This window comes from Mesoplodon bidens, assembly GCF_964165515.1.
Source record: "Mesoplodon bidens genome assembly, chromosome: 10".
In the NCBI taxonomy this organism is placed as follows: Eukaryota; Metazoa; Chordata; class Mammalia; order Artiodactyla; family Ziphiidae; genus Mesoplodon; species Mesoplodon bidens.
In genome coordinates this window covers 101,133,893-101,202,580 of record NC_138172.1, presented here as the reverse complement: position 1 = coordinate 101,202,580, position 68,688 = coordinate 101,133,893, and the positions used below count along the sequence as shown (strand labels likewise).

At 47.2% G+C, this 68,688-nt stretch overlaps 1 protein-coding gene across 1 annotated transcript; it reads left to right on the top strand.

Annotated features, from left to right (window-relative positions):
- The first annotated feature begins 9,496 nt into the window (after positions 1 to 9,496).
- Positions 9,497 to 59,380, top strand: LY86 (lymphocyte antigen 86). The gene is made up of 5 exons (XM_081246249.1): positions 9,497 to 9,625; positions 36,239 to 36,325; positions 37,583 to 37,711; positions 55,319 to 55,371; positions 59,023 to 59,380. The coding sequence occupies exons 1-5, from the start codon at positions 9,499 to 9,501 to the stop codon at positions 59,104 to 59,106; spliced, it is 480 nt and encodes a 159-aa protein (XP_081102375.1). The 5' UTR covers positions 9,497 to 9,498; the 3' UTR covers positions 59,107 to 59,380.
- The last annotated feature ends 9,308 nt before the right edge of the window (positions 59,381 to 68,688 follow it).

Genomic DNA, 68,688 nt, shown 5'->3' with positions numbered 1-68,688 from the left:
GTTCTAAATCTTGCCTTTTGCTGGTGGTAACAGTGACCTATGGTGATACCCCCAAGGCTAAAGTTGTTCCTATATTGTAACATAAGGTAAGGTATGTTTATTTAGCTTTTTTGGAAAGATTCAGTAAAAGTAGGTGATGCTTGAGATTGAGGATCAGAATATGGTTAAATAATTTAAAACTCTTTGTTCTGCTTCATCTAAAGGCTTATGGTCTGATTTTTGCAATGTTCCTTTTTAGAAAAAGTAAAAATAACAAACAACAACTGTTGGCCTTAGTCAGAAGGTAAAAACCTCATAATCCTTGGGATACTCATTCAACAAAGATATATGCAGTACTTATTTTTCCTAATATGAGGCTGGACATTATAGAAAAATTGTACAAAAAAATACAGCATCCTCAACCTCAAGAAACTGTATGTGTCAATGTAGAAAACAAACTTCTCATTACCAAGGAAGGGGAGAGGTGTGGGATGAACTGGGAGATTGGGAATGACATATATACACTACTATATATAAAACAGATAACTAATAAGAACCTACTGCATAGCACAGGGAACTATACTCAATGCTCTGTGGTGACCTAAATGGGAAGGGAATCAAAAAATTGGGTACATATATATATATATATATATATATATATATATATATATATATATATATATATATATATATATATATATATATATGTATGCATGTATGTATGTATAACGATCCACTTTGCTGTACAGCAGAAACTAAAACAACATTGTAAAACAAATATACTCCAATAAAAATTAATTATAAAACTGTATGTGAAGGGTCCTGTCGCTTGTTGGTTCAGATATGTCCATTACCCTCTTGCTCGCTAGATTCCCCTTGATCCTGGGCAAAAGGAGTCAGAAGAGAATGAAAATCAGCTTTATTTAAGACTACTCAAAATGCAGATGTATCAGTAAAGGAGGAAGAGGACAGCACTGGGACATGTTGCCAAAGTGTGGTGGGCACCATCTATTACTCTTTTAACTTCCTACTCTCAGCCCCCAGCCCTGATCCAGTAATCAGCACTGATTTCTCTCCATTTGTCCACATTTAGGCTAAATCTGACAAAACAGATGCTTATCCAGTACAATAGCAAAAACTGTTTATCCTTAGGGATTAATATGCATTTTATCTCCCTGTCTGAATGTCTCAAGATAAACCTAGAGCTACGCAGCAGTTTTCTCCCACTGTGACAGGCTCTTAGTCGCCTTAGTCTTGGGATGCATCTGCCATCTGACACTTAAGTTCTCTTTCATTAACATATCTCAGCCCTGAGTCCTGCTAGTGATGCATGTGGTGTGATTTTGCAGTCACTGAAATTTACAGCCAAACTCAAACAAATGAATAGGAAGATTTTAGGAGGAGCCCAACACCTCATCCGGTATGACTTTATTAATTTATATCTAGTTAGAGAGAAAAAGAAAGCAAATTAAAGCACAAGAGCTCCAGAGAATCCTTTAGAGTATGAATTAAAAAGTTGTTTTGAAACATAGGAAATATGAAATGGGAATGAATTAAATTGATACCATTTCATTTCACTAATGAGTAAATCTTTAAACAACTATTTGCCATCTGGATAGCTGCCGATACAAAAACTCCTTCAATAAAGAATTGCTATTCCCTTGTTTATTAGAGTCGTATTTTTTACATACCTGTTCCTCTTGCAGGTTTTCAGCCCCCAGGTGCACAGGCCTGTTTTAGGGGGAGTTGCCAGTGGTGGCAGTGGTGGCTCAGAAGGAAGTTCAGGCATTAAAGCAAGGAAGAGGTGTGAGCATTCCAGGGCAAGGTAACAGCATGTGCTGGAGATGCTGGGTCAGGAGGGAGCAGGGTGCTATAGAAACAGAGAGAAGGCTAGGACAGCAGGGGCTTGGAACGGGAGAGATCAAATCAGGGGCAAGGCCTTATGGACACATTCAGGGCCCCCTGAAGGGCTTTGGATCTGAGAGGGGGTAGGGAGGATCCTGGGAGACCTGAGGCTTCCCGTCCCGGGTGACAGCGGACGGACATGGGTGGGATGAGCGATCCTCACACAGTCACATGGAAAGCGCTTGGTAATGGACAGACTACTGTTAAGGGACTTCATCTTTGACTCCCTGCTGGGGAGTCTACAATCTTACGTTTCCAAAGCTGGAACAAAGGAAAGTCCAGCTTTTTGAGCAGGAAATGACCACGCAGGGCTGTGGCTTTTTAACACAATTAAATTCTAGGTGAGCAGAGGCCACAGCCATGGAAAGTACTGTTTTGCCTGAAAAGTACAAAGTGCTTTTTTCCCGCTTTATTCATCAATAACCTTACAATTGGAGCTGACACATTCAAGCTTCAAAGCAAAAGCAAAGAGCTAAGTTTGCGAATATTAAGTGACTTGCTGCGAAATGGTCTGGCCTTTGTTTCAGTGGCATCCAGTGGAGACAGGAAAGGGGATGCTCCTTAGACCCCTTCAGGGGCTGGTCATCTCACAGGCCACCTTCTGTGGCCTCTCTCTTCTGAGCTTTCAAGGTCCTGTTTTCCAGCGTGACTTCACATTTCTAGTGGGAAGATATTTCTTCTAATGAGAAGGTATTTATGTCCCAGGAAGGTCCATCCATTTAGTCACTTGCCATGGGGTGTAGGGCCTGAATTTGGCTGAAGTGAAAAGTCTGCAAACTAGATTACTGAGAAACTCTTGAGCCTGGCACTCAGGGCATCTCCCCGTATATGGTTTCCTCTAAAAATGAAAGTATTAATTTACAAAAGCTTACCATTTATTAATTCTTATTGACTTTTTCAGAGGTAAAGAAACTTACATTCAGAGAGGTTATGTGACTTGCCAATACCACACAGTAGAGGCAAGATTTCAGTCCAGGCCTATCTGACTACAAAACCTGTTCCCTCTGCATGACTCCAACTTGCCCTCCTCCCCCGTTGCTGCAATTCTTCTCTGAGGGAAGCCGAGGTCCAGCCCACTCCTGGAAGCTTCACAGGTCATGTCTCATCAACTTCCAAGTAGTGGGGATAATTTGCTTCAATATCACTTATAGGGGAAGATAAGCAAGCATAAAGGCACAGGGGAAAAAAGATAATTTTCTCAGGGGTCAAGAGCTTGGGTTCTGGGATCCAACCATCTGACTTTCAACTTGACCCTAATACATGTGTGATCTTGGAATAGTTACTAACTATGCCTCTTTTTTCTCATCTGGAGAACAAGGATTATCCTAATACAAGCCCAGAATCCCTTAACTAAAATCTTTGGGTACAGGTGTATTTTAAAGTTTAGAATTTCTTGATTTTAGAAAGGCAATAGGCTTTATACTTCATAACACCCCCAGTGGGGTCGGGTGCAGGACCCATCACCCACTAAACAGTCACCTTAATATTTCTGCAGTGAAACAAATTAATATTCATATAGTGAGATAAATTAAGACTGTAAATTAAACCTATTAAACTGATGAAATTTTATAGTCTCATCAATTTAGATCAGATTTTCTACCAAAAGAGTTCCAAAAACATATATATCCTTTCCTTTTTCAAGACTTGGGGATTTCAAAGTTGTGGATGGGAGAATCACGAGGCTGCACCTACCTTGTAAGGCTGTTGTGAGGATTAAAGAAGTGAGGAAATATACATATTAAAGTGTTTAGATGAGTGCCCTGCATGTAACAGGTCCAACACACTTGGTTGCTCTTATGTATTCCAGAGGAGAGAAAACACAGGCCACTTCAAAGATTATTATTTGTATGTCAAAATTACTGTTGAATAATAGGGAATAAAAAGGGAACAGAAAGCTCTCCATTGTACCTCTTCAGAAGAATCCTAGGTGAATCCAGCAGCCACTGCCAGGAGAGAGAAATCAAGAAAATTTCCAGGGGTCTGATGCAGAGAACAGGTAAGTTAATTTATTCCAGCTACCACCTGCCAATCCAGCAAAATGTGCTCTCAGATAATTTGGCTTATATGTGACAAGTACCAATGCCCCCATGTCTGGAAGTTTTAGAACCAACCGGAATTGGTGGCAATATTGAAGCCCAGGTCTAGGGCACCAGCTGCCACAACAAATCAGGAATCCCCTTTATACCACGGAAGAGAGATCCGTCCATTCGTTGCCACACTCCTGGTTTCCTCCCGAATGCTTTTCCTTCAGCTTATTAAAATCACTTCGATCTTATCCGAATGAAATCTTGAGAGCGTTCTCAACTTGAGCAGAGGTTTAGCTACAAGTTGCTGGTTTGTCCCATGCTGTAGAGAATTTTTAGGCAACGTATATCAGTCCTTTCAGACTAGACCTTCCCTGCCTGAATCTCAGAGCAGTTTCTTCTGCCCTAATCAGATACTGCAATTTGCTCTTTTCATCATTGGGAAATTGATCAGATTGACCTACAGAGCCCACCTCCTCCTTGGTCCAGCCTATGTGTTCCTCAAACAAGCAAAATTCATTTGTTTGTAGTTTGTCATAGGACTTATAGATCCTTTTAGAAACCAAGTACTTTGCATGTTCTGTCTCCAGGATAATTAAACATTAATAAATGTTACTTAAGCATTAGTAATGATAATAAATGGGGCAATAATAAGGAAATTGGAGAGCAATATTTCAGATAGGCCTGCTACAGTCTGTCTGTTGGAGCAATTATCAGAAAGCCCTGGTGAGCTTCCAATCTGGGTTTTTTTTTTTAATTTAGTGTATATATGCAATAAGTTGAAAATATTTTGGAAAGCTCAGTCCAATTTTGTATGGAAAACCCAAGCAATCTTTCAAGAAGCAAAATCTCTTTAATGAACAATGATACTAGGGGCTTCCCTGGTGGCGCAGTGGTTGAGAGTCCGCCTACCGATGCAGGGGACACGGGTTCGTGCCCCGGTCCGGGAAGATCCCACATGCGGCTGGGCCCATGAGCCATGGCCGCTGAGCCTGCGCATCCGGAGCCTGTGCTCCGCAACGGGAGAGGCCACAACAGTGAGAGGCCCGCATACCGCAAAAAAAATAAAAAAATATATAAATAAACAATGATACTAAATAAATCTGTTAATTGTTGTCTCCCCCCACTAGAAAGAAAGTATCCTCTATGGTAACGAAGACTTTTGTTTTCTGTTTTCCTGGCACTTGCAGTCATAGCTGCCATGCTGGAGTACTACATAAATATTTGCTGAATAAATGAGCGAATGAATCTGAAGCAAGTAGATGAATAGATGCATTTTTCCCTGTTTTCTGTGGAAAACAGACTGTCTCTATGCTTTTCTATCAGATACAGACATATACTACATGATATCAAGACTCCAAGGGGTTTTAGTGGGATCTCACACTTTCCTTGGGATGAACGTCCCGGAAGCCTGGGAGACCATGGAAAGACTACTGAAAAGCCTAGCTGGCTGGTACCGACCCTACAAGATGCTCGTGTAGTCCATATAACAAACAGTAGGTGTGAAAATAAAGAGCAAAACCTCAGCAGTCAGCCCTGGAGGGGGTTGGGGGTGGCGCTAAATGGTGTTACACAGGAAGTAGCACAGCTTCCTGACTTCTACACATGAGCGGAACGGTTTTTCGGTGGCACTCAATCTGGAAGACAAAAGTGAGAAGAGATCACACCTGTCTCTTCCCTCTGCAACGTGGCAGAAACCCAGGGATAGGCCACAGACAAAGGGAGCAAAGTGGCAGTGCTATATGAAGGGAAAATGTCACCTAATATCATAAATATTGGAAGGGCATTAAAAGAAAGCAGCCACAGTTGAATGCAAAAGACCCTGTAGACACATTTGCCTCTATTAGCGACAGAGTTCTCTTATCAGCAGGATTGTATAGTCAGGGCTGTCGGCCAGCTGCCGGCATGCGAACGGTGGATAAAATTGGCCTGAAGCCCCTGCCGTGCCCTGCGAAAGTGCAGGGCCCACCCCGGGACTGAACCACTTTCCAAAGGGAGCTGTATTTCCTGGGGAAACACAAGCTGAGGCCAACGTGAAACCCTGTCCTTTTCTCAGTACACACACACGCACACACATGCGCACACACACGCACATGCACACAGGTGTGCACATGTGCATTCTTGGAGTGTGTAAATCTCCACTGAACCTGTGAGAGTCACAGGGTGGAGAGGGCATCACACAGCATCCCCACAGCAAGCAATTTAGAATCTGTCTGTCCTTGGATGATCTTGGGCTCTCCTGGCTGCTTCTTCCTACCGGACAGCAGACTTTCAGCGGCCCACGTCTCCCTCTTTCCCTCCACTCCTTTGTCTCTCCTTTCCCTCCTCTCTGCAGCATAATCCAGTAACCTGGTGTAATCTTTTTTTTTTTTTTGCATAGTGTAGTTCTTTTTTTTTAACATCTTTATTGAAGTATAATTGCTTTACAATGGTGTGTTAGTTTCTGCTTTATAACAAAGTGAATCAGTTATACATACACATATGTCCCCATATCTCTTCCCTCTTGTGTCTCCCTCCCTCCCACCCTCCCTAGTCCACCTCTCTAGGTGGTCACAAAGCACCGAGCTGATCTCCCTGTGCTATGTGGCTGCTTCCCACTAGCTATCTATTTTACATTTGGTAGTGTATATATGTCCATGCCTCTCTCTCACTTTGTCACAGCTTACCCTTCCCCCTCCCCATATCCTCAAGTCCATTCTCTAGGTCTGTGTCTTTATTCCTGTCTTACCCCTAGGTTCTTCATGACCTTTTTTTTTTTTTCTTAGATTCCATATATATGTGTAATCTTATCTTCTCCTGTGGAGGAGCTTCACCCTCATATCCTCATGTCGCCGGACTCTTACCCTCAGCCTCCCTTTTATTCTTAAAGCCTCTCCTTAAACATCAGAGTTTTCTTAAGAACACTGTCAGTGACAGCCAGCCTGACGAGAACGTTTTCACCTGGCAAGAAAAGAAAGGCGCCATCCCCAAGTGAAACTCTGTGGAAAGAAAGCAGCTTGAGACACAGAGGAAGAGGATTATTTAAAAGAGTAGGAGAGAAATCTGAACGAGACAGAACAGCACAGCTTCTTCAGCAGGACACGCTCAGGGGCTGGAAGTCAGCATCAGAGCCTGATGGTATATTCAGTTCCATTTACACAGATGTAACCATATTTTAAATAACCATCATAAACTGATCCTAATTTTATTTTATAGTTAGGGAACAAGACCCTCTCAACTAACTCTTTTGCTGTCTTCATGAAGCTCCTAGTTAAAGGACTCCTCAAGACACTATGCATTGATTGAACTAGGCGGGCCGTAGCTGAAGATTTCAGGTCAATCCTGGTTCTCGGTAGCAGAACTCCTTAGAGAAAGTGGCTTATTCCTATTCCTATACAGATGTGCTACATGTTCTACAACATGTTGCCTGTCGTTTAGTAGAAGAATATTTTATTAAGAACTTAGATGATTTTTTAAAAATTGTACACTCTGCAACAGACCAAATCCCATCATCTAGAGCAGAGGTTCTCAAACTCGGGCCCCCAGCCCAGCAGCAGTGGCCTCACCTGGGAACTTGTTAGAAATCAGGTTCTCAGGCCAGACCCCAGACTTCTTAGACGGTGTAATCTGTGTGAATGAGCCTTCCAGGTGATGGTGATGCCCTTTCAAGTCTGAGAACCACCCCTCCAGAGCCACCGCGTCACCAGAGTCCATATTTCTAGACGTCAGTGCAACCCCTGAATTATGATTCTTTTCATGGCTAGGTCCTTTGATTTACAAAAATCTGTCGCCCGGTCCTCAAATGAGGATCTTGTTTCCCTCTTGGGGCCGCTCGTGGTCTCTGCCCGGGTCTCTGCTCCCTGCCCGGCACTCCGGGGTCCTTCAACTGGTGGGTGGTGCTGCTCTGCGGGGTCGAGGGGCGTGGCCTCAACTGCTCCCCTGGCTGACTGTTCACAGCTGTCTCAACAAGGCGCTCTCAGAAGTCCCTAGGGAAAGCCAGGCTCCGCCCTGCTGTCCTGGAGTCACCGGCGCTCTCAGGCTTCCTCCGGAGCCCATGGCTCTCCCCATGAGCTCTCACCCCCTGAGCTCCTGTTCTCAGCCCATCCGCCCTCCCACCCGCCCAGACTAGATGGGGCTACCTTGTCTCTTCTTACAGCAACTTACCCACCTCTCGGGTGGGGCTCTAATTTCCCCTTGAGTCTCACAAAAGCCAGCGGTCCTACAGCTGGAGCGTGTGTCAGACCCACCTGATGGGCTTATTAAAGCACGTCTGTGGCTCCACCCCAGAGTCCGTGCTTCAGTGGGTCTTGAGTGGAGCCCAAGAACTTGCATTTCTAACAAACTCTTAGTGGAAGTTGATGCCTGTGGTCCAGGAACCGCACTTTGGGAATCGCTATTGAAAGCCAATGTCACTGAACTTAAGAAAATCAATCCCCAAGTGACTATGCCCTGCTCTCTCCCTAGCAATCCAAAGTATCCATCAATTAAGTCAACGTATTTGTTTGTCTTCACTGATCATTAAATTCCACTTATTACAAAAAAAAGTTTGGAAGTGCCTTTAATTCTTATTTAAGCCATGGGCAGAAATTGTGAACGTACCCAGGGCGCCCAGAGAAAAAAACGCTTTTCCTCCCCAGGGAAATAGTGTTTTCTGTTGCTTCTAAAATCTGCCGGCCTTGGTCCTGACTCTGGTTCTCTTAAACTACGGTGGGGCTGGGGCTGGGGGTGGGGAGTCAGGGTTGAGAAACTTTGCTGTCACGATGCAGGACCACAGAGGAAGGCGGGTAGAGAGACAGATTCTTGGCTTTGAAAAGAAAGCGGGACATGACATTAATAATCCTGCTTCTGACCAAAACAAGGCTTCAAAGGGAGGTCCTCTCTCCCCCGTCCTTCCCCACCCTTCCCACCAAGCTGAGCCCAGAAATAGAACCCAGCTCGCTTCTCAGGGCTCCTCCCTCCACCTCGTCTCCAGAGACCACAGCTACTGCCCCCAGAGCACTGCCCTGTCCTCCCAGCGGCACAGTCGTTTCTGAAATCTTAATCCTGGAGCTGAAGCCAGAGAAGAGTGCCAACAAGGCAAAAGCCTGATTCCAGGTCCCAAATGTCCTTCTGCAGCTCCCCACACGCCAAGCGCTGCTGGCCGGCCCCAGCCAGGCCCCTGGGCTACAGCCCACATCAGAGGTCCCTGGGGACAGGGGACCCGGTGATGGAAAACATGTAGAGGCCTGTGGTTTCACTTTCCTGAGTTCTCTGTTCCACCCGGGGGCAGGGCTGTAAGGAGGGTGGGGCAGGAAGGAGGGCTCTTTGGGGGCCCAGTTGTAAGGCCCTGCATCACTTGCTGGCCCCTCTCTTTGAAAGCAGAAAGTCAAACATTAGCCACCCCGGACCCAGAGGAGCCTCACCCGTTGATTCAAGCACCAAAGGTTCTGGGAAACAGCATTCAAAGGCCTCTGCTAACTGCCTGTTGCTTCTCAGAGTGGTTCCTCAAGGAGCATAAAATATGAGAAGTGAAACTGAACATGTCACCCCTTTATGAGAGGAGGGGAAGCACCCTGAGGGCCCTTTCTCTTGGGCCAGTTACTCTCCTGTTGGTCACACACAGGACCTCGCCATGCAGGTGCTCATGGCCGCCTTTCTTGTCTGGACTCTGATGTCTCCCCAGGGCCGTGGCAGGGAAGCCTGGCCCACACACACGGCCTGCAGGGATGAGAACTTGCAAGTCCTCTACCAGAGCTGCGGTAAGCGCTTTCTGAATGTCCATTTCTGTTCATGGGGAAATTAAGGCCCACAGATGTGAGCTGCTGGAGTGTTTTGTTGGAGTGGGGGAAGGGTGAGGGGGACAGTGGCCAAACAGGTCTGCGAGGACCCCTGGGAGCCCTGGGCAGAAGCAGCGATCGGCCGGGAGAGAGCTTAAGATTATGACAAGAGGAACAGAAAAAGACAGTGAGAGAGTCTAGATACAGCAATTCATTAAGGTCACAGAGCCCGAAAAAGAACAGATTGACCGATGAGTCTACCAAATCGTGAAACCTCGCCAGTTCAAGATCAGGAAGAGATGTTTCTGTCACCTCCCTCGATTGTACACCTGGGACACCTTGCCAAGTTACTTCATTTGCAAGTTGAGTGAAAAGGTCATTTATGCCAAAGGAGAGGACTCCTGTCCTTCTGATGACACTCCCAGAGCTTCTATCACAGCAGCAACATCGTTCATTCATTCAACAAACACTTATCTGGCAGCTGCCGATGCCAGGAATTTCTCTAGGGCTGGACATAACAAAAGGGGATGAGCTACGTTACCCTATGGGGCAAACGTAGATACCAACCAAAATTGCAGCCTAATGAATAGAATGCTGGGAACTGCCGTAATCAGTGTCGGAACCGAGTCTTTGGAGTGTATATTCATCTACTGGAGCTGTTAGAACACCACAGACGGGGAGGCTTAAACAGCAGAAATTTATTGGCTCACAGTTCTGGAGGCTGCAAGTCCAAGATCAAGTGTCAGAAGGGTTGCTTTCTCCTTAGGCCTCTCTCCTGGGCTTGCAGACGGCCATCTTCTTCTCCTGTCTTCACTTGGTCTTTGCTCTGTGCCCACAGGTTCCTAGTATGTCTGTGTCTCTTCTTATAAGGACATCAGTCATATTGGATCAGGGCCCACAAGTATGACCTTGTTTAATCTTAATCACCCCTTTAAGACCCTTACTCCATATACTGCCATATTTTAAGGTACTGAGGTTTAGGACTTCAACATATGGATGGGGTTGGGGAATTCAGTCCATCCATAAAGGGGGCCTGAGTGGCCAGAAAGCAGCCCAGTCTCAGGATCACAGCTTGAATGAAGATTAGAGGGACTGGCTCATGAAGTCATGACATTGTGAAATATGCCACTTTGGAGGTAGACAGGGGTCAGAATGCTGTTGGACTGTAGGAGGTGGAAAGGAGATGCCCTTTAAGCATCTAAGTCGGCTGCATGATAAGCTGAGGAGTAGTGTAGATGTTACACTCAGCAGAAGCTGATCCCTACGGCTGCCACCCAAGGAGCTGCCTCAGAGAGGTCCACACTTCACTCTTTGAAAAAGAAGGAACATCGAGCATTGAAATGCACACACAAATTTTTCTAGTGTAAAAGAGAAGGAATGGCTGGATGCTGGAAGTGTTGATCACCGGACTCCTGCTCTGCCTGTGGGGATGGGATGCTTTCTGCTGGCGTCTATTCATTTCAGATGCAGGACCAGAAGCAAGACTCGAGATGAATGCCCTGCTCAGGATTTGTTTTTCCAATTCGTCCTCCTATTAAGGGTTGCCATGGCTGGTCCATCCCTCAGACCAGCCTGACGCCTGCAGCATTCGTCCAAGCCTGGCAAGCACCTCTCGAGCCCCTGCCGTGAGAGACGAGAGGAGCAGATGTATCAGGGAGAGAACAAGAGCTTCTCACCCATCCGCCCAGGGAAAACTCCTCCCTCTGAAGGGGCGGTGGCTCCGTGGGGTCAATGAATGCTGACCACAAACCCTGCTCCGGGCACTCAGCCAAAGGAATGGCGGAGACGCAGTCCTAGTCCAAGCGTGGTGGGAGGATGAGACAAGCATCAGGGTAAAGGCTGCGTGTGAAGGGCTGGAACAGAGGCGCAGGTCCGGCACCAGGGGACATGATGGTCGGAGAGGGTGAGATTGGGACCTAAACCCATCAGGGAAAGCTCATCAAGCTTGGGTTCAACCTTAAAGGATGATACAAACAGTAATTATAGCATCTCATGTTCGTAGAACGTTTATATGTGCCAGGCACCGTGCTAAGGGCTTTCTAAGTGTTATTCTCATTTACAGATGTGTAAACTGAGGATTAGAGATGTCAGGCAACTTTTCTGAGGCCACAAAAGTAATAGTGACAGAATTACATCCCCAGTGGCACAGAAGAGGCGTTAGGTAAATATTGGTGGAATTAAAATAAATTGATCCCAGGCCTGTCTGACTCCAGAGCCTACTCTGAATCACCTGCCGTCTAGAATTTTGTCAGAAGGCAAATGGAGTGGAGGTGGGGAGCGGGAAGGAGCATTTCGGCAGAGAACAGCATGTGTGAAGTTCGGGAAACGTGCCCAGGATTAGAGTTCACGGAGCTGCAGAAGGGCTGGGACGTGGGGGAGGGTGAGAGATGAGGTGGGAGATGTGGGCAGAGCCCAGGTGTGATGGGTAATTTTATGTGTCAGCGTGACTGGGCCATGGGATGCCCAGATAGCTGCTTAAACTTCATGTCTGGGTGTGTCTGTGAGGTGTTTCCAGACGAGATTAGCACTGGAATCAGGGGACTGAGTAAAACAGATGGTCCGCCCGATGCGAGTGGGCCTCACGCAACCTGCGAGGACCTGAGTAGAACACAAAGGCAGAGGAAGGTTGAATTCACTCTCTGCCCAACCGCAGAACTGGGACCCTGACCTCCCGCTTGCAGCCCTCCTGGTTCTCAGGCCTTCAAAGTACACCACCAGCCTTCCTGGGGCCCCGGCTTGCAGATGGCAGATCGTGAGACTTCTCAGGCTCCATCCTCATGTGAGCCTACACCTTGTAATAACTCTCTTTCTAGAATAGATGCATACATGTAATTCCATTGGTTCTGTTTCTCTGGAGAGCCCTGACTAATACACCAAGAGACCCAGACAAGGCTGGGCTGTATCCTTTTGGCAGTGAGGAAAGGATTGCATTTTGGCAAGATTCCTCGGGTAAGGGTAGGAGCATGGATGTGAGACTGAAAACCGTTTGAGGCTTCAGGCAGGTTTTGTAGCCTAGAGAATCAATCATCCAGGAAAGAAATCATGGGAGCTAAACAGCAGAATTTCAACAGGCTTAATGTCAGCAGGAATCTTTGGTGTACGTTGCAATCAGCAGAGAGGAAAGCAGGGTCCTGGGAGCTCCTCTAGGGGTGGGTCTCCCTCCTCTCTTGAGAGCCTTTGAGCTGTTGGGGACTCAATGGCTGCATACCCCTCCGCAGATGGAGACGCCCCCTCAGCAGCTGGATTCACAGCGGGGCAGCCCCTCGAGGCCTTCGCACTGATGACATAGACATAGTATGTGATGCTTCAGTTGTGACGCTTCATCCAGGCCTGGGGTTTAGACATCCCTGGGCACCTCAGGGGTCCCAACATGTGCACAGATGTGGGAGGATCAGCTGACAAAAATAAAGGATCTGCTGTCTTCTGGGTTTAGCGCTTCATTTTTCCTTTCTCTTTTTGTTTTATCATTTTAGTGGGAGGGGGGATTTTCGGCCAGAAACTGTTCTGAATAAGACAAAAATCCTTGAGGTGAATGAACGAATTTCATAAACGGTTATGGGGCTCTGAACACAGACCAGGAAGTGAGCAAAAGTGTCTGAAAAAGGAGAAGTCCTGCTTTGTCCAACCGTTAGTGCTGCAGCAAAGAAGAGAGTGACAGTCTTTATAAAAGCCCAAGGGGGAACAAAAGCAGTCAGGGGCCTTTCTTTTGTTAAATCATAAGACAATTTCCAGGGCTAGAAAAAGCCCAGGGGCCCCACACCACATACATGCCCCAAATGTCCACCAATGTGTTTACTGAGGTGCTGCTTCTATCACACGAAGATGTGACATGGATCACAAAAGTGCACGTGGTCGGAAGATGAACTAGACGGTAGGGGAAGCGGTGGGGTGGGGAAGGGGAGGGGAATAATAAAGCCGGGGGGTTGGGGAGGCCAGGACACTTACAACAGAGGGGGCAGCGGCGTGAGGGATAGGAGCTTGGGGTCTGGAATCATTCCAACCCCTAGGCAATACTCTCTGTTTCCGGTCTTTGATTGTAAAATGAGTTTCCTTGGTGTTTGGTGGCTTTAAAGGACGTGCATTGATTCTTTTAGAGTTTTGGAGGCCAGGAGTCCAAAGTCAGTTTCACTTGGTCAAAGGACACCCTCACTTGGAATCTCCAGGGGAGGATCCTGTCCTTGCTTTGTCCGGCTTCTGCAGCTGCTTCCCTGCATCCTTTGGCTCACAGCCCCCTCCTGCATCTTCAAAGCCAGCAGCATTGCACCTTGCCTCAGCTGTCACATTCCTTCCTTCTTCTGTGTCAAGTTTCCCTCAGTCTCCCTCTTGTGAGGACGCTTGTGATTAGGATAATCTCACGACCTCAGAATCCTTAGCTTAATCACTTCTGCAAAGTACTTTTTGCCACTTAAGGTAACATTCACAGGTTCTGGGGATCGGGGCATGGATATCTTTGGGAACAATTACCCAGCCCACTACAATAGGGATAATAATTTTATCAGCATCTCAGTGCTGTGTGAGGATTAAGTGAAAAGGACTGTGAACGGTGCTGAGCACATACTATGTGCTCAGTAAATCTCTGCTGCTGTTGACTTGTAAGATATTTCACCGTCACAAGAGGTATATTTGCCTCTGAGCTTCCTTGAAGCCAAATCAAACAAGGAAATTACACTGTTTACAAAATGAAACCAGTTTTCAAGGAGATGTCCAGCTTTTCCTGACCCTGGAATAAGCTGTGAGAAGCATTTCTCCCCGGAGCAAGTGGCATCCTGGACAGCATCTCTACAAGAGATGCCACAGTGACTCACATCCACTGCTCTCTGTGGTGCCCCTCAGTGTAGACCAAGGGCTCATTACCAAAATGAAACTCAGGATCGATTGTGCAAAAGGCCACAGTAGAACCGTCCCTGAATGCAGCACTTGCAGGTCTGGGTTGCTCAAGGGGAATTTGGACACCCATAGGAATGGGTGAGCTGCAGGTGCTCCAGGACCCATCCGTAAATACCATTATTGTGGCCACTGCTGCTGTTGCTGCTGTTATGGGGTTTTTGATAAGGGTTGGAGAGCAGAGATCTAAGTTGTATTTTCTGGCACGAGCCTTGAGCGTACACCTCAGTGTTGTCCGTGAACCTGCCTTGACATCAACCAGGCAGAGAGGAGAGTCATAAAAAGTAAAGGACCTGTGACACATGCCCAAATCACTTCATGTCCCCCTTTTTGGTTTCTCTGATACTCACAGTCCACCTGGCCATTCACTTGGCTCCTGGGGGGTCGTCTAGGGCAAAGGTCAGCAAAGGAAGCCCACAGGCCAAATCCCACCTGCTCCGTGTTTTTGAACAGCCCATGAGCTAAGAATGGTTTTTACATTTTTAAATGGCTAAAAAAAAAATTCAAAAGAAGAATAATATTTATGACATGTGAAAACTATATGAAATTCACATTTCTGCATCCATAAATAAAGTTTTTTGGAACTGTGCTACAAGGGCACAGTGAGGAGTGTGACAAGGACTGGAGGCCCACAGAGCCGAAAATATTAACTATTTGGCCCTTCGTCGAAAAAGTTTGCTGCTCCCTAGTCAAGGTCAGAAAGAATCTCTCAAGCTCTTCACCAGATCAGAGCCTCAAGTCCTGGGTCTTCTGGATGATTCTAGCCATAAAGAAACTCCATGGCCAAGTGAACTTGGCACTAAAACCACCACGACTGCAAAGGATTTGTAGGAACCCATTGAGAGAATCGTCATTGCCATAACAATCTCCTGCTTCTGTATAACGTTTTACCATTTATAAAGTTCTTCCACTTGTAAGGTCTCATTCAGTCCTCATGAATAGCCCTAGGAGGTATGAAGGGTGTGTCTTTCCATTTTCCACATATAAAAACAGAAGCACATATATATTAAATATCTTAACAAAGTAACATACCTGAGCCCTTGATACAAACCAACCTAAGTGACTCCATGCCCAGTGACCTAAAGCTGTTATCGCGGAACTCTAATATGGATTCAACCATGCCAGCTGATCCCAGAAACATAGGGTGGGGACAGGGAGAAGGCACAGCTGAAAAACTAAGTCTTTGGGTGAAGAGGTGAAAACCCTTAAGTACGAGCAAAAGGAGGAGGAGAAAGAGGAGGGGGGAGAGGGAGAGGGAAGGAAGACACAGGGAGAAAGGGGGCTGGGCAGGAGAGAGATGTGTCTTCTGATTCAAGGGTTGTTTCCCCCTCCCACCCCTCCCCACCAGTCTCCCCTCTCTGCACAAGTTCAGAGCTGGGCCAGTATGGCTCTTCCCAAGTGTCCCCCAGGACCTGTAGCAGCCACAGAAGACAAGGAACACCCACATCTATGTTTGTCAGCCTTGGGTACCAAGTTCTCTTTGGTGGCAAGGTGTCTGGAAATGACACCTCCCAAATTAAAAGAAGCAAATGAAAGGCCATTCTCTTATGAGTAAGAACAACATGTTTTATGGTGGAGCCCTCCTGCGCAGATGTCATGCTCACCTCATAGGGAAACCCTATTTCCCTCACACCTGAGAGCAGCTTCCTCCGTGAAGAAGTTGGGGGGAGCCCCATCTCCAGCAGTAAGTTGAGGGCTGTGGGTGGTACCTGTGGGACAGACCAGCCACCTGGGATGTCCTAGGGTCAGGGGACCATGGCATCTGATCACTGTGATTCAAACTTGCAGCCAACACCGGCTCCCGCTCCTTGAAGGGATCAGCCTTGTCCACTTCTGCCCAAATCGGTTTCACTTTATCTGACCTCCAAGAAGTCCTTAATGACAAAGTCAAAATCAGGTCCCAGGCACCTGAATAAGCCATAAAGAGAGCCACACAGGACAATGCATCAGACTCTAAGAATGCGAAGCGACGCTGGCCACATTTCCTTCCAAACAGAGGGTGAACCGCAATGGCCGGGCTGCAGAGCGGAAGGACTTTGATAAAATATCCTAGGAAAAAAACTGTTTTAAACAGTCTGGAAGGAAAGGGAGGGGGAAAACCTCCTCTCCTCAAAACCTAATAATTCTTTAGTAAACGGAGCATAAAACAAACAAAAGAAGCAACGACATCAAAAAATAATAATATGAATGGAAAACATCACACGCCACGTAGTCATTTAAAAATACTTTAAAAAATTACATGCAGAAAGCAATTTCTCTGTTTATTTTCCTAGATTAAGAGGGATATAAATACTGGGCAATTAAAGAAAAGTAAACAGCCAGAGAAACAAAGATGCAACTTCAAAGGGAAAACTTAGGGCCTGCAGGATTCAACAGCTAGTGGCCTTGAGCAGAGTGGGGCCTTTTTGCCAAACTTAAAGACAGGAAGTTGATTAAAAAAAAAAAAGAATGTCAACATTGAGATGCAGATTTTAAAAAATGGGAACAGGAAAAAGTCAAAAGTGGACAGGAGCTGGAGGGGAAACAACCCAACCCACAGATGCGCTTCTGCCAAGAGCCCCTGTGTTCCTCCCTGTTTCCCTCTGGTTGTTACCATTTATGGCCAAGTCTCCAAGGTGGTGTTACTTCTCCTAAGAGCTTTGTAAGAGATGCTGAGTAACTTACTGAATAGGGACCTATGGAGACAAAAAAGCCAAGAGTCTGTGAGTGTAAGAGGCTCTTTCCATCCTCAGGCAAAACTGGAGGGGCAGCTTAGCTGAGTTTGGGGAGGAGCCTCTTTGGAGAGTTAGTGATGGGGGAGGACCATCCTCCAGCTCTGCAGCTATTTCTGTAAAGACTACAGCCGCCAGTGTGAGGTCCTGGGCTAGGCTGGAGACTCAGGCCGGCAGAAGGGGCAGCGCGGGTCCAAAGCAGCTTTTTTCTTAGAGGCCGAGGAAAGCGAAGGAGAGAGCCCCCTTCCCAGCTCCAGCTCTTCTCGCTGGAGCACCTGGCAGAGCCCGGCAGGTACCAGGCTCCCGTCACCCAGGAGCCCTAGGCTGGCAGCGCCCTCAGCATCACTGGTGAGAGCAGACGGAAGGCACAAAGCAGGGGCGTGCTGATCAAGCATACAGGTGGGGAGTGGCGGCGGGGGCACCCTCCAAACCTCAACCCTAAACAACAGTTCAGGGAAAAGGATAATTGAAAGAAAAGGGCCACCCACCCAGGAACTGTGTGCCATCTGGCTTAGCGTGCGTTCCTTCTCTGGGATGCCTTGTGAAGTGAGAGCCCGTGCTCCTGATCTAGTATGTCATTCTGGGGTCCTAGAGTAGCCAGTTGAGCATCCCTGGAAGTACTCGGGGTCTCCCGGGAAACAAGCGCTATAGAGTTCGCGCATGCATCTGGGTGCGGCCGGGGTGATTCCTGCGCAGTGGGCAATGGGCAAGCCTGTGTCTGCTGGCCTCCTTGTGAGGGATCCGAGAAGGCCGAGTTGTGCCTCCGTGCCTTTTTGAAATTCTGCGCCCGTTTCCCCTGCGGTGCCTCTGCGCTTCCCGAACAGAAGGAAGTAGTAAGTAACCAGGCCAGGAGGTAATGGCCAGGAGGAAAAAGAGAAAGATCCTCAGCCCAGAAAGCGCTGCTTCCAAGCACAACTTAACAGTGGGAGATTCACACAGGCTCTCTGGGGACCTAGAGTGAGGTCAATGGGCTCCCTTATTTGAAGCCTGGCATCTCCCCTCTGGCCAGGTGGGAACTGTGCCAGCCCCGGGGACAAATCCAGACGAGAATGATCAGGGTTCCCTCTGCCTGCTCACCATTAGAATCCTTTCCCATAGCAGGGAACTTTCTTATTCGGAGAGCTTCTCTGTATGTTTCAGTGCTCAATTTCATGCTTCCCGTAGTACTGTATCAAAAATAGTCCTTTAAACAATTAAACTCTACTTGCATAATTAACAAATCAAAACTTTGTAAATTTAACAAATTACTTTTATTGCAGGCATATATCCATGGCTCACGAATTTTTTAATAGAATTCTCTTAAGCATGTAAACAAATACAGCGGATTTCCTTAAATGCTTTAAAATCTTTAAAGGCAGGCAAAGCAAGCACAAATTATCACGGTGACTGTTCCATTTACTATGACCCTTTCCTTAAACTAGTGTCAAAATATTGGTACTATGTGTTTAACTTTCTTTCTTTATCATCTTTACATTGATGTTTATTCTTCCCTGTATTCTTATTTTTCTTGGAGTTATAAAAATACTTAGTTCAGTATTTTCCTAGCTGTCTAGTATGTTCCCGACCAAAGATGAAGACTATCACTCAGACCAGCCAGGACACAGGTTCTGAGTTACCAATCAATTGATCCTGGGCCTGGTGGCAGCGGGTCAGCCAGTTGAGGTCTCTGTACTTAAACTTGACCTATTACATCCTGAAGACCTTTGAAGCCCCTTGCTTTCACAGGGTTCCCTGTATCCTGCTGCTCTTTCATCAATTGATGTGTGTTTTGCTGGGTCATTGTGATGCCATCCTGGCATTAGTATGCATTAACCCGGCCTGTCAGCATTGCTGGAAACGTACACCTGTCACCCTAATGTCAGAAATACAGTGAGAGGGGTCATTTAGGGGAGATGATGGATTTTGTCTGCACAGTTGAGGCTCATCTTTACGACATTTAGCTAACTCAACCTCTTAGAACATAGCACTGGATTGTCTCTCTACTTGTATATTCTGTGTGGTTTCTGGTGCTGACTTGACTCTCGTCCAGCTTTCTATCCAATTTTTACATGAGGCCACTTGAGCTGATCCATCCTTCTGTCCCAATGTTTCCCAAGCACTTCTGTTCTATGTATATACATGTACTTGTTTTCTGGCTTATTCACAATGCTTTGTCCTTACTACCAGCTACTTACAAAGATAGAAAAAAATCCCGTGGTTCTCCCTACTCTGTCCAAACGGGTGGGAACTCTCTGAATCTCTAAGAACAAGGCTTCGCGCTCATCGAGTGTTTGGGATGTGACGCAATTTCCTTTTCGTCTTTGCTCAGGCTGCCTCACCCAGACAAGCCTGTGAAATGATTCTGAAAGAAACGCGAGAGTTGAGGTCTTCAAGAGCCCCAAACAGCAGGCACTGCCTTTCTCCCTATTCCCAGAAACTGCCTGGTATCGCCCCAATCAGCAGAAGAGAGCAAGTCCCCGGTGGCCTCCTCCCACCTGCCCCCTCCCGGTCAGAGATGGCACAACAGGGCACGGCCCCCTGCCCCCCACAGCATTGGCTTGCCCTCTGTTTCCAGCTCCGTGGCCAGTGTAGAGGACTTTGGTCTCTCCAGTTGCAGTTTTCAGTGGCTGTAGAGCTGCTAACGGACAGGAAGGGAGTACACTGCAGCACGGGGTGAGGTTTCTGACCGTGGCCATCTGCTGTGGTCATGGATGTAAGTGGCCTCGAAAAGAGCCGGGCGGCCAGGGACTATTTATTTCTCCACCAGCCTGGCGCTCTGCAGGCAGGTGGGGCGGGTCAGCATTCTTTCAGTCCCCGCCCACAGGCTCAGGGCAGACGGGGGGCCTCTTACAGAACTAGGAAATGTGCTGGCCAGACAGAACCTCAGGGCTTCAGTCCAAGCACCTCCGTGTTCAGAAGAAGAAACTCGGAGCCAGAGAAGAAATGTGTCCCAATCACGGCCACAGAGCAGGGTGGTGGCGGCACTGTCCCAGGACCCTCCTGGGCAGCTCTGCGTCCTGCCCTCTGCATAAAAGCCATGATGTGAACTCACCCAATGTCAGGCCAGAGATACTGCGTACATCGCGACCAGATCTTCTTCATACTCACACCTCCAAAGTGCACAGGATCCTCTTTCTAGGTAGCCCTTCTCTTAAGGCGATGTGCCCTCATCCCTCCCTTCCAGGCCCCTACAAAACAAGGGACTTTGTGTATACACAAGAGCTAAGGGGGCTCGTTTATAATACCGAGAGGACCATTTAGTTCCATAAATGTCCTATCGCTGTGAACTTTACATACAAATGACATAGTTTCATAGAACAGTGAAGGCAAGGGCTTGTTTAGAAGGAAAGCTGACTTCTGCGGTATATGAGCCTCATTACGGATTCCAACAACACTTAGAAAACAAATGACCATGACAGAGGACACCTGATGAAAATACGATAGGTGACTCAGGCCCCTAAAGCCCCAAAGCTTGACATCAGCAGCCTGCTCCCTCTGGTCTTTTCTCCATGTCTAGAAAAGCTTGCTAAATACAGCCAGCTTCAGCCATGAAGACAAATGCCCAATCCACCCACCTCCCCCTCCCCTGGTGTCAGCAGGCTTCGGTCTAGATCCTGCATGGTGACTATTCCAGAAGGGCAGTAGTGGAGACTCGGTTCTCTGGAGTCTAAATTCTAGCCTGACTTACATGGAGCTGATGGAATTCAGGCAGGACGGAGAGTGGATAGGAAGATCGTGTTCCAGGGTGAACAGCTTTTCTGCCTCACACTTAGCTTTGGTTTTAACTAAACGAAAGAACAATTCTTGTGTCAGTGAGTGTGCACGTTTCCAAAAAAAAAAATACCTGAGGAGAAAATTGCCGATGGCTCTTGGTTTACTTGAAGCAGTGGTTGAACAGCAAGTATCAAGTGTCCCATTGTGTCTGAGGTTTTAGAGCTGGTAGCCAAAATAGTGAGCAGGAGACACCTGTGTAAACACTGCCTGCTCTCGGGGTCTCAGCGGTGCTGTCTTCCTGGGGGAGCGGAACCTTCAGAATTCTGGAAAGCAGTGACAGAGAGAAGACCATGGTTCCCTTCCTGCAAAACTCATCATTTCCTTACATCTCACCCATTCCAGAAGCTATAGAGCTCGGCTCAAACGCTCAAATACACTCATGGAAAAGGCAAATTATGAAGGAAGTGGGTCAGTTGTAATTTACAATAGAAAGTTACAGGGACTATAGCGCTCCTCTTATCTCAAGGAGGAAACGACTATTCAGCTCCATCCGATAGCTGTGTGGGATTGTGGGACCCGGGATGTCTAACCTTCTGTTATACTTTTTCAGAAGAAAAGTTCCTAATCTAGAAGCACAACCTCCTAATTTACGAATATGGCAATTAGCCTAAGTGTTTTGTTTTTTTTTTAACATCTTTATTGGAGTACAATTGTTTTACAATGGTGTGTTAGTTTCTGCTGTATAACAAAATGAATCAGCTATACATATACATACATCCCCATATCTCCTCCCTCTCGCATCTCCCTCCCACCCTCCCTATCCCACCCCTCTAGGTGGACACAAAGCACCGAGCTGATCTCCCCGTGCTATGTGGCTGCTTCCCACTAGCTATCTATTTTACGTTTGGTAGTGTATATATGTCCATGCCACTCTCTCACTTTGTCCCAGCTTACCCTTCCCCCTCCTCATGTCCTCAAGTCCACTCTCTATGTCTGCCTCTATATTCCTGTCCTGCCCCTAGGTTCTTCAGTACTGTTTTTATTTTTTTTTTAGATTCCATATATATGTGTTAGCATACAGTATTTGTTTTTCTCTTTCTGACTTACTTCACTCTGTATGACAGACTCTAGGTCCATCCACCTCACTACAAATAACTCAATTTCATTTCTTTTTATGGCTGAGTAATACTCCATTGTATATATGTGCCACATCTCCTTTAGCCATTCATCTGTCGATGGACACTTATAGCCTAAGTGTTTTTAAACGTTGTGCAGGCCAAAAAACACATCTGAAAGCTAGGAGCAAATCAGGCTCTAGCCATTTATAGCCTCTGCTGTAGAGAGGGGAGACTTTAGTCTGGTTATGCCTTTTATTTTTTTGATATCTAGACCCAAATGGCTTCCCTTCCTGGACTCAGAGTATCTCTAAAAAACCATCTTACAGTTCAGTTTTAACATCACTATCCTCTGTATCAAAGTGACGTTACCATATGAATCCCCAAGAATGCCAAATATGTAAAAGTTAGGTAACCAGTTACTCAATTTGGAATATTCTTGCTGACCTAAGAATCAAGTATTCAAGTACGTCCAGTCCATGCTATTTCCATCATCATCCAAACACCTGGAACTGCTAGTTAGATTTTTGACCCAAATCTGTTGAAATGCTTCTTGCCACCTACAAACTTCACTAAAATGTGTATTTCTAAAAAAACACTAGAAAGCAGGAGGCCTAGAATATAAACTACTCTAAAGATGAAACTATTTCTTTGCATTTATCTTTGAAACCACAACAATTAGCATCATATACATAGTCAATATTCATTATAAATTAGAGGAATAAGTTTAAGTGTTAAGTTTAGAGTTTCCTGAGAAATTATCAGTGACACAGGAATTGAGTGCAAATTTATTTAAGAAATGGTTCTGGGAAGAACCAGAAGAGAGTGAAAAAGTGAGGCAGGGAAGAAAAGGAAGCCAATCCAGGTAACCACTGTGGGCAACTGAAGCCTGGTTCTTCTGGGGACCCCTGGGAGACCCATGAAACATGCCTTATGGTGGTCAGATCTGAAGGGAGAAGAAACTGGGGCATTGATCTAGCAACTTCTATCTGTCATGGTTGTTCCTGGGTACATTGACTCCCCAGCACTACTGGCTTGACAGTGTATAGAACAAGCTCACTCCCACACCCAGAGAAAGCCCTCAGGCAGTCGTAGGTATCTGCAGGAAGGCTTTGGAGAGAATAAATCCCCTGCTACCGTACCTTTGTGCATTGGAACTTCTCATATACACAAAAGCATTCATGAAGAGGACACTGACAAAAGAGAGACCAAGACAACCCACAAAAAGTGTCCATTGCAGATGGAATGGGCAAGCTTCTGGTCTCCACATCATGAAAAACTGTCTTGCTATAAAACATCTGGGTAAAATGTGACACAAATCTTTTTAAATGCATAGGTAAGCTTGCATGAAAGAGCGGGAGGTTTCCAAGAGCCAGAGCTAAAAGAAAGCACAAAAGCAGAGTGGAAAGCCAGCACCGAAGCTACGTCTGCCCTCAGAACAGGTGTTTGACTCCATGGGCCAGAATGTGGCTTCAGTGGCTCTGTGAGAGTCTGGCAACCATGCCCTGTGCTGTGCAAGATGGAAATCAATCCCACCATGAAACAAGGACCACCAAAGAGTTATACCCACAATTAAAAGTGGACAAGAAAAAAAAAACACATTCTTCAGCAAAATGGAAGACAAAGAAACTTATCTGACTCTGCTTGGCCTCTGGAGAAAGTAACTCTTCCCTGAGAACCAGTAACTCCAGACCTGATATCACCACTGGTTTGGGGCTCAAACCTCTATATACAAAAATGTATATTCCCTTCATGATCCAGGAAATCCCAAGCCTAGAAAGTAAGGTGGTTCTTGATTGGGAATACCTGGGACATACTGACAGAAGGAAATGCAAACTTCCTCTGGAGGAATACATACTCTCAATTCAGGTTTCCCATGATTTCTGAAGATTGAGCTCACGATCCAAAATTTAAAAATACAAGGAAATAAGCCACCATGAGGGAAAGTCAGCAGAAAAACAAAAAGCAAAAGTATAGCCCTATATGTATTAGATTTGGAACATATAAGATACAGAATATAAAACAGAGAACATGTCATTTGTTTAAAGAAATAAAAGAGGGAATCTAAAACATGAACAAGGAAAAATACAATATAAAAAAACACATTTGAAAGATTTGAAAAAGAATCAAAGAGAAGCCCTTAAAATAAAATATTTAATTGTTGAAATAAAAAAATCATGGTTAGGTTAAAACACAGATTTTAAAATAGCTTAGAGAGAACTAATGAACTGGATGAAAGGTCTGGAGATATTACTCAAAATGCGTCATGGAGAAATCGAGAGATATGAGCTATAGCTATAAAACAAAACAGAGATAATAAGGAAAAGGCAATTTCTGAAGAAAAGTACTGGGATTTCCTGGAATTAGTGAAAGACATGAATCTTCAAATTCAGTAAACACAACAATTCCCTGTGGGATTCATAAAAAGAATTCCACAACTAGACCCATCAGAGTAAAACCACAAATTAACAAAGGAAAAAAATAACTGGTATAAATATATAGCAAGAGAAATCATGTAGCAAAAAATTATATTTAGACTGATAGCGGATTTTAATATAGCAACAGCAATATACTCAGAGAAAAGAGAAAACAGCAATCAACCTCGACTTCTATATTTAACTAATTACCACTCAAAAATAAGAGGGAATTAAAGACTTTTTTTGACAAACAAAATCTAGAGTTTGCCACCAAAAGACTCACAGTAATGGAACTTTCTAAGGCAGGGGTCCCCAACCCCCCAGGCCGTGTATGACTACTGGTCCACAGCCTCTTAGGAACCGGCGCACAAAGCAGGAGGTGAGTGGCGGGTGAGCGAGCGAAGCTTCATCTGCTGCTCCCCATCGCTAGCATTACTGCCTGAACCATCACCGCCCACCCCGACTCCCGCCACCCCCACACCCCATCCGTGGAAAAATTGTCTTCCACGAAACCGGTCCCTGATGCCAAAAAGGTTGGGGGCCACTGTTCTAAGGGATACTTCAGAAAGAAATAAAATGTTCCCAGAAATAAGTTCTGAAATGCAAGATGGAATGGGAGAAAAGAATTAATACATTAAAAGAAACAATGAATGATAATAATATCTAATTTGAAACAGGAATGTATTTGTCTCCTATTGTTGCATAATGAATTACCCTAAAATTTAGCAGTTTAAAACAACAACCATTATTATCTCACAGTTTTTAATGGCTGAATAACTTACATATATATAAATATAATAAAATGTTTATCCATTCATCCATCAATGGACATTTAGGTTGTTTCCATGTCTTGACTATTGTAAATAATACTGCTGTGAACATGAGGGTGCAGATATCTTTCCGAGTTAATGTTTGTGTTTCCTTTGGATCTATTCCCAGAAGTGGAATTGCTAAATCATATGGTAGTTCTATTTTTAATTTTTTGAGGATCTACCAGATTGAATTTTAAAAATCAGCTCTCTGCTCTTTAAAGAAATGTACCTAAAATACAAATCTACAGTGAACATCACATTTAATGGTGAAACATTGGAAACACTCCCTTTAAAACCAAGAACCAGACAAGAGCACCCACCATCACCAACTCTATTGAACATGACACTGAAGGCCCTCACCAGCACAGTAAATAAAATGTTTAAGGATTTGAAAAGAGGATACAAAATATTATTATATGCGTACAATATGACTGTCAACATAGAAAAACCTAATCTAAAATTTATTGGAATTAATGAGATTTGAACTAACAATTTATTTTGAAATCAGTGTATTACATTATTCCAAAAGATAGCTAGCATACGTAGCTTTGGTTAATTCACTTTTACAGCTGTAGAATATGTCATTATTTGCATAGACTAAAATTATATACATTCTCTTTTTTTTAATTTTTTTTTAAATTTATTTATTTTATTTATTTATTTTTGGATCTGTTGGGTCTTCATTGCTGAGCATGGGCTTTCTCTAGCTGAGGCGAACAGGGGCTATTCTTTGTTGTGGTGCACGGGCTTCTCATTGCAGTGGCTTCTCTTGTTGTGGAGCATGGGCTCTAGGTGCGTGGGCTTCAGTAGTTGCAGCACGCAGGCTCAGCAGTTGTGGCTCACGGGCTCTAGAGCCAGGCTCAGTAGTTGTGGCACATGGGCTTATTTGCTCTGTGGCATTTGGGATCTTCCCGGAGCAGGGATTGAACCTGTGCCCCCTGCATTGGCAGGCGGATTCTTAACCACTGCGCCACCAGGGAAGCCCCTATACATTCTCCTTTTAATAAAGATTTAGGTTGCCTCCAATTTTTCACAATTACAAACGGTTGTGAGCATCTATTATTTATGTCTCCTTATGTCAGAAAATGCTTCCCAACCCAGGACTTTTCTTTCCATTTCTCTGAGGCTTAATTAAGCCTAGGCAAAGGTATGTAGAAGAATTTCTCTAGTTTAACCAGTTTTGTCTAGTAATGTTTCCATACAATAACAGTTTTTAAATGCTATGTTCTGAAAACACACGAACAGATGGCAAAAAAAAAAAAAAGGCTGAACGATATCCAAATGGTTCCAATGATGGCGTGAAGGAGATGGGTGAGGTGTTGAGTCAGGTCTGCTTGAAACTTTGCTGTGATCAGCTCACATGCTGCATTGAACTTGTGTGCAGGTCATTGGGGCAGGTAGTCTGTGGTTATTCAGTAAGTGCATGACTCATTTATTAATCTGAAGTCAGGTTTCCATCTTATTTTTCATGTCAGTTTGCAATCTTCCAACAGAATTCTTTTTATATTTTTAGCAAAAGTATTTTTAATCCTCTAAACAGGAGGAAACTAATAGGATTGTGTTGATTCAGGAAGCAGAGAAATGAGTCCTTTTCTTAATTAGGAATTTATTTTGCTGGCAGAGGGTCCAAACCAAAGGCAGCTGGTTCTTTTCTCCTCCAGTATCGACCAGTGAGTGCTTGTAGACCTATGTCATTCCTGCCACGGGATTCTGTTCCTGGGTGGTCCATGTCACACAATGAGAAACATCCTTCTCCTTCCCATCAGGGAGAGCTCTACTGCAAGGCTGGGACATCCAGCAGATTCATTCTGGTTCCATCTCCTAATGTGAGACATGCAAGAATAAGTGGTGAACCGGTTCTGGGAATTTGGAATCCTGCTTCCCGGATTTCAGTACAAGACATCCTGGTGGAAACTGTCATTGGGTACCGACTCCACCTTCTCAGTAAATCTCCAGGGTGCCTTTAGGAAGAGTTGATTGCATGCTCTGGAGATACTGTGCCTCTTATTCTCTCATGAAGGATGCATCTGTGATCCCCCTTGAACATTTCCTCTCCCTTTCAGTGCCTTCTGTTGAGCACTCATGCTCATTCCATGTCAGGGTGGTCAATTCAGAAACAGTGTCACTCTCTGGACACTTTGCTGACTGCTAACAGTGAAGAGGAGGGTCTTTACACGTGTTATGGACTGTATTGTCTCCCCAAAAGTCATATGCTGAAGCTCTAAACCTCAATGTGATGGTATTTGGAGGAGGGGTGTTTGGGAGGTAATTAGGGTTAGATGAGGTCATGAGGGTGGGGCCCTGTGATGGAATTAGTGACCTTCTAAGAGGAAGAGACCAGAGAGGTCTCTCTCTCTGTCTCTGCCATATGAGGACACATGGAGAAGTCAGCAAACCAGGAAGAGGGCTCCCACTAGGAGCCAAATCAGCCAGCATCCTGATCTTGGATTCCCCAGCTTCCAGAACTGTGAGAAATTAAGCCACCCAGTCTGTGGTATTTTGTTGTGACAGCCTGACAAACTAAGACAAACCATCAGCTCCGTCAGTAGGCTTGCCTCCTAGGAAAAGTGTACACTGATGTTTCCTCCTGTGACTCTGATGGGGGGATGGAGCCAGCAGTGGACACTTTGTTACCCAGTGTGGGGAGAGCAGGACTCAAGGGGGAAGAAGTATATAGTAAGTTGTTCTCACGCTAGAAAGCGCTGGGGAAACAAGTCATAAGAATTAGCACTTGTTCTGCAGGCCTCCATGTGACGACGTGACAAGAACTGCCTCAGGGGTCCTGAACACAGTGCTGGGAAGTAAGGGGGGCTATGGAAGGAAACCCCCATCACGGCTGGTCATCCAAGCCGCCCTCCCCCAGGTGGACATTAACAACAATTAGCCACTGCTGCATGTGCATCTCACAGCTTCTAGGATTTGATCGTTCCTGAGAACATCCATCTCATATCAGGGAGGGAGTTTTGCCCGAAACTTGAAGGCTGAGTGGGCAAAGACGTTGTCAACCCCCTGTAGTTGTTGACTACAAGCCCCTTTCCCGGTTCCTCCCAGGGAACAAGCTTCTTGGGCAAGTGTTTCTCTTAAGAGGGCATGCCTACTAGGCTGGAGGGAATGTAATACGCACGGCCACTCTGGAAAACTGGCTGTTTCTTATAAAACCAAACATACGCTTACCACATAACCCAGCAACCTCAGTCCTGGGTATTTATCCCAGAGAAATGAAGACTATGTTCACACAAAAACTTGTATGTGAAAGCTCATGAATGCTTTATTTCTAATAGTCCCAAACTGGCCAGATGTCCTTCAACAGGTGAGTGGTTAAACAAGCTGTGAAACATCCACACTACGGAAAACAACTCAGCCACAAAAACGAATGAGACGCACAACCACCTGGATGGGTCTCCAGGACACCATGGAGAATGAAAAATATTCCAATCTCAAAAGGTTGCATTTGAGGTGATCATTTTGTAATGTATAAAAATATTGAATCACTATGCTGTATACCTGAAACTAATATAATATTGTAAGTCCACTATACTTCAATTAAAAAATATATATATATATATATATATGACAAGTTAAGAGGCAAGCGTACATACTGTATGGCTCCATTTGTATAACATTCTCAAGGTGACAAAATTATACTGCTGGAGCAGTGATTCGTGGTTTCTGGGGTAGGGAAGGGGGGGCGGGGGAGGGAGTGCCTGTCAAAGGGCAGCATGAGGAAGGTTCTTTGTGTCTGGATCTTGACTGTGGTGGTAGTAGTTGTAGGAGTGAATAACAACACCGTTACTAAGATTGCGCTTAAGCTGCAAAGGGGCCAGGCCAGGTAGTGTGGAGTGAGAGCCTTGCACACAGAAGACGGTTTGACTCTATGCTGACTATAAAATGAGAGACTTAGCGTATACGTGTATCTTTTATTGAGTTTGTGTTTTGGCCATGTAGTATCGTAATTAGGTGATGGAAGTGTTATACTCCAGATGAGAGCAGAAGCCTGTTCTGGTTTGTCTTTGTATCCCCAAGGCCTAGTGCTCTTCCTGCCATGTGTCAGGTACTCAGTAAAATGAATGAGAGGCTAAGTTGCAGTTCCCATTCTCCAGCCACTAAGATGCACTGTCACCTGTAAAACAGGTTCAAGTTTGCTCGTACCCTCATGCTAAGATTTTTTGTGACACCATGATGCCCCCTTGGTAACACACCATAAAACTGTGCATTTAGTGTTTATTGTCAGTCTGTACTTGAGATGCAAAAGATCAATCTCAATAGCTTCAAATGGGTCGTTAGTTTCCTTGAGACATTTGGCGAGGTGTTTTGGATGAAAGCTCATCCTCATTCCCATTTCTCTCTTTTTGGTCTCTAATGTGTATACTATAATACAAAAACCATCTCCTCCTAAGCTCGTGGGAGCCAAATGCAGGTTATGCCTGGGGAGTGGAATTCAGAGGCCAAAAGAAGACTCAGGTTCACACCCCTTCTGCATCAATACTGAGTTCCAATGAATCTGACTTCTTCTGCAGTTAGAAGCAGACAGGGTGAGGGATCCAGAATTTTGAATTTGGCAGCCCAAACCTACCTTCACACTCAAAAATGCATTCCCCAGGCTTACCAGGCAGCCTGCGGGGTGTAGGAATTCTTGCCCTCTGTACAGCTACAAATGGGAGCTGTTCCACTGTGATGGTGTTCATGCATTTTGGTCGTGTTTGGTATCAGGAACCATGTTTAAGCATTTTCAAACACCCACTCTACATGTTCAAGCTGAAGAACAAAAAGCCAGATTGCATACCCAACTTTGGCCAGGTGAGTCAATTCCCAATGAAATGCTGACCAAGGAGACTGGAATGGGGACAGAACTACTATTATTTGAAATATAATAGCCCATCGGGGAGCTTTGCTATTCTATAGTAATAAGATTTGACAGGTGGAGAAAAAAGGAGAGATCAGGAAATAACAGAACAACTAGCTAGACTACATCTACCACCTTGTAAGTCATTTCTTTCTCTTCAGTGGCAGGGAAGGAGGATGAGGGAACGGGGAAAGAAACACACCACGGCGCATCAAGGACAGAAAAGAGGATATTAATTTTCTGTTGCCATGGTAATGGATTTCCAGCAATGGCTTCTCACCGAAGACTTCGCCCCCATCCATTTTTTTTAGGGATCCATAGTGACCCTTGAATGTTATCCTAGGAACCACACAAGAAAATTAAAACCCTCCCATGAAAATACTGCCATGTACGAAAGCAGACTTTCAGATCCACGCACAACTAGGCCTGTACTGTAAGCAGTACAAGCTTGCAGAGCTGGGAATCACCCAACCTAAAAGAAGAAGCCCAAAGCAAGATCTGTTTATTTTGTTTTATTTGCCAAAGAATTCTGAAAGATAGTAGAGGTACATCTGCCAATATTTGGCCCGGGACTAGATTTTCAACCACACTCAGAAACTCCATCCTAAGTGCCAAGGCAAATACCCTGGTTATTATGATGATAAGACATGCCGTGGAATATCGAACTCCCCTGGAGCAGCCTGTTTTCTGCCAACAGCACACGGAGGAAGCAATATCAGCTCCTAAAGTCGTGTGGGTTAAGGGATGTTAGAAGAAAGTCAGTGCCCTGGATCTCAGGATGTAGCCCACCTAAGTGCTGGAGGGGAGCACAGAGAAAGAGGGAAGGAGTGGGAGGGAGAAAGAGAGAGACTACCTTCACGCAGCAGAAAGGTCGTGGACAACCTTGGACGAACTTGGACGTGAACGTGGGGAAGGCTAGTGGAGGGGAGGCTGGAGGGGTGTCAGCTCTTTTTCAGGGTGACACTGCTGTCGGAATTCCACCCTCCCCACCACGGGAGGAGGAAAGCCAATGCTTCACCCACTTTGCAACAATATTTAAAACCTAAGCAATAGAACTCCAAGCACATGTGCACACACGTGAACAAGTATGAGTAAAACTAGTAAAATCTAAAAGAGCCCTGTGGGTTGTACCAACTGGATCTCTTTGTTTTGATACTGTACTATGCGTAACATGTCACTGTGGTGGAGAAGCTGGGTGAAGGATACCTGAAACTTCTATCTTTTTGCAACTTCCTGTGAGAATATAATAATTTCAAAATACACAGTTTGTTAAAAAGCCTCAAGCAGAGCTATGAAATTGGAAAATGGGACTGGCAGCATGAGAGACGGCCCCCCTCCTCTGTCCTTCGAGCCATGAAACCAGCAACACAGACGATGGACACAGGGCACAGAGCAACCACCATGGGCTCGAGGACTTAGGGACGCGTGGCTCGCCCGAGACACACCGGCTCCTGGCCCCATCAGGCCCTCGGCCCCACCATCCTCAGGGAGGAATTGCACTTCCAGAGGCTGAGTTTTGTCGTCTTCCCCCTGATTCCAGTTGAGAGCCCAACACTGGCCAGAAACACCCCAGGCCAGCTCATCCTCTCCTGGACAACTGCCCAAGGCCAGCCCCCGCCAGGGAGAGCACAGGCAACCAACAGAACTCAAGGCCCAAGAGTGGCTCTGAAGCTGAGATGTGTAAAGAACCTGCACATGCTAAATCTTACCCGTTTATCTAAGTCTATTCTACTCCATGAAGGAGCATGAAACAGTTCCAGGGTGCATTTGACTGCCCTTAGCAGGAATGCAGATGCTGCTGGCTGCTTCCCCAGCCTCTTTCCCCACCCACCAAGGGATTTCCTGTCAGCCGTTTGGAGGAGCCTGCCTTCCAGGCATACCTGTCCCTGGTGTGTGTGGACAGCAGGACAGGTTGCGGGCGCGTCGGCCTCACCCGCTGTAACTGCTGGCCTCTCTTAGGCAGAGGTCATACATGAGGACAGAACAGACAGAAAGGGGGTATAGCCGAGAGGCAAAGGAAAAAATATTTTCCATGAACAGGTCATATATTTTCCTATGAAGCTTTGCCTCTTTCCTCAGTCCATTCACTGCTCTACAGTGAAGGGTCTGGAAGAAACATTTATCTCTGCCCTCGAAGCCCAGGAACACCAGCTCTCATCAACTTTCCCATTTTATTCTTTCAGAAGAGCCACATTCAGATAATCCAATTTATATGTGGTCAAAATTACCTGAGGCAAGCGTCCAAGGTAAAATGCCCCACCCTTGCTCCCAATCAATTCTTACACTGTAAAAGGAGAACTCCTTTAAAAATGCAATCCACTGTCTTTAATTTTGGTAGGTGATTCTGAGGCATTTGTCTGGCAATTGAGAAAGCAATTCTTTTTTGTTTTCTGTGGTTTTTTTTGCTGTACGCGGGCCTCTCACTGTTGTGGCCTCTCCCGTTGCGGAGCACAGGCTCCGGACGCGCAGGCTCAGCAGCCATGGCTCGTGGGCCCAGCCGCTCCGTGGCATGTGGGATCTTCCCGGACCGGGGCACGAACCCGTGTCCCCTGGATCGGCAGGCGGACTCTCAACCACTGCACCACCAGGGAAGCCCGAGAAAGCAATTCGTTAAAGCAATGGTTCTCCACTAGGCGAGTTTGTCCCCCAGGGGATATTTGGCAATGTCTGTAACCTCTTTGGGCTGGAATTGGGGCTGGGATGTTACTGGTTTCTAGTGGGTAGAGGTGTTGCCGCACAGGACAGCCACCCCCCAAAAATGATTTCCGACCCAAAATGTCAATAGTGACAAGGTTGAGAAATCTGGCTTTAAAGTTCTGCACAAGTTGATTACAGATAACCTCTATTATTCATTCAACAAACCGCTACTTGGAACCTAGTATAATCTTAAGATATTATGCTGGGCCCTGAAGCAGGGGAGCCTGCCTTGAAGCATCTAGTAGAGGTTTACAGGAAAATATAATGTAGTGTAAAGCAGCGGTCCCCAGTGTTTTTGGCACCAGGGACTGGTTTCGTGGAAGACGGTTTTTCCACAGACAGGGGGTGGGGGGTTTCGGGGTGTAGGGATGGTTCACACGGTAATGGGAGCGATGGGGAGAGATGGGGAGAGATGGGGAGCGGTGGGGAGCGATGGGGAATGGTGGGGAGCGGTGGGGAACGGTGGGGAGCGACGGGGAGCGGTGGGGAGCGACGGGGAGAGACGGGGAGCGACGGGGAGAGACGGGGAGCGGCGGGGAGCGACGGGGAGAGACGGGGAGTGGTGGGGAGCGGCGGGGAGCGACGGGGAGCGGTGGGGGCGATGGGGAGTGACGGGGAGCGACGGGGAGCGCTGGGGAGCTATGGGGAGCGACGGGGAACAGTGGGGAGTGGTGGGGGCGATGGGGGCGATGGGGGGCACCAGATGAAGCTTCGCTTGCTTGCCCGCTGCTCACCTCGTGCCGTGCGTCCCTGGTTCCTAACAGACCGTGGACGCTATCGGTCCAGAGCCCATGGGCTGGGGACGCCTGGTATAGAGCATGCCAAGTGCCAGAGTGAAAATACAAGTCAAAAGAGGAAAGGCTATACGTGTGTGAGGGTGGGATTGGGGGGATGGGAGGAACGGATGTCATTTTCCCCAAGACAACTGCAAAGTGCATACTCACTCTCAAATATAAAATTCACTCTTAAATATAAAACTTGCTCTCAAATATAAAATTGGAATAACTGCTAGAAAAGAGCACCAAAGCCCTAAGCACTTTTTAAGCAATCTATCTTTCTGTTTTTATACTCACATCCACAGAGAGAAGCAACCTGCTGCTTCCTTTTTAACTTTGTTTCTTATTAAGATTATTTTCCTAACAATAATATTTTTCCAGTGCCAGGGAGATGTTTTATTTCCTTCTCCTGCCCTTAGTTTATTCTCTCCATCTATACATTTAAGATATTGATAAGCACAGTGTACTTTTGCACCTGCTAATTAGCTAAGTGACCCATGGTTAGCCTCTTTTACCTTTCCGCAGATCGCAACTTAAATTTGTTCACAATCTTGAGGATGCACGTTCCTAAACGTCTGTTAGTTGGCCTCTCTTCCCATACCGAGGGCCAAATGTGTAGCAGAAACAATTGTCTCCTTACCCCCTGCTCCCATTTTCCAAGATGAAAGAAACCCTGGGATGACACAAAGATGCCAATGAAGAAGTAAAATAAGCATAAGAGAAAATGGCTTATCCCCCCAGAAAATTAGCGACCAGATCATAGGGGGTTTCATCAAACAAAAGTGCACCTAGATTAGATTCGTAAGGCTGAATAGCCTAGTGACCATTTCCATGGCAGAAATCACAGACAATTATGTGTCTTCCAGCTCAGTGATGTGGATGATTAAATGGTCTGGAACACTCCCATCGACAAATGTGAGCCCATAGCTAAGCTGAAATTGAAACCAGTTATGAAACAGAACTGCCAGATGCCATATGCCTGCCTGCAAAATATTCCAGGCAATCTTACTAATCAGAAACTTAACATACGTCTTCAAGGCTCTACTTTGTTGAGTGCCTCTGTGCAATACTGGGTGGCAACTTTTTATTTATTTGTTTTTAAGTCTGGGTTTGAATCTTGACTCCGCCACTTTCTAGTTCTTGAACCTAGGTAAGTCAGCACCACCTCTCTGAGTTTTTATTTTCCCATCTGTGAAATGAGGACAATCATGCCTTTCTCTCAAGATTGTCATTCATTCTATCAGTCTAGGTCTGGTCAGGAATTCAGAGACCCTGTCAGTCATTTCAACAGAGAAAATTTAATACAGAGTGTTGGCTAAGCAGTTGTAAGAGAACCAGAAAAGCAGAAGGAAGCAGTGAGGAAGCAGCTACCCCCAGAGGGCTATGGGCAGAGGACACAGGTTAGGGTTGTTGGAACCTGGAAGCTTGAAAGAAGGGCCTGAGGTGCTGAGATGCTGCCAGCTGGGGAAGGGGTGATGGCCTCTGAGGTACCATCATCACAGAAGCTTGGAGCCAGTAGAGCTGAGCCTCAGCTGATTCCAAGAAGGTGCAAAACTCCAATAAAAAAAAAAAGGGGGCAAAATAAATAAAGTGTAGTATAAAGTGAAAAAAAAAAGAGAGAGAGAGAGAGAGGGAGAGCTGGACACTGGAACAAATCGCCACTGCCAGGGTGATAGGCCATCGCCGGGTGACACGCTCAAGCATCAGGAAGCATGTAAGAAGAAGCAAGTCCTTCTCCCGTTCAGCCCCAGTCTGACCTCTGGCGCATCTCTGGCAGGTGGCAAAGGAGAAACGTGATTGAAGAGCGCCCCCAGCTTCACACAGCAGAGCCCTGAAGGCTGGATTTGAAGCTGAGGTAGCTTCATACATGGCCCATCCGTCCACTCATGTGTGCATTTATGGAGTGCTTACTATGTGTCCGACGGCAAGGCTCTGTGCTAGGCACTGGGGAGTCTAAAGAATCAAGTCGATGGCTCATAAAGTGCACAGTTCAGTGACTCACATAACATAGACTCTCAATTAAAATCAGCAGTCCTCTCTGGGGCCCGGTGGGAAACATAAAGGAAAAGGACCTGGAAAGCAAAACAATACAAACAAAACCAACACTGGCTCTTGCCTTTAGGAACTCTGTGTTTAGGTTAATTATTGTGGGACAGGTCAAAGGGCAAAGTACAAGGTCATACGTGCTTGTACACTTTAAAAAGTATTTCGGATACAGGAAGGAAGGAATAAAACAGGTATTGAGGACATGGTGGGAGGGGGAAGGATAGGCTGGGACAAAGTGAGAGAGTGGCATGGACATATATATGCTACCAAACGTAAAATAGCTAGCTAGTGGGAAGCAGCCGCATAGCACAGGGAGATCAGCTGGGTGCTCTGTGACCACCTAGAGGGGTGGGATAAGGAGGGAGGGTGGGAGGGAGACGCAAGAGGGAGGGGATATGGGGATGTATGTACACGAATAGCTGATTCACTTTGTTATACAGCGGAAGCTAACACAATATGGTAAAGCAATTATACTCCAATAAATATGTTAAAAATCAATTAATAATAATAATTAAAAAAAAGAACTGCTGTGCATTTTGAATATGAGCTTTGCAGCATATGCAGCGTCCTCACACCTAATCTGTTGTTTTCTTCTTGGCAGACGCATTACAAGATTTTGGCTTTTCTGTTGACCAGTGTCACAAACAATTATCACCAAATCTCAACATCAGATTTGGAATCATTCTGAGTAAGTAAAAAATTATTGACATAATATAAAACATTACACAACCTCTTCGTGGCCCAGACACCCAATTGCTCATGTTTACTGCAGTGGCTGCTACACCACCGCTCCCCGTCACTCACTGGAATTAACTCTAGTTCCATTTTCGTTTTCATTCCTCTCTCTGGGTAATTTCCAGATAGAGCAGAACTCTCATTTAATGCTGTGCTTTTGTACCAAAAAGACCCTAGGTGCTCATTTGGACATTACAAGCACCTGGAATCAGTATATGCAGCAAAATAAAGAAAATATTTTGAGCCTAAATATTGATGTCTGCTTAAGAGAGACCTTTTTTGCTTAGTTATCTCAGCCACAAACAAGTCTGGTACCAGCAGCACGGTTTATCTTTGCATTATTTCATTCCCCAAATAGCTCTTATAAGTTCTTAAACCTGGACACAGGCCAAGGCATGGAATATCTTCTCCCTCCACCATGATCAATGAGCCAGAACGCTTTCTGATGGTTTATTTTTACGTGGTCGTGTCATTACCGTTGGTCATTACATTGCTATAGCTGCTAGTGTATCTCCTTTCTAACACAGATTCATCAAAACCAGGGCAGAAGGAGTTAATAAACTGAGCATGTGGGATCACTCCAGAGAAATGGAGGGAACATTCCGGAGGCCAAGGACTCTCATGCATCTTCATATTTCCAGACCCTGCACAGCCTCTGGGCTCTATACCAGCAGCTCCATGGATGCTTTAGGAAGAGACAGACAGGAAAGAGGAATAGAAGGAGGAGTGAGTGAAACCTAAAAGGGAGGGATGGAGAAAAAGGCAGAAAGTCGGGAGCCAGCTCTGCAGAGCAGCCAGAAGCTTCCTGTGTGACAACGGGACAATGTCTGCCTGGCGTCAGCGGTGAGGGTAGGCAGGCTGGACCACAGGCCACTGCTCTCAGGGGAGGCACCTGGGACTACACAGCTGAGAAGCTGTGGAAGCCAGGCCCCCGGCCGCCACATTCAGGGGCCATGGCATCAGGCCAGGGGAGCAGGTCAACTACCTGCTCCAAGCAGATGAAGTTAGTGAAAGGGCCGCGTTTCATCCCCAGGGCTGTCCCAGTAGCATTGCCCAAATGCTGTTTTACCAAAAAAGAAAACCGTTCCCCATACAGTGCAGACTTCTGGAAAAGAAAGGTCCTTTGGCTCATGCTTTTATGAATCTTGAACACTTTGATGCACAGCAAAACCCACACTAACAGGAAAGCTGGTCTTCCCTTTCCCTTCAGGGGAGGATATCAAGGGGCTGTTTCTGGACATCGCTCTCTTCAGTAAAGGCCTGTCCATTCTGAACTTCTCCTACCCCATCTGTGAAGTGGATCTACCCAAGTTTTCTTTCTGCGGAAGAAGGAAAGGAGGTAGGTGTCTGGCTGGCTGATGGCTGGCTGAGGCCCAGAGGGACGTGGACAGGAGCTTGCGGCGGAGGTCAGGACACCCAGGCCGGTGTCTGGGTTTCCCCCCTCACCTGTGGACAAGCTTAACCTCACGTATCATCACGTGTTGTATAAAAATGACCACACGGCCCATCCCACAGGGCCTGCCTTACTGCGGAGTGTGAACATCAAATGAAATGCGCCTATTGGGTGTGTACAAAGAGAAACTTGTTACTGTTAGTGGTGGCACCTTGTGAAAAATGACTAGTGACAGAAAGAACCAGTAGCTTCCCCAAATCCACTGAGATTCAGTGTTTCCAGGCTTCTCATCAGCGATCCCTTTAGTGGCAGGGTCTCCTCGATACACGCTGGCGGGATAAAACGAAGCTTTCCAAACGTCACTGTTGAACTGTGGTCGTTCCCTTTTGAGTCAATGGCCAATAGGGACGTTAGGTATCTTGACTCAAAATATATTGAATAGAAGCATGAAACCCACTGTATTATCTCCTCTTTCTCCAATTCACCAACCCCCAACCCTCTGCTATTCGTACCCCACTCTGGCCTGTCCCCTCCACGTCCTCCTCGTCCTCACCATCACCTTCACTGAGGCCCTGAGATGCCTCTGTGTATTTAACTAAAACTTGGGTCTGACCTGTGACTGACCTTCCCCGGAAGCTGCTCTCGTCCCCCTTCCCAGGGCCTCCTTCCCATCACCATCAGCCAAGGGGGAGCAGACCCTTAATCCCACAGCCCACAAACACCTGCTTCTCTATTTCCACATTCACGCAAACTAGAGAGAAATCAGCCAGTTGTGCTTTCGGAACAAACAATCGAGAAGAATTGGGGTCCCCTTCCCATCCTAAGGGATGCAGACAAGGGAGGTTCGTGCAGGAAAATGGGGGAATTTAAGGGCGTGCAGGCTGGAAGAAGCAGGGTGGGCTTGGCTGTGATGTGCAGATGACAAGCTCAGCTCAGCCCTCCCTCCCGACCCCCCTCTCTGCACCCCGAAGTGTGGGACTCCGCTCAGTTCTAGCACCTTCCACGTTGGCCTCTAACCGTTCACTCCCACTTGTCACCCCCAAGAGACCTTCTGTGGACGGGGTGCTACCATTTCCATCTTCTCATTCCCAGGATATTGAATGTGCTGATACACAGGGAGCGCTAAGGACAACACATATACAGAGTGAAATAGCTATAACGCAATATTAAGCACTGGTACCACACACTGTTCTAAGAGCTTTTCATTCAGTGAGTCATTTACTTCCTACCCCACCCTCAAGAGTTAGTATTATTAATACTCTACAGATGCAGAAAACAAGGCACAGAGTTTTAGGACCTTGTGCCGTCACAGAGCTGGTGAGAGACCCACGGCTTCAACCTGGACAGGCTGTGGCTCCAGAGCCCTAATCTTGGCTTCTAAGGAATGAACGAGCAAAAGAACCAACAATGAAATGTATGAATGTGCCTTCTGACCAGGAGTTTCTTTCAAATTATTATTTAAGAACTCTTTCTGGCCAGTGATCTGACTTTGTTTCACATCAGGACATTTTAAAATTCTTAACTAACCTACCAAAGAATGATTAGTCAGTTTTCCTTTTTCAACTGACTGGAAATATTTCTGATTAATCGGCTGCATTGGTGTGTTTCCCCAGCACGGTGAACTCTTCATGAGTTGGCCCCTATTTAACTTTTTCTACCTGCCCTCGGCCATGCCTGTACCAAACTCCGCTCCCTACAGTCAGTCTCCTTCCCACTTCTCCCTTCCTTCCTTCAACACTAAGTCCCTACTCCGTGCCAAGCACTCTGGGGAGCCTGAAGATGAACCAAAAATAGTTTCTTCCTTCAAAGACATTCATGATTGTCTGAAGGGATTGGAGATTCACAAGACAACTCCTCCAAGTTGCATTAAAGAGGTATAAAATGCCAAGGAAACTGGATGGGTAGAGGTCATTCCCCATGGATTCAACCTGTTGGAACAAGGCAATCTGGGAAATTTAATACAGAATTACTTTCCTGATTGCCTTAGGTTCTTTGAAAGCCACTTAGAAGCTACATATAATATAGCAGAAAATGCTGATGGTCTGCAAGCGTTCCTGATTTTACAGAATGTTTTGGAGGACCTCAAAGCATCTTGAACTGATAACTAAATAATAACCCCCCTGAGGAAGATTGACGTCTTCATAAGCTGATATCTCTAGCCAGCATCTACTGTCCTATCTCCTGTCTTTGGCTTATCTTTCCAGTGTTTCTCCCAAATAAGTATTCTTGAACCCAAATGTATGGTATGCATTCTTCCAAGCATACTGGCATAGTGGTATGCTTGGAAGCACCGCCAGCTTAGTAAGAAAGGACACATACTGGGGTGTCCTTCACCCCTCCTTCCTTCTACTCCCTGGATAAAGTCTCCCCATCTCCCTCCTGGATGACGAAAATAGCTTCTCATTGGTTTCCCTCCCTCCCTACTGCCGCCAGCATGGCTTTCTCAAATACCGATCTGATCATGTCTCCCCTCTTCCCAAAAGACTCCAAGAGTCCCCATCTCTACAGAACAAAGTCTAAGTTCTTTAGTGACCAGAGTTCATCACACATTTGACTCTAGCCTGTTTCTAGACACATCCTGCCCCACGAGGATGCACCCTTAGCACCAGCTTTATCATAAGTCATTTGCCACTGTCCGACCACACCGTGTTTTCACCCACATGACATTGTTCTGATGGTCCCCTTAGCCTCGAATATCTGTTCCCCCTTTGTCTTCTGCCCAGACCTAACTCAAGGATCACCTCCTCTGGGGAACCTTCCTCCAGCCCCCAGCCTGGTGAAATGTTCCCTCTGGATCCTCCTGGAGTATCACACTCTTACTTATCTCAGCTGAAATTATACGACATAGTGTGTGTGCAAGTGTTCCTTGAAGGCAGACACTTCAAACTCTCATCTCCCTGAAGGAAGGGGGAATCTTTCTTGCTCGTTTCTACCTCTGCAGACCTGACAAAGAGAGCCTGGCACCGAATAAAGATGCAATAAATAATTGAATTTGCATACGATGGATTAAATGCAAGTTTACCAGCCCACTTCAGAAGTGACCATCTGATGATGTTTATGCACGCCACAGGCCAAAAGCACGTCAAACCCTAGTAAATATCTTGGTCCTCCACGTTTAAGAAAACGGAACTACTTTTTCCTCCGTGAATGGTTTTAATAAGTTTAATAAAACAGAAGAGATATTATTCCCCAAACTGAGGTAGTCCAATTCAGTTCAGCAGCTTGAAAGGCTGGTGTTTATCTTATCTGAACACTGGGCAGCCCTGCAGCCGTTTATTGGCTTTCTTGCTGTGGGGCTAATAACTGAACAGGTGGGCTGAGAAGCCGAACTTTGGGAATTGCCAGGACATTTCAAATAGTATAAAACGATCAGAAAAGCGATACACAGGGGCTTCCCTGGTGGTGCAGTGGTTGAGAGTCCGCCTGCTAATGTAGGGGACACGGGTTCGATCCCTGGTCCGGGAAGATCCCACATGCCGTGGAGCAACCAAACCCATGCGCCACAACTACTGAGCCTGTGCTCTAGAGCCCGCAAGCCACAACTACAGAGCCCGTGTGCCACAACTACTGAAGCCCACACGCCTAGAGCCCATGCTCAGCAACAAGAGAAGCCACCACAATGAGAAGCCCGTGCGTTGCAATGAAGAGTAGCCCCCGTTTGCCGCAACTAGAGAAAACCCGCGTGCAGCACAAAGGCCCGACGCAGACAAAAATAAAATAAATTAAAAAAAAAAAAAAAAAGAAAAGCGATACACAAATGCGGCATAAACAAATGCTTATGTCAATTACATAAGCCAGGAAAGAGTAAAATCTTACATTCAGAGGCTTCTTGGGTTATTAAACTTTTTTAACCCACCCACAAGCCTACTGCAGGAATGCTTCTATTGAAAAGAAGTGATTAGAATAGGGGAAAAAACGGCACCGATGAGAAGTGAAGTCAATTCAAGCTCAAACACCAATGGTGGCTGGTGACGTATTAAGGAGAAAGCTGAGTGCCTCCGGGGTTGCAAGTCCTTCTCACCAGAGCGGTGACAAGGCTTGTTGTCCACCACAGGCTACACAGTATGTACGGTATCAGCCGCAGTTGAGTTGTGTGATGTTTCCACGGCATTACGATGCATTCCTCTGCACCCAGCAGGCTGTTCCCCAAGCCAGATAACACTACAGAATGGGTCAGGCTTAGTAAGACTGTGTGAATAAAATGTTTCCTTTTCTTCTGCATCTTCCACAGCTAGCTCTAAGGCAAAAGCACATGGGATTCGAAGAGCCAATGATGCTGTTTTGACATTCGCATTTAGGGTGTGATGGATAATTTGGGGGAAACAGCCTATATGTCCAATTATAGGGAATTGGCTGAATTCAGCCAATTTTTCAACCAAACAAAGGTACAATCTGCTGTGCTTTTAAATGATGTTTTAGGAGATTATTAAGTTACATAAAAAGATACTCATAAGAATATTGTTAAGTGACAGAGAAGCTGCTCTAAAAGAGTACCCACTATTGGATTTTGTTTTTATTAAAATGTATGTAAGTGTATACACCAAAAAAACTCTGAAATAGTATACACTTAGGTGCTAATCATGATTACCTCTAAATGGTGGCACTGCAGATCTTTATTTCCATCTTTTTGGAAATCTCTTTTGTTATTATAATAAATTTACAAGGTTGGGCTTTTAAATATTAGTTGATCTTTGTAGGAAAGGCTAGAGAGGATGAATTCTCTCCCCTCTGGATAGTAAATAAGGGTTTTCAAAAAAGAATCATAATCTACTTAACACTCAATGGTATTTGGAGTTACACAGAATCTGAATCAAAGTGTTGGATCGTCTAGTATCCATCCTGTACACTTTCCCTATGCTCCCCCTTTACCGGCTGTGGGTTCACTGAGCAGGAACCAAAATCGGCCCCTGTTTTACTTCCTACTCTGTCAATACTCCCCTGTTCCTTTCTCTCCTCCTGGCATCAGGTCATATAGGTCCATTTGCTTTGCTTGACCTTGATGCTTTCAAACTGGCTCCATCCATGTCTACGACTGAATTGGGATTAAACTGAATGTTCCTAGAGACCACACCTAATTACTAACCCTGAGGAGGGAAGCTGCAGTAAACTTTTTTTTAACATCTTTATTGGAGTCTAATTGCTTTACAATGGTGTGTTAGTTTCTGCTTTATAACAAAGTGAATCAGTTATACATATACATATGTTCCCGTATCTCTTCCCTCTTGCGTCTCCCTCCCTCCCACACTCCCTATCCCACCCCCCCATCCCACCCCTCTAGGTGGTCACAAAGCACGGAGCTGATCCCCCTGTGCTCTGCGGCTGCTTCCCACTAGCTATCTATTTTACGTTTGGTAGTGGATATATGTCCATGCCACTCTCTTGCTTTGTCCCAGGTTACCCTTCCCCCTCCCCATGTCCTCAAGTGCATTCTCTAGTAGGTCTGTGTCTCAAGTTATAAGAGTAATGCCGGTAGAATCTCCATGTGGTTAGATAGTGTGTGCCTGCGTGTGTGCACGTGTGCATGTGTGCACACGTATGCACAGGATATATAAGATCATAAACTAGGAGACCTTCAGGGTAAGGGATCTTCTTTGACACTTGACAGCTGTGATTGACATGAAGGAAACACGATGAGAGGACTTGACGTCATACATGTATCAGAATCCCAGAGAAGACAGCAGGCCCGTGAGAACTGCTGATGCATATGGTGCACCCGTCCCTGTACATGTGCAACAACCGCTTTCCAGAAGGAGCAAAAATCTATTATGAAATACACACAACAGATACTGCCATACTTCACTTCGTGCAATATATAGGCTACAGGCAAACGTTAGTTGTGGACTTAATTTTAAATGCATTGGGAAAGCTTGGAATTAAAATAAATACGACAGTGACACGTTTTGCAAGCTGATGAGTCAAGAAATAATTGCTCCCTAGTTTATCTTTTATGTAAATCCAAACCTACCTACATTCAGTGTTTGTCCAAAGTGGGGAATACATCATAATTAGATGAATTTCAACATACAGCAGAGAAGATCCCCTGAGAACAGTTTTTCAGGTCTGACATGACATTGCCCGCAAGGCAGATACTATCCCTGACAGCAGCTAAGGGACGCTGCTGCAAATCTCCCTGATTTCACATCTATGAATAGACGAAGGTGAAATCTTAGTGGGCGTTCATGCCAGCCACCTGAACTCTCTCCCTCTTGTAAACCTGGGCATTTCTTGTCTATCCTGGTTCACGCTGAGCACGTGAGCCCGGCCATCGCCTGAGACCATCAGTTGCAGAGGCTTCTCAATCTGACCGTAACTATACAGAGTTCAGTCCTAACAACTCTGTCTAGATCAGCAATTCACATTTCATCAGCCAAAGCTCCATTGTCCTTGCTGTCTCTGTTTCTAAGTGCTCCTTTTCTCGGGTCTAAGAAATAGAAGAAATTTGGAAATTGCCTAGATTTGGAAAAATTCCCACAAACACTTTCTGCAAAATGCCTCATACCTTGCACCTATAGGAGAAAACAGGACAAAACACCTTCTAGGCAAGTGCTACCTTGAAGAATTTCCACCGTTTATCTATGCCAACGGCCCAAAAGCCTCTATCAAGCACACCACAGCCTTACCTCGGGCCTCAATTTTCAAGGGTTTTGCATTCACGGCACACGTTATTAATAAATGCAGGCCCCAGGAACTCGGTCACTGATTTCTGCTCTAAAAGAAGGGGAATAAGTGGCTTTACCTGAGGCCGCAGTTTAAGAATACATCTTCTCTGGGGTAGCATTGCCGGCCTGCTTGCTCATCTTTGATTTCTGGGCCGTTGTAGACCTCTTGCTTCTCCAGGTTGCTTTGCTTCAGGCTTTCTGCTCTGCTGGTCCTTGGGATGTTTCCTCAGTCTCTCCCCATCCCAGCTTCTGGGCCTGTCGTTCACCCACCACTGGTCATAGCCCAGAGGACAGTGTGGCCTACGTGGGAACTCGTGTGTCTTGGTTCCGTTTCCTCTGGATGAGTCAACAGACCCCTGAAGGGAGTGATGGTTCCCTGCCACCTGGGGATCACACAGGTTCTCTGCCGTCATCATCCTCACCGTCATGTTAGAGCTGCAGGCAGCATGCTGCCAAAACCAATATTATTTTCTAAGAAGTTTCTGCTGCCTGCCTCACCACTGGAGAGCGGGCAGCTTAGCCCGGTCCAGTGGTTCTCAAACTCGAACCTGCCTCAGCATCACTTGGAGGATTTCTTCAACCACAACCTGCTGGACCCACCCCCAGTGTCCCCTTCAGCACCTCCAGGGAGGAGCCTGAGAATTTGCCAAGTCCCCAGATGAGGTTGATGATGCTGGTCTAGGGACCACACCTTGGGAACCACTAGCCTGGTTACGAATCAGCACAAGGTTGGAAGCCAGACTTACACAGTGACGAACCGTTACTGTCCCTTATGGTTACGTGACTTCAGGCAAAATTACCCTGAGCCTTGGTTTCTGCATCTGACAACAAGGAGGTACAAGTGACTTCACGGGATTGTTGTAAGGATAAAACTGGACAATATATACAAAGCCCTTAGAATAGAGTCTGGCATACAGGACGCGCTCAGTAAGTGATACATGGCAGCGGCTTCCTGAAGCCGATGAGGGATTTCTCAAGCAGGGGCTCTGAGCCCCTGAAGTCATCACTCTCAGAGTGGAAGTCTGCACGTTCGCAAGGCCTGGAGAGGCAGCAGAGCCATGGAGGCTTGGAAGTTCAGGACCTTTTTTCCTCAGAGGTAGCAGGAGCCTGACTTGGGTCCAAGCTGTGTATTCTCCGGTGGCTGACAAAGCAGAGCCTACGCAGCCCCCTCTTGCCTCTGGGGAGAGAGTCCTGTCTGCATTTCTCATGGAATTGGAAATTTGAAGCACCAGCGATGTAGCCTTCAGCCTTTCTTCTCTTCATGTCTTATTCTTTGTCTGCATACTTCAAGTTGCTGTGGATTTCCTGCTTGTGATAACCAGGCAGCAGCTGCTGCTGCAAATTCATGGAGAATCAACAAAAACAGTGGTTTATTATTGCATTGGCAGAAAATGCCCACCCTTCAACTGCCAAAAACAAAACAAAACAGTAGAAACCATGGTCACCCTAGAGAGGGGACCAGCAATGACCAAGCAAAAAAAAAAAAAAAAGGACTTTTTTTACTAGAAAGAAAGAAAGAAAGAAAGAAAAGAAAGGAAGGAAGAAAGAAAGAAAGAAACAAAAGAAAAGAAAGAAAGAAAGTGAGAAAAAAGAAAGAAAACATATTGCCTGTGAAGGAATCCTGTAGCCCTGGGAGCTTTCCCTCCATCTTCAAATTCATGCCTTTTTGTAAATGAGCCAAGAATGTGTCGAACTTGTCCTTTGAAATCCATCAATTCTTTATTTCTGTTGAGCCCAGAATATTGAGGCTAATGATGACCTAGGACCAAAGAATTTTTCGTTCTCCAAGACAATATGGGATCCTTTACAAATTCTCGGCCTGTTGTGGAATTTCATGAATCTGATTCAGTGACTTACACTTCCGTGTAATAATCATTTAAGAGACTAGTTGAGAAGGCCAACTCCCAGCTCCCCTGTATCACTCCAAAACTCGGACCCCATGGGTGGCTGGTAACAAAGAGCCTGAGAGCCCTGAGACCCCCAATCTGAGGGGGGCCTCATGCTGTGATGTCTATTTCATCATTTCCAGTCACAGGGCTCTTTCCTGTGGCTGCCACAGGCGTCTGAAGACCAACTCAATTTCTTCTCTTCTCTCTCCTCCCACCACCATCTTCTTCATTTCCATTTCTGGGAATCTAATCAGCTCACCGATGCACAATTTGTATTTTGAGAGTTATAGTAAATGCTTAGCCACAGAAATCCCAAACTAGCTTGTAGGGAAAAAAACTTAAATCCTCCTTCCCTTCTTACTGCCAGATGCTACAGGTCTCACAGAGGAAACCTGGGCAGCAAAGACAAGAAACCCTTGTAGGAGGAATGAAGTTGGAGAAAATCATTTCACCTCCTGGGCCCTCCGTGACTTAATCATTAACTCTGTGTCCAGTACAATAGCCACTAGTCTCATGTGGCTATTGAGCATTAGAAATGTGGCCCGTCCAAAGTGAGATGTGCTCTGAGTGTAGACTATACACCAGATTTTGAAGACTTTGTACAAAAAAGTAGTATGAAAAAAGGATTTAAAATATCTCATCAATACTTTTATATTGGTTGTACATTGAATTATAATATTTTTAATATTCAGGTGAATATACATGTATTATTAAATTAATTTCACTTGTTTTTGTTTCCTTTTTTTTCAAATACAAATTACAAATGTGGCTCACATTATATTTCTATTAGACAGTGCTGACCTAAAACTGCACCGTCCAATAGGGTAGTCACTAGTCACAGATGGCTATTTAAATCATTGACATTTAAATGAAGTTAAAAATTTAGCCATGCTAGCCACATTTCAAGCTCTTAATGGCCACATGTGGAGAGCGACTGCCATATTTAATGCTGCAGATACAGAGCAGTGGCATCTTTGCAGAATGTTATATTGAACTTCTCTGACCTGGTAGTTTCTATATGGCTCTAAATTTTTTTAACCATCTGTCCTGAGTTCAGCTGTATGAATTTATGCTAGAAATTTCACTCTCTAGTCCAGCCATAGGCCCGGGTACCTTCTCTTTTGCTGGAATCCTAGATTATGCTGGTGTCCTGGTTCCAAAGGGCCCTTTGCTGGGACCCCAAATCCAAACAAGCCACCACTCTTGGCCCCTCTCTGAGTCCAAGATCAGTGTATTAGTTTCCTACTGCTGCTGTGACCAATCACCACGACCTCAGTAAGTTGCAACACAAATGTATTCTTTTACAGTTCTGGACATCAGAAGTCTGAAATCAGGGTCAGCAGAACTGTGTTCCTTCTGACGGCTTTGGGGGAAAATCCATTTCCTTGACGTTTTTAGTTTCTAGAGGCAGCTGGCATTCCTTGGCTTGTAGCCTCATCACTCCTCTCTGCTTCATCCTCACATCACCTTCTCCCTCCGATCTCCTCCCTCTTATGAGGACCCTTATGGTTGCACTGGACTCACCCAGATAATCCAGGATAATCTCCCATCTCAACATCCTTAACATGATTGCATCTGCAAATTCCCTTTTGCCTTGTAAGGTAGTATTTACAGGTGCTGGGAATTAGCACATGGACATCTTTGCTGGGGCAGGGGAAGGGCATCAGTAGCCAGTACAATCTCCAAATGGAAAACCAGTACAACTTGTCCAACCTCTGCATACCATGACCATGTGAAGAGGCCAAATAATTGTGCATAATCCAAGGAAAACTCATACTCCGTATGTTTTCAACGAAAAATGCCCTCCTAGAAGTCACAGTTCTGAGAACTTCACAGGTCATACAGCTGCTCATGTAGCTGGGGCAAGATACAGGTTTCTCGGTTAGGGGATCCTATCACTGCTCAGAAAAGGTTTGCCTTGTTGGGCTGTTCTTGTCCCCCTTTCCCAGACCCCATAAAGCTCCCACCCGCCATGTCACCTGCCCAGAGGAGAAACTATTTGGCTAGAAGTCAGTGACGAGACCCATGTGTGGGAACATTTCTCTAAAGGGAGTAAGATGGACAACGAGCCCTTATAGGAGTTTGTCATTGAGAAGAGGCCAGCGTGCTATTAGGGTAAAAAGAGCAGGTAACAAGCACATCTCTGAGTGGCTGGAGAGGTGGAATAGCAGGGCCATGAGTGAGTAAGCCCTGGAAGGATGCTCATTTTATAGTCTTATACATGATCCATTGCAAGGACCCAGTGAATGTCTCCAAGTATAAATAACAGTAGGTTTCTCTAGTAGTAAAAGGTCATATAGAAGTTCTCACAAGCCTGTTTGAATAGACAGGGCAAGAAATCAAAGTAGTCAGCATGGGCAAAACTAAGAACACTCACGTAGGAGCCCAAACTCTGATTAGATAGTCATGAGCTCCAAAGTACCACTGTGATTCTGACAAGGACAAGCTACGATTCCTGGAACAGGCTGACCCTCCATGCAGCCGAAGGGGCCAACAACCGGCTGGACATCTCGTGATATGCTGGGGATGAAACTGATCATGCTCCAACCACTGAGCCCCCTGTAGCAGCAGAAATGATCCTCCCAACGAAAGGGTCATCTGACATGCCAAGGAATCCCAAAGCTTTCAACTCCAGGTTTTTAAAGCTTACTTTATATATTACAGGCTACACCACTGGGTGCACTACTCAGGGACAATACAACTCCATCCAGCTGAATGAGGGGGAAAAAGCCCAAGAGGCTGGCCAGGCACCTCTCCCCTCCTTTCTCTGCTCCCTCTTCCCTCAGACTTGCTGGCGCCCTCCCAGTCGCACCCACATCCCGCTCACCCCCTTCCAGGCACAGCTGCGGTCGTCACCTCCTTGTCCCTCTCTCTTCGCCCTGTCCTCTCTGGAAGGGTGATGCTGGAGCTGTCACAGGGACATCCAGGGCATCCATCCTCCTTCCTGTTCTTTGGGGCTAAAGTCAGAGAACAGGTTCCAGGGGCTTCAGATTTACATTCTAGGCTGCATGGCTCCATCACCAGAAACAGGTCCAAATATACTGGCAGCCACATTCCCAGGACCACCTCTAGCTCCTACATGGCCTTCATACAAACTGGGAAAAATGTACCTTCTGCCAGGAAGCATCTCAGTTTGGGGTCCCTCCCTGCCCACAGCAAAGCCAGAGACAAGGACTCAGGGGGTAGTTTATTGGATAGTGACATCAGGATGCAGGGTGAGAGACGTGTGAGACGGACTCGGGGCAAGAGGAAAAGCCAGGGAGCCATGTGTCAGGGACCTGATTACCAGCGTGGAGTAGGGTCGGCCCACTGGACCCTTGGGGAACCGAGATGTGTGTCCCAGAATCATCCCTCTGAAGGTCAGAAGGCTGCGGGCATTTATCCCTAGATTCCAGTCCTCCCTGGTTGAGGGCGTCCTCCGGGGGACACGGTCCTGCACCGCCCAGTCGCCCTCCATGGGCTGCTGAGCAGCAGGAAAGCAGGAAGCCCTTGACCTGGGAGGATGTCGGAGAGCATGGTGGCTGCCACCAGGGCTGCCGTGACTCCACGGCGGGCTAAGGGATGTGGCCCGGGACACCGGGAGTCTCCGCTCCCACTCACATCCCCTGTGGCCCCGTCTGCTCTACTGCACCGGTGTAGCTGCAGGATCACTCTTGAGATGGTGCAGGCATGCTCACAGCGCGGAAGTCCTCCTCTGACCTCCCCTCGGGGGGGACCTGCCGAGGCTCTAGAGGGTAACAGGCTACATGGTCCAGGAGACAGAGAAGCTGACCAATCAGGACACACCAAAAATATATAATAAAAACATCAGATCTGGACCTGGACTTAGCCTGGGGCTACCTGCCCACACCTGCCCGGAATCCACTGAAACCTTGATGGGACCTCAAGGCTTTGGGGCAGCGCAGGGGTTCAATTTACAGCCGCATCCGCCCCAGAGGCAGTGAACACTCCTCTGTGTCCCCACCCCAGGCAGGTTCTTTACTAATTTAAATGAGGGTCCTACCCAGCAACTAGCTCAGCACTGCCTGGTGGGACCAGAGATGCTGACACACCCTCTGGGGTCTGAGACCGAAGGAAGCGGGGCTGGTCAGAGCTCGGGAGCTGAGGATGTGGTTCACAGGCGGCCGCATCTGGGGCCTTTAAGGAAATGCCCGAAGGCAGAGAGGAACAAGTGTAGAGTTTACTCAGAGTAAAGCGCTCACTCCCTCTCACTCCAGAGACGAGGCTCTTGGTCCGCCCGGAACCTCCCTCTTCACCCTGGGACCACTGCCCACAGCAGCCCATGTTCACGCTTCCTGGACCCCACGACGCCGCCCACTCACTGGACGGCAGGATGTGGGCTGTGTCCTCCTAGTTCAACGCTGCCCCCCCAGTCCCTGGGGGTCAAGTGGGAGTAAATGAATAAAGGATCCATGTAAAAAAGTCTTTGCTCGGAATATACTAATTGGCCTATTTTTGATAAATTGTAACTCTAAGTATTTTTACACTGTCAAGGACCTTAATGATGCTTAAATATGGATGACATTTTTGTAATAAGTTTGAAAGACCGGAGGGAATTCCCATAAGATACTAGCAAGGGCTGGGAAGTGGTGAGATTCCATCTAACGGAATCCACACAATCTACAAGCACTTCCTTCCAGGCCATGATCTGCCTCGGTTACAGCGAGAAGGCTGCAAGTGGACAGCTCTAGACTGAAATGAAGCAAAGCATCTCGTGCCAGAGTAGATGGGTCCCGAGCCTCTTCGACCCTCCGCTCAGGTTGTCCTGACTTGGGTCAGAGTGTACACTAGGGAAGAGAGAATAGATAACGTCCTAAAAAGAAAGCACGGACTAACAGCTGGGCCCCTGTACCACACAACCCCAGGGGCAGCATGGATCCTAACGTGAACGGGCTAGAGGGCTGTAGACCCTCTAGCCCTATGGATGAAGCCCGGCAGCCCCGCGGAGCTCTCTGCGCTCAGGCTCACCGCCCACACCCTCAGCTCACTCCTCACACAGCTAACAGCTAACTCTATAGCTAGTCATTGTCTCTTCCCCAGTCGCACTGGAAGATTCCTGAGGATATGATTCAAGACCTCAACATTTCTATTTCTAATACCACATCATACACAGCAGCAGTTTCCAATAAACCTCTTCCTTATATCCACAACCAAACATGTTTCCTTTTAATGACGAATGGATCAGTACATTTAGAGCCATGAAATAGGAACGTCTTCCCCCCCACCAGGTTTGCGTGGCATCCCCGCAAGGTACCAGGAAGTGACCGTGGGAAGGAAGAGTAGGACATGGGCATCGAACAGAAGCCAAAGGCTATGCTGAGCACAGGTCGTGTGGTGGAAGTTCATGCCCCTGATACGGCTCCATGTGGGCAGCTGCTCTGGCCCCAGCCACGCTGCCCCTGCCCCTGCCCCTTAACTGGGGAGAGCTTGGTCTGTCTCCAAATACTAACAGAGCAGCTGTTAAGTACCAGGTGCTGGGTGAGGCAGGAAGTCACTGTGCCATTAAAGAGCCCGGCCCCCGACGCCATCAATAAACCGATAAGCGTTCGTTCTCCTGCATCCTCCCCCACCATCCCTCCACCCTCATCACCACAGTGGCTGCCCTGAGTGGCTCCTTCCCTAATCCTGTCTTCTCTGTCAGCACGTGCCAGGCCTGGACCCTTCCAGCAGGAGGAGGATTACAATAGCAGGCGCAAGAATGAAGTTGGTTGGCAAACCACATCCTGGCTCTGGGTCTGCTCATTTGATGGCCTCATTCATTAACCATATATCGCACCCCAGCCGTGTGTTAGGCTCTGCGCAGTGTACAGGGAGCTGTGTAAACCAGGAGACACAGAGGTCCTGACCAGAGAAGGAAACAGCCCTGTAAACAATTGAGTACCGTTCTGGGAGCTCAGTGATTCAGATGGTTCACATAACATTCTTGTCTACTGTGGCATCACACCTAGCATAGCGCCTGGCCTCTTTTAAATGGACGTAGTGTGGGTTGGCGGATGAACTAGGCGAGTCCTAGCTGAGTGTTTACCATGTGCCCGTCCCTCTTCGAACTCTGTTACAAGAGTCTTACGTGTGCTAAGTGTGCACAACATATGGGGTGGATATTATTATCACCCCATTTCCTGATAAGGAAACTGAGACACAGAGACGTTAGGTAATCCATTTACTTGGCAAGAAAAAGAGTCAAGATTCAAGCCCAGCCCGGATCGCCTGGCCCCAGAGTCTGTGCCACTCTGCTTGTCGTATGCTAAGTGCATGGTGCTGGGGGATCACAGAGGAGACGGCCACCGTCTGAGGTTTCAGTATTCAACACACACCACGATGTCTCAGCCCCTGGACCCCCTCACCTGCAACACCCACGCCCCCCTTTCCGCCTCAGCACTCTCTCTCATGTGAGCCCTGCACGTGGTCACTGCAGCAAGGGCGCCATTTCTGAAATCTCGCCGTCCAACCGTCCTCCCTGTGGCTTCACCACATCCTTCAGCTCATGTACTCTAGGTCGTGGATTGCAGTGATGGAAACTCCATCCAGCCGACTCCACCGCAGATTCTACTATCGATCAACCCCTCCCGCCTTCATCGTCTCCCTTACCCTCCTCAGATTCCATGGTCTGTTTTCATCAGCTTTCCTGCATCTCTTCCCAACAGCCTTGCCTTTCTCTCCTTACATTTGTCCAGCAAGACCCCCACTCAACCATCTACCCCCTCTACCCTTGATCAGAGCTACTGAATGTTGCTGAGAAAATAACGCATCTGGGCTGACGGCAGTCTCTTGAAATTTATGCCACAAATCTCAAAACAAAACCCAAAAAACAACCAACAAACAAATGCAACGCTGCCTAGCAATCCTGTCATTTTTCAAGTAACTTTCTTCTGCACCGTCCACGTTCCTCCACCTCTTTGCCCATGACCTTCACTAAGAAACAGAAGTAATCAGACAGGAGCCTGCCATTGGCCCACCGGCCAATCTACAGGTCTGCTTATGTCTGAACCTGTTCTGCTCTGTTTTCTCTCCTGTAAATATGGCAGCCATCCTCGTGCTCCTGTCAGAGGCAAAGGCCTCCTCTCCCACCTTCTGAAACACTCATCCTTTCCATTATTTCCTCTCTCCTGCATCTTCAATCTCTCTCAAGATCATTAACTTCAAACCACAAATATGGTACAGTGTCTCCATCTTAGAGAAACAAGCTTCTTAACCCACACCCTCCTCCAGTTTTCATTCATTTTTTCTGCTTCTCTCGCCTCCGTATCAGTCTTCAACTCACCCCATTTGGGCGTTTGTTCTCACTTCTCCAGTGTTCCTGTCAAGGTCACCCAATGACCTCCATGGTGCCAAGTCCACCGCACATTTCTGTCCTTATCTTACGTAAACTCTCAGCTGCATTCAGCATGGTCGACTGTACCCTCCTTTTTGAAAACCATCCATCTCCTGGCTTCTCTGCCCCCTCCACTCCCTGGTTAGCCTCCACTCCATGGCCATTCCTTCTGAGTCTCCTTGGCTGTCCTCCCCTCTTCTCCCTAATTCCTGAATGTTGGAGGGACCCAGGAGTGGTCCTGGTCCTTCCGTCTTCCCTGCCTGTTAATTCTATCTTCCTAGGGGAGGTCTCATTCTCATCCTGACTCCAATAGGTCCTAGCTCTATCCCTGACCTCTTCCCCCCTATTCCAGATTCATGTGACCAACTGCTTTCAAGGACCCTTAATAACCACCTCCCAGAAATAGGGCTCTTTAGTTAACACACACACACACACACTCCTTCTTCTCGAGCCCCCCCATCTCAGTGACTGGTACCCCATCTACCCAGATGCTCCGTCCTAAACCCTCCCGATACCATCCTGATTCCATTAGCGTTTCTCCATCTCCCCCCTACCACCATGCTTCACCAACCCATAGCTCTCCTCGGCCATTAAACAGCCTCCACTCTAGGCCTCTCCACACAGCGGAATGATCTCTTCAAAGCATAGATTAGGTATCTCCACTTGACTTTTTGCCACCTGGCTCCTTACTGTGCCCTCAAGGCCCTGGAACATGTCTCCCCTCAGTCTCTCCAACTTTCTCTCTTCTCAACATGGACCCTTGTGGTCACTCTGCTTTGGTAAATCCATCTGCCTTCCATCCTTCCACATTCTCAAACTCTTTTCCATATCAGGGCCTTTGTCCTTATTCTGCGGCGCTGCAGTGCCCTTCCCCCAGCTCTTTAAATAACCGTTATATTAAAAATAGAGAACCAACAAGGACCTACTGTATAGCTCACGGAACTCAGCTCCATATTCTGTAATAACCTAAATGGGAAAAGGATTTGAAAAAGAATAGATACGGGTATATGTATAACTGAATCACTTTGCTGTACACCTGAAACTAACACACAACGTTGTTAATCAACTGTACTCCAATATAACATAAAGTTTTTAAATAATAATAATAATAATTGCCTCATTGCCCTCCCTCAGGGAGATCGTATCATGCAACGTCGTCTCCTTAGAGACGGCTTCCCGGACCAGCCACCTTCTCAAAACATGGCATCTCCCAGTTTGTAACTTTAGCAAATATTTAATGAGTGCTTTCCAGACATTGCTATCAGTGCTTTATGTTGATTAACTCTCTTCATTCCTCTCAGCTCTGTTATTGTCATTATTATACCCATCTTAAAAACGAGGAAACTGAGCCCAAAGAGATCAGAACTATCCAAGGTCAATCAGTTATCAGAAGTTGTCTTAGGATCTAACCTTGAGCATCCCAGGGCCAGCCTGGCCTCCTAACTGTCACTCCGTCTGCCTCCCTCCCATGACCTGCGTGTCTCCTTCTCGCACTTTTTACAGTCTGGATGCTATATCTCATTTAGTGATTTACGTACCGTCAGTCTCCTCATTAGCATATAAACAACGTTTGCACAGAGACATTTGTCTTCATCAATGGATCCCCAGAGCACAGCAAGCAGAGATAATAGAGCAAATCGTTTTTGTTTTCAATGATTGAATGACCTCATGTGTGTTTTGTCTGTTTCTTCAGAGCAGATTTATTATGCCGGCCCTGTCAATAATCCTGGATTTGAAATTCCTGAGGTAAGGTTTTGGTTTTCTGTTTTGTTTTTTCCTTAATTACTGTATCTAGCAGTTTCTTAAAGAAGGAGACGCAGAGGAGGAGGAAAGAATTAAACTAAAAACTTAAAGCTTTTGTGTGGCCCGTCACGAAGAAAACCCTTTCTCCCTGAAGCGGCTACCTCGTCGTGGGCACTTACTAATGCTTGACGCACAGGTTTTGGCATTTTGGTATTTAACACTTTTGTCCTGTGGGGCAGCCCCTGTGTAGACAGCTCCCATGGGGAGGGATCCTGGGGCCCTGTCCTGCAGGTTGGCCGTGTCTGGGGGGCCTCCACATGGCTAGAGCTGTTGAGGTAAGGGCGGCAGCCACAGACAGGCTGGTCGTTCAGAGAAAGTAAGAAACACACAGCCCGGAAAGCATAAAGCTCCCCAGTTACCGTTCTCGCACAGTATTCACGAGCTACCACCAGTAAATAAACAAAATGACCACGTCCTGCACATTCACTAGTGAGGTTCACAGCTACGAGTAGATTTTTCCTCTAATTCCTTTTCATTCAATATACTGTGACCTTATGAAACAGCTGCACTCCAGCAGCTCTGACATAGCGATCCATTCGCAACACACTACTCCTGAGAGCATCCTTCAGAAACACATCAAAAGAATCACAAAAATGTAATCATTTTCATTTTTTGGTCTTCAACTTCATCCTTTGCATCTTCCGAAACCTGATACGACTCTAGAAAAGAATCTCCTTCTCCATAAAGAATCTCTTGAACTCGTTTCATTTCCCTGTATGTTTCCTTTCTGTCCCAGCCTCTGGGTTCCTCAGTTTCAAGCCATCAAGTCTCCAGACTATGTTGGACTTTCACTAGTGTTGCCCTGGCAGTTAAGAAGTGTCCAGCCTTCCAGAGTTTTCTCCTCAGGCCTTTCAGCATAATATGAGAGTTGCACAAACTCTCTTCCAGTCTAGGATGTGAGACAATTTCTCTCAGTTAGTTTTTGCCTTAAATCTTTGCCATTTGAATTCTTTTTCTTCCTCCATTTTCCTTTGGACCCTCCCCACACCTCCACCGGAGATTGACTTAAAATTTGCAAACAATTAACTTTTGTCTTGCATTATTAACTTAAAAAAAAAGTTACTCTTAGCAATTGCTGTGAAATAGAGGTGAAAGAACTTAAAGTCACAGGATCACTTTGAAAGAAAAGGTAGCAGAGATGTGAAGAGCTTTATTGCAACCACCTGGGATGCGTGAGTGAGCGCATTACCCACGTCCTTCAACAACAGACGGTACTCCCCGGGGCACTGCCCGACGTGAGACTAAGACAAGGCCAGGTCACCTGGCCCCTGGCCTCCTTGTTCAAGCATCCACAGATGCCCTCTGCCCAGCCCTCGTACCTCTTCCCTTTCTGGGGCCTGGGCCTGGGGAGCAGAAACCTGGCCAGCCCTGACCCCACCCCAGCCAGGCCTGACAGGGGATAGAAGAAGAGTGGACACATGTGATCTGTCACGTATGCAGCAGAGGCAGCTGGAGGCCTTAATCCCCAACTTGAGCTCTCACGCTGGCCCAAGACCAGCCCGGCGCCCCTGGCTGACAGCCAGCCTGCAAGGCTCAGAGACTTTGCTTCCTAATATGGGACAGAAATGGTGTGAAGACGTTTGGTTTTAAAAGACCTGCCCCAGATCCTGCCTCTTCCCGCCAAATCCCCCAGAGATGGGCTTTGTGCTAATTCTACCCCCGCTTGGCTGAAAACTTTTCCACTCAGCAGTCAGTCTTCAGTGTCTTGGTATTATTTTCTTTCTAACACAACCAGCCCCTTGGCCCCAATGGAAGTGCTGCCTGCAGCGGGCGTCTGTCTATGGCTGCCGCTCTCTCACTTAGAATTTAGAGGCCCTTTGGGCTTCCAACTTGGATGCCAACTGGCAGGTACGGCCTGAACTGTGTAAGTGCAAAGGGTGCAACTACAAACTCCTACCTGACAAATCCAGCGCTCTTCAAACAGCAGAAAGACCCCTGTTCTCTGTGCATCATCCTCTCCTCCTGCCCACAGGTGGGCCCTGTTGCCTAAATACTCTCGCCCCCTTAAAGCAGTATGTATGTCTTGTAATTTGTAATCTGGAACGCCTTCATTCAAATACTACTTCTTTCACTAGGCTTAGAAAGCAATGGGAAAAATTCAGTTGGTTTTCAGAAGCTCTGTGTGGTGTGTACTTAGATGCACAGGGACAGTTAAAAGTAGCTGATGGTGATAACAATGATGGTGATGATGAAACACCATCAGACGCAAATGTGAGCTGGTCTTTACTCAGAACTAATTCTCTAACCTTTACACTCTGATTTAAACTCCTAACACTGCTTCTGAAATCACAGCTGCTGCTATTTGAACAGACTCAGGGAGCCCAGACCGTCAGAGAATCTTCAAGGTGAAGGGTGCCTGAGGTCACCCTCAGCAGCCCTCACGCCTGAGACACCATCCGTGCTAGGAACCCACTCACTCCTGGGCCTCTGATAGTTGCTAGGAAGCGCCTCTCTCCTAGCCCAAGACCTTTCATGCAACATCTATCCAGTGGTCTGATCTGTTCCTTCCCTCCGGCTTATATAGATTAAATGTCTTCCCTTCCTCGGGTGACAGGCTCCTCAAAGATGTGCCAGAGTCTCCTGAGCTTTTCTTCTCAGGACAGAGAGTCTGCAGATGTGGCCCTACCATGTGGCTTGCGGGGCCTGGTGGAGCTTCAGCCATGAGCACGGCAGACGTGGCTCAGGCCTGGGTTCCTTCTGCAGCTCCACACGGCCTGGCTGGCATTCGCTGACCACAGAGGGAGTCCTCTGCAGTGCGCTGTCGCCAGAAAGGAACCCTAAAAGGCAGAAATACTTTCTCTAGCGGAGCGTTTGGGTTTCATGTCATTGGATTTTGCTGCCCCAGCTGCCTCCCTCTTCTCGGGAAACGACACTTTATCCCTCCTGTTGCTCAGGCCAGAGTCCTCGGGGTCACCCCGACCCCTCTCTTTCCCACCACGTGGGTTTCCTCAGCCGATCCTATCGGCTCTTTTTTCCAGATCCATCCAGAATCCCGCCCCTCTCCCCATCTCCACCACCTGCTCCAAACCTTCGCCACCTCCTACCCAGTCTTACTGCTTCCTACCCACATCCCCAGCTCTTTTCCCCACGGCAGCCAGAGGGATCCCACTGACAGGCACGTCGGGACAGGCCACGCCTCAGGTGGAAGCCATCCCCAGCCTCTCCCCCTCTCCTCCTGGGGGCCTCTCCCCCGGAGCCCATCGGGCCCTCACTTTCCGCAGTCGGCATGGCGTGCTTCCGTACCACCTTCAGGTCCTCACCTCAACGTCACCTGCTCAGGGGACCTGCCTCGACCACCACCCTCCCTAAAGCTGCAAACCAGCACACGCCAGCCCAGCACCCCCTGGTCAGCCCAGCACCCCCGTGGGAGCTCCGTCGGGAACACGAGACCCCTCGGGCTTAGCCATTCATCATGGGCACCACCTGTGTCTCCCAGCCAGCCCGGGAGCCACGGCGGGTGGGGACGGTCTGTGTGGTTCGACTTTATCCCCCCTGTGTAGAGCAGAGGCTGCACGTAGAAGGGCTCCGCAACCGCTTGCTGAAAGTTGATGGCTCTGGGCTCACACACCTCCTGCTTTCCCCGTATCCCTTCAGGGAGAGTACCAAGTTCTGCTAGAACTCTACACCCAGGACCACTCCACCGTGGCCTGCGCCAACGCCACCATCATTTGCTCCTGAGCATCTCGAAGTGCGGCGAGCTGTCCCGTGGGAACCGCAGCTTCTCACACTCACCCTGCCGTGAGGAAGGACCAGCGGACGACAGAGCCAGCCTCCGGGGACATGCAGGTGCTGAGTTCAGCCCCAGGACCACAGGTCCCCAGGCTCTGCACATGTAGTGAAGCCCCCGAAACATCTGCTTCTCAGGAGCTCCTGGGGGTCATCCAGCAGTCTTGAGGGGCCGTCCCTCTTCCCTAAGTGCTCACCTGACATCACTCACCTTTTTTCAGCTCCTGGGGGCCCTTCCTTGGTCGCCCAAAATAAAGAAACTGGCACCACAATTGTGCCTCGTGGTTTGTTAAAGAATCTTGGTACGATCCTGTAGCTCTAACATAAGTTCCTCTGCACACACAGCCAGGGGCTGCCATGGCATCAGTGATGCTGAGAGATTCAGGACAGTGGTGGCCCAGTGGCAATGACAGCACTGGGGAGGGAGCCGTGCCTTCTCCTGGGGAAGCCCCACGTGCTGGACGTGAGGGCCCAGAAGCTGACGAAACTGCACAAGCAATACATCACAGTCTCCCCTGAACAAACCTCGTTATCCTGAATCGTGGCTGTCCTGGCCCCAGCTCACCATGGCCCTCGTGAATGTGTTCGTTAATTCACTCAGCAAGTCACAGCCTGTCACTCACATGCTGGGCCCTGTGCTCAGCACTTAGGCTACTCCAGGGAGCAAGACAGACACTGTCCCTGCCCTCATGGAGCCTGCAGTCCCCTGAAATATTAAAAAGCCACATGTCCACCAGGGGCCACATCATGCATGTACAGAGACACCTCCTTTGATGCCCCCTGTAAATGACGAGGTGGCCTGTCTGTTGCCAGAGCCGTTTGGTGTCCCTGGTGTCTCCTGTCCCCGGATGTGCAGAATCCCTGGGGGGCTCCACCTCCCCTTCCACATCCTGTGCTCCCCCAACCTCTCTCCTTCCAGCATCCCTGGGCTCCACATCTGGCCCTCCTGCTCCTGTAGAGGAGCCGAAGTCGGGAGACTGGGTTGACCTTCTCAGTTGATAAAAGTGCCACTGTGTTAGAGATTAAAAGAGAAAAGAAACGCATAGTTTAAAAATGTTTGTTGCTATTAATTCCTGTCTGTACATAGTTGAACTACCCGGAATAGCAGGCCATAAATGCCTGGTGAATCAAAACCTTAAAAGCAGCATCTGAGGTTTTCTGGGTTGTGGAGACAGAAAATTATAGCAGTGTCCTCGCCTACGCCCGAAATGCTCCAGAGAAAAGCCCTGCTGTGGCCATGCCAGACTCGGGGGCAAACCTCTGAGCACACACAGCGGACACTGTTGTGTACCCAGACGGCCAACTGGATTGCTGGTCCTTCTCCATCCCCTCCGGTGAGACATTTCCCACTCCCTTTCCAGAAACATCCCTATGTCCAGTTAAGGGCCCTGGGTGGATCCCGAGTACTCACATGTTCTGACGGCTCAGGACAGCCGTCACAGCCATCCATAGACAGGGACAGGGAACAAGCGGATCAAGCTGTTCACTTTCCTGTTCTTCACTCTTTTCTTAAAATTAATTGAGTGTGTGTGTGAGAGAGAGGGAGAGAGAGACAGAGAGAGTGAGAGAGAAAGAGAGGAGAGAGGGAGAGACGAAGGGAGAAAGAGGTTTAGTTAAACAGAGATTTCCACACATGCACAGGCTGACCCTAGCCTCGACTGAGTACACAGGAGCACACAGCTGTTGCACTAAGGGTGTAATTTGAGGGGGGAAAAGAGTGTTTCTCTGCCTCCAAAATATGTCTGTCCTTAGCGTGGGCCTTACATTTCACTGAGTTTCACTCTTTCAAGTTGAGAAAGCTTTTCGCTGTTTATAACCCTCCTATTAAAAAATACAAACAGTCCTGGTAGGAGAAACGCCAGAATCATTATCAAAACTCCGGCAGAACAGAATAACAAAGATGAAGTTTGGAAGTGTCATCCCAAGAAGAGGGAGGTGTTAAGGGGCAGTGGGCAGCCCAGAGCAAAAGCCCTCTTAGCTGGTCACCCACGTGTGCCTGGGTCGGGGTGGGGGGGAGGGCGACATGCCAAAGAACATCATTACTTCTCATCTTCTCATAAATGATTTGCCACTGTTTCAAAATCACCATCAAGTATTCTAAAAATTTCTCCTGAATAAACTTCCCTGAAAAAAAAAATCGGTTTTATTCAAGATTATGCTATGCCTCCAAACCAAAGAACTCTTGTGGAAATCAGCCAGCTCCAGTCATTTTGGTGTCCGTAGGCCCTTCCTTATATTTTAAGGGAATCTGTGTGTGTATTTTTTAAGGGAATGCCAATGCCCAAGGAAAGCTTTCCCAAGCAAGGTCGAGGCAGACAGCTGAAGATCCATTTGGCCACTATGATCGCCCCACTCGGAACGTTTGCCTGTAAAGAACGGAGACCAGCTCCGTCTGGTTACACACGCAGCTCAGCTCTGACTGCTAAGTCCCAGGTGGTTCAAGTATCAGCCGTGGTTTGCTACACAGGTTCACACTGTCATCAGCACTTCACCTCTATTTCTCTGAAGTTCCTTCACCTCCGGCCTCCATGAATATTGGCTTCACCCTCAGACAGTCTTTCCTGCCATGGCAAATAGTTTCACACTTGTCCAAAGTACCAAGGAGAGAGACCTTTCTCCCGAAGCCCTGCATTCACCCTGATTTCACGGGCTTGGGTCACATGACCACTCCTGGCCAATCACTTTGGCCCCGTGCTGATTGGCTTGCCTAAGTCACATGACCCACCACCAGCGCTGGCTTGGCATTAGTCCCACTGGAACCACACCATTCCTTAAGTGGGCACTAGGGAGGTTGGAAAGGGTCAAGGGAGGAAAGGCGGAGACGCTAGTAGTGGCGGGTTCGTCTAGAACTAGGCCGGCTTTTCAGCTGTTAACTGAGCGAGTGCCTCAGATTCTCTAGGCCTCTGTTTCCTCATCCGTACATGTCAGCAATAGTAACACCTGCCTTACAGAAATACCCTGAGAATTAAATGAGAGAACGTGCTAGGCACGTAACTCAATGATTGTGAGATATGACTCTGTCCAGGAGGTGCCTTATTCTGTTCGGAATGCTCTAATAAAAATACCGTACGTTGGGTGGCTTACGAACAACAAGACATTTATTTCTCACATTTTTCTCATTTATTTCTGGATGCTGGAAAGACCAAGACCGAGTTGCCAGCAAATTCAGTGTCTGCTGAGGGGCCGCTTCCTGGATCACAGACAGCTGTCTTCCTGCTGTGTCTTCACGCGGTGGGAGGGGTGAGGAAAAGCTCTCCGCGGTCCTTTTATAAAGACACTAATCACCCAATCACCTCCCAAAGACCCACCACCAATACCATCACACTGGGGGTAAGAATTTCAACATATGAACTGGGGTGGGGGGGGACACAAACATTCAGTCTATAGCAGGTGGGTATTCACCTTGGAGCTGAAGCCCTGTTTCCTAATTTCCCTCTCCAATCCCTCCGACATCATCACGGCAAACTGTCTTTGAGCCTTGACCTCACCCATAAGCCCGCATTCCTTTTTAAGTCCTGAAACGGTTGCTTGGCACCTTGATTTCTTCAAAGCGTAGCTGGTTTAAGTAGACCTGGGATGCTCACTGAACTACATGAACTCTGAAAAGAATTCAAGGGAAACATTAAGGTACAAGTTTCCCCTGAAACAGAAACTTTATAACCAGGCCAAAAAAAAAAAAGGCCTAGGAAAGAAAATGTGTGTAATTTTTAATTAAACTTGTTTCCTGTTTTAAAAAAAAGATACACATTTAGGATGTGAAGAACTAAATGTAACATCTGCAAATTTAACAGTTACATCTGCCTGCAGAAAAAAATCACCCAAAATAGCTAGTAAGAGAACGGAAAAGGCCACATCCTGATTTTGACCCGGACTTGTTAGGGAGAGAAAGTTTATCATTCCAGATTTGAATCAGCTACAATTTTCTCAGTCAACTTTCTCAGACGAGTTCTTCTGTCTAGTTTCCCGATCATTTTATCTGGCAAGCAGGGGTTCCAGAGGAACTGGGAAAGAGCTACTTTACATCTAGTGTGTAAATAACTTCAGTTGTTCCATCGGAACTGAAGCCTTCAGCTGCCTTCAAATGTACCAGCCTGAATTCTCTTTCTCCTCTAACCCAGCTTTCCTTTAAAATGCGTGACAAAACCAAATTCTTTCCTCCAGTATCTTGGTCTCCTCACTCCTGAGGAAAAGCATATAAGCATCGATGTTATTTCTTCCTCCAGCTGATATTTTTATGGATTCCCTGAAACCCAAGCAAGGATGGAAAGAAAGAAAACATGCATGCCACGCAAGCCTGTATCATTTTATTTGGTTTTCCCTCCTTTTCTTCTACTCAGAAATAGTGAAAGAAAACTGGAGAAGGGGCCAGAGAATGTTATTGAAATGGTCAGAGGGATACAGCAAGGTTTCCACACGGAGGTAGACTAAAAAGGTTAAAATGTGTGAGTATAGAAAAATAACATCTGAGAAGGCAGAATAATAATAATAACAGCTGTTTAAAAGCTAACCATTACTTGAGCGTTTGCTATGTTCCAGCATTGAGCTAGGTATTTTACCTGTATCTCAGTACTTAATCTCAATAACAGCCCATGGGGGATAATCCAATGACCCATCTTATAGAAGAGGAAGCCGTGGTTAGTAAAGTGAGGAACAGACAGACCCCTGCTTCTTCGGGCTGGTGAGCTCAGGGAGCTGGGATTCAAATCTGTCCGACTCCATCCCAGCTCTCACCAGCTGACGCTACCTTGGGTGTTTGGCTGGAGGCTATATAAGAAGGAGCACTGTGTGTTACAGGCTTGCAGATTCTTTCAAGTCAAGCCGCAAACGGGCTGAAAACAAAAGGTAGACTAAAAAAGTGTTAGATTAGTTCACTGATGAGGGCACAGAAAAAAAAAAAAAGAGCAGTCCCAGCCGTGGTTGCCTAGCTGCCAACCCTGGTGGTTCATTCCCGGGGACTGGGACACATTATATTTCTGCTATAATTGGGCAAGGAACTCAGTGTCAGACAAAATAAAGTATATAATGAAAGATGCTTTCGCCCAAGCCCAGGCTTTTCTGTCAATACTTAGTTGTGGTCCCTGAAACTCAACCACTCAGCAGGTATTTACTGAGGCCAACTGTGCACCCAGATCTCACCCAAGCCCGTGCCCCTGCTGGAGTCCCCCTGTCACCCTCCTGAGCAGCTCATCAGCATCCCTCGCTGGAGAGAGGTTATTCTCTTCACCAAGCGTGGCCTCTTCACCCCTTTCACATGTGACTCACGTTGCCTGAGTCACCTTCGGTGGCAGCAGGTGTGGGGCTGACCTGGTGGATGAGGGCTCTGTGCAGGGTTCCATGGGGATGGGATGGATGAAGGAAGGAGGGGGAGGGGAGGGGATGCCAGCCTGAGAAGGGCATCCGGACAAGGAGGCAGCACTGAAACCAAACAAAGGCTGCCGGCGGGAGCAGAGATTGGAGGGGCAGGGAGCAGCCGTTCTGAGGGTGGAAGGAGATCGGGGCACACACGGGGCCACAGCAGCCTCTATATGGACCAGGAGCCGGAGTTCGCGACGGGGGAGCCGAGAGCCGCCGGGCACTCAGTGTCCGTCAGCTTCTTCCCAGGTTTACTTCTCCCAGCCAGACGCAGTAACACTCGAGTCATGACTTTCCCCAGAGCAGGATCACGTGTCTGTGATCTCTCCTCCTGTCTTAGTCCGTTCTGCTGCTGTAACAAAGACATCACGGAACAGGGAGCTGAGGAACAACAGAAATTCACCTCTCACGGTTCTGGAGGCTGCACGTCCCAGGTGTGGGCAGATTCAGAGTCTGGCGAGGGCCTCTTCCTGGTCCCTGGTTCATAGACAGATGGCCAGACGGATGGTCTTCCCACTGTGCCCTCAGTGGCTGAAGGGGCGGGAGCTCTCTGGGGCCTCTTTGGTAAGCACCCTAACCCCACCCATGGCGAATCCACCCTCATGACCTAACCACCTCCCAAAGCCCCCAGGAGGCAACACCATCACCACAGAGGGTCAGTTTCAACATCAGAATTTTGGAGGGTTGCAAACATTCAGACCTCACACCTCCCTTATGTTTTTCCTTTTCCCACTTCATTTTTGGTGATGAAATGGAAGAAACTGAAAGCTTAACATAGAAACTCCTCTACTGAAAATTATCCCAACCACCGAAGAGAAAGCATAGTTCTGTGATGTGATATAGGAGCGCTAAATACCACTTCGAAAGCGATCGGAGTAGAATATACACATGTATCGATGTAACGCCTCGTACATCTGAAACGGACACAAGGTTACAGGCCAATATGTTTGATTTTTTTTAAAAAAAAGAACGGAAGGGATAAACTGCTGTATTGGTTACCTGTCCACGTCTGCCGCCCTCAGTAATGACCCCCTCTGCCAACCTGGGGGACAAACGTCATGCCTGGAGTCATTTAGAAGAGAAAGGTGCTTTTCACCCCTGTCTCACTCCCTGGCCACAATTTTTCCTAATCGTATCAGATTTTCCCTCTGTTGCCTCCCAAGGTACCAGACTATTCATTTGTCTGAGTTGAGTTTTTTCCCTTCGCTTTCACACCCCGAGGACTATCTGTCTACAGCTGTTTGGATTTTGTTCAATTTTTTAATTGGATCTCATTGTTCACTATTTTATGTGTTCTGACTTCAATATTTCACGGCCACATTCAGGCTTCCAGAACCTTGGGCTCAGGAACAAGCCACTGAGGTCCATCCCTGAGAGCCGAGTGGCGCCTGTTCCACTCAGAGAATTCATTCCCAGACCCTGGAGAAACAGCCCTAAAAATTAGAAATTAAAAATGAGCGCAACTGTGGTAGGACACCAATCCTCCCTGTAGCGAAAGACACCGTTTCATCTCTTCTGGATGTTTCGGGGTGGAAGTGGTGATGCTGGCTCTGCCTTGTGGGCAAGCTCCTGGGGGCAGGGGCAAACGGGAAGGGGGGCCTGGTGTCCCAGCCCCGCAGGCGTGCATTGGAGCCTCAAGGAGAGAGAGCCAACAGCAGGAATCTAGGCCAGTAGCTGCCTCACCAGGGGTTCAGAGCCACCAGGGTACCCGTGGCACTTTGTGGTGCCCCCATGGCACTGGGGTACAGGGGCAGGAAGGGAGAACACAGCACGGCTTGTTCCACGAACCTTGGAGACCCAGCCCAGAGCAGGGAGGGGTGAGCCAGGCCTGAGCGCAGGTGCCACGCTGCCCCCAGAACACACAACGGCTCTGCCTTCCTGCAGCTTCGAGAGCTTGGATAAGAACCCGGGGGAGACAAGAACGAGAGAGGCAAGAACTGCTCTTCTGCTGACAGAGGCCCCAGAAATAACCAGCATGGAATGTGACAAGATTCTGCAGAGAGTCCCTGATATGCAAGCGGGGGGACCAGTCAGTGACATTTCATTTCGTTCTCGTCGTTAGAATGTCTTCACAAGAACCCACAGACTGACGCCTAAGACGGTCCAGCTTGGCTGGTGGGCAGGATTTCCCTCCCCCAGAGCCACGCCAGGATGGGACGCCAGTTCCTTACCACGTGCTCCCACCCCAGCCCCTTCTGTTCCTCACCGACATCTGGGGGTCCACCTGGACCTCCTCGTAACCTCCGCGCCATCCCCGTGTTATTGTTTTTCTGCCTACTTGGTGACAGGCGGGATGCGCTGCTCCTGCTGTGAAAAGAGTCCCTTCCTCACCACCCTCCTGACGACAAGCTTTAGAATCTCTGTCTGTTTATGTGCCAGATGAGCACTCCCCAAATCCCCACAGCCTATCCTTTACCTTATGCCCAAAGCAAATGTGTGGTAGGGCTTATAACAGAGGAAACTCCAAACTCAGGGTAATTTACAAAGTATTAGACCTTCAGGTATACCACCGACTGCAGTGCGTAGGGACCATTGTCCTAGCTACACAGGCAATATTTTTAAGTAACAGTTAATAGCTAACTGCTTGGAGCTTTATTGTGTCCCTTCTTCTTTAGGCTCCACAAAAACCAGATATAATCTCATCCTCAGGGTCATGAGCCAAAAGCCATATAGCAAAGGTTCAGACTAGCAAATTAACCAGGAGGAAGTAAATTAACCGATGAGAGGAGTATACAATTAGAGTTTCAGTTCAATCCGCTCTCTAACTGTATGACCAGGACTCCTGGGGTGGCTTTCCAACATGTAGAATAGACTTTATTTCAAAGAAACAAATGCCTTGTCATGCAGCCAGACCAAATGCCATGATGGCAGCTACCACCAGGATAGATGACACCTTTGTGTACCTCCTCCCAGGGGAACCAGAATCAGTTGCGTATGACTTGACAAGAAGATGACACCTTTGTGCAAAGCGAAGGAGTACCCATCCTCTGGGCAGACAGGGGCCCATGCTCAGACACATGGCTTGGTAAGTGGACACATGCCAGATTTCAGTCCCCCGTCTCCCCTTGTGCAGTCCACAACCTATACAACCTTACCCAGAGACCCAAGCCAAGCTTGGGAATCTTCTCCCACCACATGGCACAGGTTGAGGAAAGAGAGCTAAACAAAGGGAATCTTCTGCCTCAAGAAGGCACCAGTCTCTGCCTGTTGATTCATGGTCCCTGATCTCACCTCCAACCCCCCCTACCCAGTCCCCACTCACCTCTACCAACCAACCAAAGTTAATAAGGGGACACCCTAGCTAAGATTTATTCTGGAGGCAAAACTGCTAAGTGGAACAAACACATTGACTTCTCTCTAATCTTTTTTTTTTTTTTTTTTTGTGGTAGGCGGGCCTCTCACTGCTGTGGCCTCTCCCGTTGCGGAGCACAGGCTCCGGACGCACAGGCTCAGCGGCCATGGCTCACGGGCCCAGCCGCTCCACGGCATGTGGGATCTTCCCGGACCGGGGCTCGAACCCGTGTCCCCTGCATCGGCAAGCAGACTCTCAACCCCTGCGCCACCAGGGAAGCCCTAACTTCTCTCTGATCTTGCTTGTCCACTTGCCATTCTTCATACTGACTCGGAACTCACCTTGTTCCGTTATAATAACAGTCATTCACAACCTTGCTCCATGACCTGAAATTTTTGCAACATCGCTCCCTCCAAGAAGCTGTCTGTCTCTGGGGCCCAGGCTGGGTGAAAGGTCCCTCTTGGGGCTCCCCAGCACCTCCCCTTGACCATGGTGTGACACTAACCACATTATACTGTAATTGCTTATTTGCTTTTTATCTCTTCTACTAGGACATAAGCAACTTGAGAGATAAACCAGGTCTTGTTCACCTCTGCACAAATTCCAGCACTTGGCTTAAAATATTTGTTGAATAAATGGTCTAAGACAGAAAAATTATGCTGGTGGTGTACTGCACTAGTTTGCTAGGGCTGCTGTAGCAAAGACCACAGACTGAGTGGCTTAAAACAACAGAAGTTTCTGTTTAATCCATTTTACCCGGTACCGGAACCCCACAGGGTCATCAGAGAGATCTTTCTAAAGCACAAATCTGGTTATGTCACTCGCCTGCATAAAGTTCTTAAAAGCCCCCTGCCTCCTGCCTGCAGCACCCTCCATCTGTGGTGCAGTGC

Bases quoted from the DNA above. Each gene is read 5' to 3' on its own strand.
- LY86 (XM_081246249.1), top strand. From the start codon at position 9,499: ATGCAGGTGCTCATGGCCGCCTTTCTTGTCTGGACTCTGATGTCTCCC. The intron at 37,712-55,318 runs GTAGGTGTCTGG...CTGTTTCTTCAG, and splicing joins CTGCGGAAGAAGGAAAGGAG to AGCAGATTTATTATGCCGGC. The intron at 55,372-59,022 runs GTAAGGTTTTGG...GTATCCCTTCAG, and splicing joins CTGGATTTGAAATTCCTGAG to GGAGAGTACCAAGTTCTGCT.